This window comes from Lygodium microphyllum, chromosome 29 (assembly GCF_053477565.2).
Source record: "Lygodium microphyllum isolate KBCC chromosome 29, Lygodium_microphyllum_v1.1.10, whole genome shotgun sequence".
Taxonomy (NCBI): domain Eukaryota; kingdom Viridiplantae; phylum Streptophyta; class Polypodiopsida; order Schizaeales; family Lygodiaceae; genus Lygodium; species Lygodium microphyllum.
Genome location: NC_141163.1, coordinates 102,718,342 through 102,790,430, shown reverse-complemented (window position 1 = coordinate 102,790,430; position 72,089 = coordinate 102,718,342). Strand labels below are relative to the sequence as shown.

Below are 72,089 nucleotides of genomic sequence, written 5' to 3'. Positions count from 1 at the left end.
TATAATAGCACGACAGCCCTTTGAAAAATGGGGCATTGACTTCATTGGACTTATCAGTCCTGCGGCACAGTACTCCCAAGCACGCTACATCATTGTGGCAATTGATTCCTTGATGAAGTGGGTAGAGGCAAGAGCCACTAGAAAGAACGACCCTAGAACCACTGCAAAGTTCTTATGGAAGCAGGTCCTTTCACGTTTTGGTTGTCCAATTGAACTAGTAAGTGATCAAGGCACACACTTTATTAATGAAGTGATATCCCACCTGCTCTCGACCTTCCTAATCATTCATAGAAGGTCCTCACCCTACTACCCTCAAGCAAATGGCCAAGCAGAATCCACGAATAAAATCCTAGTCAACGTGCTTACGAAGGTGGTATCCACATCATGAAGTGACTGGGATAACAAAATAATGGCGGCCTTGTGGGCCTATCGTACAGCTTATAAGACGGCTGTAGGACAGATTCCCTTTAGGTTGAATTATGGAACAAAGGCCATTCTATCCTTAGAGTTCTTTGTCCCTAACTTAAGGATAGCAGCCCAAGAGCGTTGGGAGGGAAGAGAGGCTTGGACCAACCGCTTAGTGGAGTTAGAGCATCTCACGGAGACTCGACTCTTAGTCACCCACGCTCTAATTTGTGAGAAGGCACGAAGAAAGATGTGGTTTGACAAGCATGTCAAACATCACGACTTTGACCAGGGGGACCTCGTTCTATTATACTTTGTGAAGGGTCACAAACAGAAGATGAAATTTCGAGGACTAGGACCTTTCCGAGTACATACAATTAGTAGAACAGGCAATGTTGAATTGGAGACGCTCGAAGGTGAAGGAATAGGATTTTTCAATGTCAGTCGCATGAAGATGTACTATCCTCCTTCCCATCCATTACACGAGCCACCTATGCTTGAAGCGCTTGTCAACGTCTACATGGCCACTATTACTGAACTGACAGATCAAGATGAAGAAGCAATGGTACCCGCCTACCTACAAATCACGGTCACTGCAGAATGGGCGTATTCTTTTGATGCCTTGATTGATAAAGGTGCCGACTATAATATCTTGATGCATGACCATTGGGCACGCATTGGTCGACCTAAATTACAGCCCACAAATGCTAAACTCAGCCCATTTGGAGGCAACAATTACTCACTCTTAGAAAAATGCAAAGTGGCTGTCTCTATTGAGTTTGAAAGTATACCACTCTTCTTTTATGTGTTGCCAAACACTAAAGGGGCTGGTAATAAGTCACTACTAGGTCGCACTTTTAAAAAGCAGACAAACTGCAATGTGGACTATAGTCTAGATCGCATCCATCTTGCTATAGGCAATGTGCGCATAGTGACTACTTTCAGCAAGGGTTATCTTGATCCTTCTACAAGTGCAAAGCCACTCATAGAGACCCCTACAACCACGCCTACGACTAAGCCTAGGGAGAAGGGCTGTGATATCTCACCCCACGCTCAAACTACTGGAACCAAGCCCACCAAGGCCATTCACAAGGCCAAGGAGTCCACACTCATATGGGTGCCAAAACGACAAGAGCCACCTCCTTGTAAACCGTAGAAATGTGCTTCTAAGCGCAAAAACTATCAGTTACAGCCTAAGAGGCAACTTAGACACTATCGACGTAGGCGTATGACCATGCAGTGATGGATCCCCAAAGATCTCTTGCGAGCACACGGATACTATGAGGGCAACCCCTGGATATGGGTGCCTAAGAGTGGACATTCAAGAGGCTCAACTCTAAGCAACCTCACTCCAGCTAGAGAGGCTTGCACATACGGAGGCCAGACTGCAAAGCAAGTTGGACCAGCACCAGTTGTGATTAATGAATCCCAACTCATTTATCGTCCAAAGCTAGATGCCCCAGAATTATCCAAGTCAGAGGAGTTGAGTACCCCCATGCCAGCTCAGCTAGAATGCAGCACACCTCCTATGCCACTGGAGCCCCCTACAGCATCTCAAAGTGCTTCTGAGTGCAAAGTCCCATCTGTGATGCCATCAATGGAGTCACCACTATCCAACCCAATTGCACCATTACCACCAACAGGTCTTAGGCCTTCATATGAAAGAAGATATTTCCTTTCAGTGGCCAAGGATCTTGCTGAGACCTCAAGAGATGACATAGTGACATGCATCAAGGAGTTAGATAAGACCTTCACCACATTCGCTAGGAGCTATGAGAGGCTTGACCTAGGACTTCTCGATGAACCCCTTGCTTCTGATGTTCTTGCGTTGCCATGCACTTGGGAAGACTACAAATTTATGACCGTCAAATTTTCCAAAATTGCCACCAAATTAATCACTAATGGAGAAATCTCAAAGGAGCAAGCCGTTCTCAGAAGACTAATTACCTCGTACCGCAAGCCTGCTCACTCTACACCTGAACAAGAACCGGAGGAGCTCATGCAGCTTGCCAGCTCTGATTCTTCGTTGTTACAACTATGGTATGCCTTGCGACTACAATGGGAGAAAAAAGGTTGTCGCATCATGACCAATGCCGAGCAAAGAAGGGCAATCAAAACAATTGAACACAACCCTACTTATGTGGCATCTCTTTTATTTAGGGTTTTGGCCATTACACGCAACATACACTTAGATGACCATGTGTTAGCCCACCCTTACATTGACCAGTTCCTTACGAAAGAGGAACTGTAGGTTGCTAGCCACCTCAACTCCGAGGACATCTTTCATGATGTCTTGACCTATATCACCTAAGCTTCCGTACGACCATGTGAACTTGATCGTCATGCCTAGCTTGAATATAACTCTAACCTCTATACTTGGCTGTTGGCCAAGTAACTCACCCCCACAAAGTCCATGTGAGTCCTCCTTCTTCCCTTGCTAATCCTAGGAAGGATTCCTTTAAAACTTAAGGAAGGGGGGGGGGGGGAGCAAAATGAGAGCCAAGTGATGTAGCAAGGTGTAGTGATGGATGAAAATGATCAACTGAATTTGAATAGGGAAGAATGCAAGGAGGAAATAGATGTTGCTTTTGAATTATTTCCAAGTTTTATACCTCTGAAGCAGCAAGACAAATTATCACACGCATTCTTTCTTGGGTTTTTGTTAGTGATGAGTCAATTCATAACGCTAATATTGACATGGTGTAATGACAGGCACCTACCATGGCAGGACAAGAAAAGGGGGGTAAACTTCCATTCACTGAAGAGGAGCTGACAAAGTATGGGATCAGTGTTGAGACACATGGATTTAGCCAGTTCACGTTCAAACATACCCTGAATTTGGACGAGGCAATCCTGGAAGAGCTGGCAGTGAAGGAGTTGGTGGATAAATGCAACCTTCGAAAGTATCTAGAAAAGGTTGGACAGGCTGTAGATTACAGCATGTGCGCTAACTTTTTAAGGAGCTTTGATGAAGGTAGGAGCTGTGGCACGGTCACAGTAAGGACTGGTGACTAGGAAAGAAGGGTGCAAGTGGCCCTTAATGCAGCTATTGTTGAGAAAGCCCTGGGGCTTGTGTCCAAGAAGGAGAGGCACCCAAGAAGATATGTATATACCATGATGGGAGTCAAAAAAAGATGACGTGCATACAGTGGATGGAATCAGTTTGGGTGATATTCCACACCCTGCAACAAAGATGCAAGCTAAAATGGTCCATGCCCTTTTCTCAGGACAGAGATACAACGCTTTAATGAACAGAATCGGGGTGCCATTACTAGAGAGCATCGCTGCAGGAGTTCCAGAGGAGGTGGATTGGAACGGTTTTGTGCAGAAAACTATCAAGAGTTCAGCCACGCTCCTGGCTCTAGCCACAACACCAGCTGGTGGGGAGTCTCCTACTTCTACTGCACAATCCACAAGGAAAAAGCCTGCCTCGAAAGCCTCCACAATCAGATATGGCGGTGTCCTGACGGCAATCATCCATGAGTCTATCAAGGATGCTGGTGTAGATGAAGAGCAAGCTGTGCATCAAAGCTCACCTCACCACGAGGAAGAAGGCTCAAGTGAAAGGACAATAAGCGACAAAGGAAAGTCGGAGGTACCACTTACTCAAGCGGCTAAACCATGGGAGCAAAAGAAGAGTGACAAGAGCCAGAAGGAGAAGAAAGAAAAACTAAGCAAAGAAGAGTGAGCAGAGATGAAGAGGGCTCAAAGAGAGTCAAGAAGGGTGGAGGAGGAATGAAGGAAAAAAGAAGAGGAATAACTCGAAAAAATTAGAGAAGAATCAAAGAGGGCAGAAGAAGAGAGGCAAAGAAGGGCAGAGGAGGAAGCCGAAGAACTAAGAATGAAAGAACTTGCTGAGTTGGCAGAGGCCACTCGTACATCTGTCGAAGAAACCCATGGGGGAGGAGAGATCGATCCTTTGAGTCCCCGCCATGAAGCTAAAGCAAGTGGCAGTGTGGAAATGGCCCCAGTAGTTGTAGGCAAGGGCAAGTCCCTGCTACACCCCCTGCCTTCCTCCTTTGTGCCAGTATCAACCAACACCACAACCACAACCACCCCGCAACCCACGCCCTCTCTAGACACGGCCCAATTGATGAACATGATGTAGCTACTTGTCAGTAAAGTGGCTGAAATTGTACCAAAAGCCGGAGCAAAAAGGCCCGCTACCCCACAAATGCCGAGTCTAGGTAAGATCCAAAACGACTGAAGCTAGAGGCATGAACCACTACAGCCCCTACTCCCATGCCATCTGGTCCCGCCCATGACGCTTATGTGGCTGAGCTTCTAGCACAATTGGACAAGGCAAAAGAAGAAAAGAAGATATCCCTGGTGGAATTAGAGAAAGAAAAGGAAAATTCGGCAGCCTTAAGGCTAGAAGTTTCAAAGCAAGGAGCCGATCGAAGAAGGGAAGTGAGAACTCTACAAGATCAACTGGAAGCAAAGACCAAGGAAGCCCAGGACAATGAGAGCCGCCTAAGACAAAGGCTGGAAGATGAAGAGCAAAACCTGGTGGCAGAACAACGAAGCTTGAAGTTACTAGTGTAGCAATATGCTGACTTGGAACAGAGAACTGCCAAACTAGAAAGGTACAGATAGAGAGAAGCTCAGGAGGGCAAGCCAAGTGAGAAACAAGAAGATGCCATAGCTTTCTGGCTAGAGTATGAACTTGATGAACAAGACAGATTGGAGAGGGAAATAGAGTTCCTAGAACAGGAAAAGCCAGGTGTTCCCACAACAGAAGCACAAAGGCTGCAGAATGAGGCACAACGACTACAAGATGCGTTGGAGATTACCAAGGGAGACATAGAGGCCCTCATGGCCATGGCCTTCACCCAAAGAAGATTGCACTTCGCAGAGATCCAAAGTCACGAGCAGCTTGTGCAAGAAAAGTCAGAGCTATTTGCTGAGGCAGGAAAAAGATTCAATATTGCAAATCTGGCAAAAGAAATTGCTGAAGAACAATTGGCTCGAAAATCTAGGGAAAGGAACCAACTCTGGTTCTTAATGAATGAGCAGCAGCAGGTTGTGACAACCTTGGCAAGTGAGCTGGAGGAGGGAAGAAAGAAGATGGACGAGAGAGCCAGTGAGTGGGAAAGAAACAATTTCGAAAGAGTTAGGGATTTAACAGAACGCTTGGTGGTGGTTGAGTGCGAGAGAGTGCTTGCGGAGTCCAGGGCAGAAGCTGCTAATGTATGTGCCAGCACACAAAGGCAAGCCTTCCTCAGCACAGTACTACATGTCACCTAGGCGGAGGGCAATGATTCAGTGGACAAGGTAAGAAGGAAGCTAGAACTGACCACTCGAGCACTAAAGTATGGCCTTCAAGAATGGGAGCTTCCAACAGGCACAGGAATCACAAAAGAGCAGCAATTTCACTACCTACGCCATGCCGGCCTCTCCACTGTTGAGCTTAAGGAACTTGGGTTTGAAGAGCATGAGTAGCCACCGCCACCACCATAAGCAATTCCATCAATTGTCAAGCAGAATGTCGAAGAGGGTCTGGACTTTGAGCAGGATGCTGAAGAAGAGCAACAAAGAATGCCCAGTCCACCTCTACCAGACCTCCCGCTTGAAGAGCCTGAAGATGCCTATATGCCCGAGTGCATTGTGGCAGCCAGAAGAAGAATACAAGAACTAGCAGAGAAAGCCCAACGCAGAGCACGATCACTGCCAAGACAATTCCTTGAAGAGCCTGTGCCACTATGGGGGGATCCCCATCCTATTGATTGGCCTTAGGAATTGGTCATATGGCATCAACGGGAGTTCCAAACGAGGCCGTTTGAACTATCATTTGCTTATCCATGCTCTTTGGACTGTGCTTTGCCTCTAGGTATTCTAGCCAAGATCAAGGATCTGGCTAATGATCTTACAAACAGGTGGATAGAGGAAAGAAGCCTCATAATAACCAGATGGAGGCAAGAGCCTGAAGACTACTGGCAAGATAAGGTAAATAGGGTTCCCAAAACCGTCCAAGGCTACGAGGCACAACCGAAGTGGCAGAGGAGGATTTGGGATACCAATTTTGATGCCTGGACCACCTTCTGCAGCTTGCTCCCTGAAGAATGCAACAACCCCATCTACATGCCCTATCCCCGTAGGCATGGAGTTGACTATGATCGAAATATTCATGGGGATTTTGAATTTCCTAAGATATATAATGTTAATGCTCGAAGCCCCGAGGAATGCCTAGTCTTTAGATTAGAAGATCTCCTCCCATCTATCAACCGCTTCCTCGCAAATGTTTCTTCTTGCCCAGATCCAACCTTCTTAACTACCTATAATTATCTTAGGCTTATCAAGTTCCTACTAATGCAAAGACCCACAACCAAGAAAGCCCACCTCCCTCCACTCTTTTTTGACATCAACCTAGGGGTAAATAGTAGAGCCATGACTAGACTAATGATGAGGGCAACCTTGCTTCCCTCCTTTTGCCTAGAAGAATATCTACAAAGTCATGCATTCCTATCCCAATGCTTGCGACCGCCTCGTAATCCAGTTGAAGGTGATAGGAATTAACCAGGACATCTACCTTGTATACAATTCTTCAAAAAAAAAAAAAAGAGAGAAAAGAAAAAAGCACGAGGGCTCACTTCACTCACTACACCTAGGGTTTACACCTAGCCCCTCCCCCACTTCACACTTAGGACACATCAAGGGCAGGACTTCCAGACCTGTCACCCTAAGTTTTGCACTGCACCTCCAACAACATACAAACTAGGTCCTCAAGTGTGGGACATTACCAAGGGCTTTAGACCCATCTCCCAGTTCCACTACACATGCACTTACACCACACCGTGAGACAGACACGCCCCTTAGGGAGTGCACAACTTTCTCTTGCAGGCTATGATCGTGATTCAGTGAATGGCTACCCAGCTAAAGAAGATCATCCACGACATTCGCTAATGACCAGGAATTTTTCCCTGAGTCGGACAGGACACCACTACATCAACTTCAGAAGCTTTTGTATACTCCGATGGTTGGATGTGAACCAACATGCTTGATGTAGCCGACAATTTTCCTGTTGATGGCTACCATGATTGAACCAAATCAAGCAAAAGGAAAACTTAGTGATGGACCCACCATTGGCATAGATTTTGGAACCTCATATTCTCCAAATGATTAGAGGTGCCCATGCAAAACCTTTATCAGCCATTGCACAATGGGAGCTACAATTGTCTGAGAAATGCCGAGCATCTTCATGAAGTCTAATGCACGCCGAAATCTCTCCCGATCATCGTTAATCAAACTCCATCACCTCTCATTCACAACAGCACCTTTTGATTGTGGTCATCTACCCACCAATTCCACTTATTAGCAACAACCCCAACTACCCCACTACTCCCCACCACAACACCATGTGACTGGCACTCAGCTAGGAGGGGGGTAATGTTTACCGTAGCACAAAGGAGTAGGAAAATGGAACAAAGGAGATAACCGAAAGGGCAAAGAAAAGGCGCCTCGAATGGAAGTCAGACCCAAAAAATTTTGAACGACGACCTCTCCAGAAGGCCTCAATGTCACCTCGAGAAAAGAAAAGAGAAAAAGCGCACCATTAATTGTGAAAGCACTCCTGGATCCTTGTAAAAGAGTGCCTAGGCTAAGTTAGAACGGTGGGAAATAGGAAAAGAGGGCCTAGGCTAATGGCCAGCCATGTAAAAAGTGGGAATGACCGCTCAAAAAATAGGGTTTTGTATATAAAGTTGAAAAGTGAATGAGAAGCTCATTCTTGTGTGTGTGGCCAAAGCTTCTTCTTCTTCTTCTCTTGTTTCTTGCCTTCTTGCTTGTGCTTGAGTGAGGGATTGAGGGAGTGAGGGAGTGAGTGTGTGAGAGTGAGGGATCATGGAGAAGAAGCTCCCCGTATTCTCTCTTCATCTTCTCTTCTCTTTTCTCGCGCGGCTATGGAGGATGAAGCTTGACGAAGAGGGCTTGAGGTTGCTTGAGCTTGCCGCAAGGATCGTGGAGCTACCGGAGTACAAGAGAGAGGAGGGAACTCAATCGAGCATCAAGGTAAGCTCACTACACCCGTAAGGTAGGCATTGTGCATCGGCTATGTGAGAGGTAGCCATGGCCGCTTGGCTTGAAACGCTTGATCAATAAGCGGTCCGTAGGTCTCAGGGTAGAGCTCCATAGCTCCCCTTCAGCATGTTGTGAGGGGGAATTTTTTTTTTGATATTTTCACTTCCCACACAAGAGGGGGGCCATAAACCTCCTCTTTATATTATAGAGATGGAGTGGCCTACATATCACACCATTTGTATGCTTTTTACCACAATGTGTTTGTGTGTGTGTGTGTGTGTGTGTGAGAGAGAGAGAGAGAGAGAGAGAGAGAGAGAGAGAGAGAGAGAGAGAGAGAGAGAGAGAGAGAGAGAGAGAGAGATTGCTGATCTCCATCATTTAAGAAAATTTATTGTGATCATACATGAACAATGCCAAACAATATAGACATAGAGCATTAGCATTTCTTTCATATATTAATGTGATGAATGCATACATGTAATCCAAAAGGGACATATATACAAAGAGAGGACTTAACTTTCGGAAACATGAAGCCTAGAAAGCATGTGTTCAAACACACTTAAAAAAGAGATAGAATCCCCCTATGCATTGCAAGGTGAAGAAGCTAAAACCTTCATCGTAACAACAAACATGCCTTCCAAAAAGCCAACCATTAGCAAGGAACCTCAATTTTTACTTATGCACGTTCATATATGTTGTGCTTTATGATGAAAATCACCATCACAATACATGATGAATATGTTGTGCTTTGATGATATAAATAACCATCAAAATCATTATCATGTAGACCATTTGCAATTCACTCTATGGCTAATCATACCTTGCAGTATTTTAGCTTTGAGCCTCGAGCAAATCACATCGATTGATTAATGACTTTATATGAAAAGATGGTCTTTTTGTAGGAAGTCATCATGGCCAATAAGGACCTCATCCTTTTTGTAGCCACCATGGCTTCCTTCTTAATCTGCTCTTCCCCTTCCTCCTCCTCCTCCTTCTTCATGCTCTCTTGGAGCTCCTTCCCAACCAATCTCCATGGTGTCACATCCACATCCCTCTTTTTCGTATCAACACCTTGCACATGTCCATAAGCATTATCCATGCCCCTCACCATAGCTACTTCAACATCCTTGAACAATGGGTGTTCCTCCACCCCTAGACAATTCTTGGCCATCACCTTGAATGGCTCAAAGGAGTAGTAGCTCATGTGGATGTGCATGTCCATCTACCCCAACTGTAGTAGCATCGAGTCTAGCTTCTCCATATGGTTCATGTGGTGACAATGAAATATTCTCTAGCTTCCATATCCCATCAGTGAAATTGAGCAACCCTGATAGGGTGGTTGCTCTCTTCCTTGGCTGCCTCTTTCTTGGCCTAATCTAGTTGGTTGGACGCTTATGGCTTTTGATTCCATCTCCTTGAAGTCCAGTGAGCAGTCGATCACGATGATGGATTTGTTGCTAGTTTTGATGAGGAGGTTGCACAATCTGGTATTGGATTGGGCCTCAACCTTAAGGTTGTAGACATCATACTACAGGAAGTTGGCCATGGTAGCTATCATACTAGTTTTGCATGTGCTTGAAGGGCTATAGTCCTAAGCTTGTAGAGGAGATAGCCATAATTTCCATAAAGTAGCTGGTGTCATCGAAACGAGGAACACAATAAGGAAGATGAATGTGACGGGTAGCTATGGGCCCACAATATTTTCATGTTACAACTCTTGAATTGCGTGAATGATTACCTTCTTGAAGTGCAGCCTCTCAAAACAAAGAGGAAGCAGTTATTTCCTTGATAGATTTTTCATCCACTCATTTGATTTATTTTTATTTTTATTGGATGACATTTTCTTTTATATTTTTTGGTCTCCCTTCCTCCTATTGTGCCACATAGGCTTGGGAGTAATATCCTTGCGTAGGGACTTGGTTTGGGTTACCAAACCTAACATTTTGTTAATATACAAAAAATATATAGATTATTTGAATTACCAAATCATATGTGGCCCCATGTGTCTAAGATTTAACTCTTCTTTAGTAGGGCACTGGCAATTTTGACTTCTCAAAATCAAGTCTACAACTTTATGCAAAAGTTATAGTTCAAGCTTTGAGGCAATATATCCCATTATAAACTTAGCATGTCAACCACATATATGTGTTGACATGTATCTTGGGAAGTCATAACTCATTCATTTATGTACATCAGAACATTGATCAATGCATTATCAGTTTCCATTATGCGCATGTTGCAGTGGTCAATCGATCAACATTCATGAGTGCTAAGTGTTAGTTAGATATTGAAAATCCTAGTTCATTATATTAAAATGGTTTTCATTCTTAGAAAATGATAATCCTTTCCTAAAAAGTTTGATTTGGCTAGAACTAGACTCTTGTTAGTTATAGGAGTCAAATGTGAAATTTAGTACATGATGCATGTCTTGAATGTGAAATAAGGGTTGTTTACTTCCTTAAGGACAATCAATGGTTGTGTAGTGAATTTGTTTAATCATAGACAAAGGAAGGTTATTTAAACACCTTTCAAAGAAGTGTTGAATGCACCAATATTCATATTTTATTTACGATACAATTGACATTATAAAGTGTTTTGTTGAGTCAAAACTCACATAAATGATATAGCTTATTGAAGAAAACTATTGTTAGGTGTAATCAATAACAAGATATTAGTCCCTATTTAGTGTGCTTAAGCTCCTATATGAAGTGCATATTTGAGTTTGTTTTATTATCCCCAATTAACAAACTACCCTTTTATTTGAGGGATCCCTTTATATAAATATTTACCTTCTTGATTTTGATCACTTCCCATACAGGAGATACTCTATAAATACATATTCTATGTATTTGTAGGCCACATAAATTAAAATCACCTCATGGGATAATCTATCTATTCTATAGTATCAAGAGCTTTGCCTTGGGAATCTTGAACCAACCAGAAGGCTCCCAAGCATTTTTGGAACAAGGAGGAGTTTGGTATTCAAGAAGTAAAGATGGTTGTTTCTTAAAGGGTGAGTGGGGGTTATATTGATTTTTGATCACCTCACCCACCCAATTGAGCACACGTACACATACTTTCTCTCCCTCCGTCCGTCCGTCCCTCCCCTCTCTCTCTCTCTCTCTCTCTCTCTCTCTCTCTCTCTCTCTCTCTCTCTAATTGAATACTAGGCACTCCATATAACCTAGATTCTCCTAGCACTCCGCACCTAGATTCTCCTGGCGCTTTGCATCGGTGTTGTCTTAGTGCTTTGCACTACAGTTCAAAGTGCCAATGTCAATAAAACTATTAGGATGGTTTGTGTTCCAATGCACATTTCATGTACTTATACACCATCATCTCCACACATAGAGAGAGAGAGAGAGAGAGAGAGAGAGAGAGAGAGAGAGAGAGAGAGAGAGAGAGAGAGAGAGAGAGAGAGAGAGAGAGAGAGAGAGAGAGAGAGAGAGAGAGAGAGAGAGAGTGTGTGTGTGTGTGTGTGTGTGTGCGCCACATGGCCCTCCTATGGAAGCTTTTCAAGGGTGCCAAAATTGTGACATATGGCTTCTTGAAAAGCTTTTGTTAATATTAATATTAATATATAATTATGTTATTATAGAATTATCATATTTCATGTGCATGAGTGTGTATAAAATATAACATAATATACTAATGCACAACATATTATATATATGTTAGTGTTAACACATGATATATTAATATATTATATACATATTAGATTAAATTTAATACATATATATACATTAATATATATTACATACATCAATATGTGATATATATATATCTCAATCCCTCACTTTCTCACATTCCTCTCACCTCCCCTCTTTCTCTCTAGATACTCTCCCTTATTTCTCCTCTCTCTCTCTCTCTCTCTCCACACACACACACAAATATAATATTTATATTTTTTCCTCTAAAATTCTCTCTCTAATCTTTTCTCTTCTCTCTCTCTCTCTCTCTCTTCTTTCTCTTGTGTCTAATTTTCTCTCTCTGTCATAACTAGATTGTTAATATGTACTCTAAATAATATAAAATCTATATATGTTCTTTATTATTACATCGATACATCATATCAATAACATATTGTTATTGATATGTTATATTATAAGCTATACTAAGAACATATACATTTATTACATTCACAATATATTATACATTGTATGTTAATAATACATTATTAATTTTATGATCAATATAATATATTAATTACTATATTATTAAGACAACATGATGTATATTAATAACAACACATATCATATGTTAATACATTATCATATAATGGCATCAATATGTTATTATACAAAAGTAATAATAATAATGCTATTGATAAAGTTATAAATACATTATTAAATTTACTAATGTGTTATGGTAGTTTAACTTATTCTGAACATCTTTTAGTATTACTACTAATAATATGGGTATATAATAAGGAGTAGTTAATACCCTAAACCCACTCCATATATGGAAGTGAATCTCCCTCTACACACATTGCACAATATAATTGCAGTGGCTATCCCCACTTAGATGTGGATTTGAATCCCCCTCCACACATTGCACATTCACAATTGAGGTGGCATTCAAGCTCTTATATGAATCGAATGCACATTATAATTGGAGTTTACTTTGGGAAGTTAGAGTGTAGGATCTAATCTAGAGTTAATTCCAAAGTCTATTGCATACTACGAAGCCTACATGTTAGATATGGAATTGAATCTCCCTCTATACACATTGCACATTATAGTTGAGGTGGCACTCAAGCTCTTATCTAGACCAATTGCACATTGTAATTAGAGTCTACTTTGGAAAGTGTAGGATCTAATCTAGAGTTAATTTCAAAGTATATATGTCAGTGGAATGCATATGGAAACAATGCTCTTGCTTGTTCTTGTATGCTCTTGCGATGCTAGAGTGTGGCTTAGATGTGTAACACCTAATCCATATTACCAGTACGTAACAAGTTCAATTGCAGTGCTGCATGGCATGGCAATGTGATATTAGTCTAGGAGCCATACACTCTCAATGGGAAGAGAGGCTCTTCGTGTACTAGTACGTAACAAGTTCAATTGGAGTGCTGCATGGCATGGCAATCTGATATTAGTCTAGGAGCCATACACTCTCGGTGGGAAGAGAGGCTCTTCATGTAATGTGTAGTAAACCAACTAGACGCCCCAAACGTGTAGAGCCACTCATGGAGAGGAGTGTTGTGGAGTCTAGGCAAAAGCTACAAAGGGCAAGGCGAGGCCCTTGTGTGAAGGTGCCTAGAGATTGCGGGGAGAAGAAAGAAAGAGAGAGAGAGTGTGTGTGAGAGCGCGACCGAGCATTGCGCCACCTCGTTCCCCATTCATATATACAAAACTACGAAGGTGGAAGCGGGAGGGGGAGAGAGAGAGAGGCGGAGAAGAAAGAAGAGCCTTGCCAGCAAACTAACAAGCCAGCGTCCGCGACGTGCTCCAGATCATACGAAAAGCTCCCGTCGCCATACCCTGCATCCCCCTGCAGGTGCCGCCGCCATCAAAGGTCCTTCCGATCCTCTCTCCCTTGCTTCACATCCCGCGGGCCGCCTCATACCTTCCCCCCCGGCAGTTTTCTTCACAGGTTCGCTTCCCTCTCTAACCCTAAATTCCGTTTTTTGTGTTTCATTGCGTTCTCATTCCTGTCCCTGTAGCAATTCATCGTCTTGCGTTCCCTCCCTTAATTGATTGCTTTAATGGGTCATGCTGTTGGTTTCGCATCCCTTTATGTCCAAATTTGTGAGGTTTCCTGTTTTAACTTTGCCCGTCTGCCGGAACATCGAAGCTGAATCGTATTCCGAGGCGTCTCTTTTGGACGGCCATTTTGTATCGAAACACTGATTAGATTGCCATCGTGTCCGTCATGCGTTTCCAGATGCAGTTGTGTTAGCCTAATCTTGTTTGTCTGCATTGCGCGATGTTGTATGAACTTTGCTGATCCTTTGTATCTGGATGCTCAATATACAGCCGATGCTCACATATCCCAGGAGTGACTTGCTGTCTCCTTTATGCAAAGCTTATACCAGGTCATAGGAAACAATGCGTCTCCGCGAAAGGAAGCACATTACTTACAATCTCAGTGGCACTGATGACAGTGGTAATGAGAGTGCAATGCCTCTGACAAGGAGTTTACAGGAATCGGATAATGAGTCAGTGCATTCGGGTTCTTTTGAACTCCAAGTAGAAGGGGAATTGAATGAGGTAGAAGATGATTTGGATCTTGATGAAGAGCAGAAGGTTGAAGAACGATATCTTCACCATAGAAAACGAGGAAGACTGAACTTGGCTCAAAAGATTTATAATCATGAGAACAGAGGCAAGAAGTCACGGGTTGTTGAACAAGCTTCTATCTTGCAGCCATCATCTCTGTATCCACGTTCTACACGCGGTGTACGTGTAAATTACAATGAGGACACTTCCTCAGAAAGCAGTACTGCAAAAGAACTTGAAAAGCCTAATGACAATGATTCATCTGATACATCCTCATCAGAACAGGAATTATCAAAGCTGGAAGGACGAGCTAACAGTGGTTTCAATGAAGTGTCTTTTGAGTTGCCTATTGATGAAGATCCAGCTTCAGATGAACTCTCGAGCGAAGAGAAGGCACGATCAAAACCTTGCAGAAGGTTGATGAAACTTGCAGACCGCCGCAGGTTGTCAGAGATCCCTCCCTGTGAGATGCCCAATGGTTCAAATCCTGAGGAAGTGCTCAAGGATGCAGAGGGCATCCAAAAACCACACAAAAAATTTGATCATTTTGAGCTTTCCTGTTCATCAGTCGGACTGCAGAATGCGGAAAAATCTGCATCAGAAAAATCAGCTGAGGCGCATACTGTCACAAGAACCAATAAATCTGGATGGCATTTGTTACAGGATTCGTCTGAAATGCCTCATGAGAAGATTGAAGATGAGCTCAGGTGTCAAAGTACAACAGTTTCAAAGTCCACTGTTCCAAAGAACAGCTACAGTGGCATTGAGTTCCTTGCTTATACATATGCAAGAAGGCCAAAGAGCCCAAAGGTACAACAATCAGGTGTAATTGAAGGGCCTGTCAGGGTCAATGCACCTGCTTTGATGTTTCCTATCAGGAACAAACAACTCAAGGTAGACCTCTTTGGACCATACTGGGATGAAAATGAGATTAGACCAGTTGTTAAAAGAGCAGGGCAAGTTGAAAAGGTACTTTCTGTTAGAAACAGGCAGAGTGATTCACCTATTTATTGCGTTAAGCTAAGTGGGAAGAGCTACAGGAGCTGTGTTTATGTAAATGATAAATTTCTTGCAAGAAATTATCCACATCTCGCGAGAAATTTTTTGAAACGCATGGATGATCTACACAGAGCCAATGGAAATCCAGGAGAGCAAGAGGATGGACCTGCTTTTAATCCATTGTATATCCAAATCGATAGGATTATTGCAGCAGAACAGAGAGTTCGGAAGAATTGTTATCTTGTGAAGTGGTGTGGACTGCCCTACTCTGACTCAACATGGGAATTTGAAGATGCTCTTGCTGATGAGATAGAGGCAATCAAACGATTCTCACAATTAGAACGATTTGGTGCACCCACCAGTACCACATATACCTTCAAGGATGGGCGAGTGCTACGTGACTATCAGAAAAAAGGGGTGGCTTGGATGGATCATAATTATCAAAAAGGTGTCAATTGCATTCTTGCAGATGAGATGGGCCTTGGGAAGACTATACAGGTCAGTGCTTTTTTTTTTCTTAGGATTTTCTGCCTGCCAGTCTTAAGTTGATTAATGAGATTTCTATGTACTAGTGAAGTACTCATATCTAGATGTCTCATGTTTTGATGATTCGACTGCAGTTTGGCCAAATAAATTGAGTTAGGCCCTTGAAGTTTCAGGTCAGAAAGTTAGTCAAAAAATGTGTGTGCTATAAATGTCTGGCATTTGGCCAGATGGCCTGACTGAACTTTCTACTTTGTGTGCACAATGTGAGGTTCTCTCTCTAGCACATTAGAGGGCCTTTCATTCAGTTGGAAATTGTTTTCCTTATGGGGACCTTTAAAAGTGAGAATCTAATTGATATGGAGACCTTCAATAGTGGGACACTGAACTGGAATTTTAGTAATTTTAGTACACATTTGGATTTTGGTTTTTCAATCAAAGTTAAGGGCTTTGTGAACTTAGTGTTGAGAAACCACTTCTTCAGTTCACACATTGTTCGGTGTATCTGTTAAGAAATACCCTAACATAGAAACATAAATAGAAACCGTATGACAAAGCACAGACTGATAAAGAACACAGTTAGGGTTAGGGTAACTCAGAGACAATGAACACAGTGAATAAATAAAGTGATATAACTACTGAATAATAAGATGCTCATGCAGCAAACACACTATGCAGTGAATGAATACTGAACCTCAAACTCCTGTATCTCAAGGATTAGGGTAGGGGTAATGAGTTGGAGAGTGTGTCGTACTTCGAACGGATCCCGAATTGCAGCAAGGCAGCCTCCGGATGTCGAACACCTGCAAACGCAGTAGTGAGAAGTTGGATTTGATGGAGACATCAGTGAGGAGAGAGAAAGACTAAAAACGTAGGCAGTAGGTGAGAGACTAAAACGCAGGCAAGACAGCTTGTAGGAGAGAGAAAGACTAAAAACGTAGGCATCAGGTGAGAGAAAGACTAAAAATGCAGGCAGGACTATGATGACGTGGCAGGCTGTACGGCAGCAGGTTTGCATAGGAACAACGGTCACTTGATTGAAATCAGCTCCAAACTGCGTGAAGAGGGTTGGAAATCAGGCGCCAACTAATGGAGACAGCAATGGACAGCTTCAGCTGAGATGTCCTCTGCGAATGGGGTGTGGGTAGTAAGCTGAAACACTTGGAATCTGCAAAAACGAGATTGAAGGAAGAGTGGAGGGCTGGCTGCTAATTTATAGAAAATTAGGGTTCTAGGTTCTCTCCCACTTAACTCTCTCGATTCGCTCCCTATTTTAGAGTTTTGGCTAAAATAAGCCTAAAATAAGCATGTTTTGGGGTTGTTTAAGTGACTAAGTGCATTTTTTAGCACAACATCTCCTCTCAAGCCCAAAATAGGGCCAGAAAAGTAGGCCAGCCTAAATTTTGATTTACCCCAAGGGGTCCCACTCCAAAGTAGCTAGGTCATCGGACAAATGGTGCGCATCGGCTGCCTAGTGGCCTACCAAGACTACAGAGGTGATGGTTATCTTACCAAGGGAGCCCAAGTGATCACCCTAGAGAGGCTAGGGCATCGGACCAAGGGTGCACGTCGGCTGCCCAAGGGCCTACCAAGTCCTACAAAGGCGGATGGATACAACAATGGATTGTGTTTGTTGTGTTTTGGTTTTTTTTTTTTTTTGGTTGGAAAAGAGTTTTGAAAATACATAAGGAATATAGGGGAAGCGGCTGATTAAGTGACAGATAGGAAAGGATAAAGAGAGTTTTAAACCCAAGTCATTCACAAAACTAGCAAGCCAATCCCTCACATTGACTAGGATAAATGCCTAGGGATGATAAAAGTGCGTGTGTGCCAATCACGTGGTGAATATATGTAGAGGCAAAAAAGATGACGGTGGGCTTAGCAAGACAAGCAAAGCAAGCAAGGGTAGGAAAATTGCCTTTTAGGAGAATTGCCATGTGTTATGCCATGAATATGGTGGATCTTAGAGTTGACCACTCCAAAAGATTGAAGAGGGATAAATGCGCACCAATGCATGTTTACATGAATAGAATGCCAATGCATGGGGTAATGCAAAGGGAGATGCAAGATGACATGCTCATGCAATATGCTATGCAAGGATGCCACTTGGACAGTGTCCTCGCAGGGGAATTGTTCACTTGTCCAAGTGCCCTTTTACAATCATGTCATCTTGACAGTGCGGATAAAGTTACAAATGTCCATAATATAATACAATAGAATAATGTTAAAAAAATGTAAGCATTATCATTGTCACTATTAAGAGTAGAAGCCGCCTCCTCTCAAATTGGAAGGGAAAGCAAGAGGGAAGCACCCTCTCCCCGTCAAGTTGAAGAAGTAGGGGAGGGTATACCCAAGCCGATCCTGGGTAACATGTATTGAAGAACCGGCCGGTTGACCGCTTTGGTCAAAATGTCTGCAAAATTATTTGATGAAGACATAAACTCTAGACGAATAGTGCCTAGCTCAACCTGCTCTTTGGAAAAGTGAAAGTGACTCCCACATGCCGTGTCTATGGTGTGATGATCGGATTGTCCGCAAGGGCAATGGCACACTGGTTGTCACAGTAGACAACTGTGGGAGAGTCACATGGTAAATGAAGTGCCGACAGCAGATTCTTAGATAGATGGCCTCGGTGGTGCCATCAAAGAGAGCCTGATACTCAGCCTCGGCCGTGGAAGCCGCCACCGTCTCCTGCTTACGATTGGACCAAGAAATGGGAGCCATGCCCAAGGTAAAGAGGTAGTCGCCATGGGAACGTTGGGTGTTAGGATCTCCTACCCAATCAGAATCAGTGTACACCTACAAACATAAACTAGAATCATATGTTAGGCCATAAGAAAAAGTACACCACAAATAACGCAACACATGAAGACATGCAATCCAATGTGACATCCTAGGTGCTGTGAAATACTGACCGAGTAAGCTAAATATGGCCTAGTGTGAATTAACCAAAGAAGTTTTTCTACAACAGAGCGATAGGTATGGTCATTGAAGGGCTGTCCTAGGGTATCCTTTGACAAGTGGGCAATAGGATCAAGAAACGTGGCCACTGGCCGTGTCTGATCCGTAGTGTACTGGTCTACGAGTTGAAGTGCGTACTTTTGCTCTGACACAAAAATACAGCCCCCAAAACAAACTACCTCCATCCCCAAAAAATAGGACAACAAACCAAGGTTTATCATTTCAAATGTAGCTTGAAGCTTAGCCTTAATTTCTGCTATGGCAGCAGAATCTAAACCTGTGGTGAGTAAGTCATCAACGTATAGCAGGATATAGCTAACCCCCTCTGCAGTAGATTAAACATATAAGTTTGGGTCATAAGGGGTAGAATGGTATCCATGAGTCTGTAAGAACTCATCCATCCTATGGAACCAAGACCGTGGTGCTTGCGTAATCCCATAAAGAGCTTTATGCAAGTGGAATACCTTATTCCTCGGGTTGCCAGAAGGAAAGCCTGGTGACTGCTCCACATAGACCTCCTCCTCGAGAAAACCATTTAGGAAGGCATTCTTGACATCCATCTGATGTATCGGCTAACCGTGGTGAGCGGCTAGCATGAGTAGCAACCGAAAGGAAGTCAACCGTGCAGTAGGGGCAAAAGGTCTCTTCATAATCAATGCCATGCTTTTGTCGAAACCCTTGCACTACAATGCGAGCCTTGTACTTGTTGAAAGTCCCATCAGCTTTTAGCTTAGTCCTGAAAATCCACTTTGTCCCGATGACTTTCTTGTGGCTTGGATGATCTTCCAATGTCCAAGTCGCATATGGGTCGATACTCTCGAGCTTCTTCTCCATGGCCGCTTGCCATTGAGGGTGCTGAAGAGCCTCCTGCCATGTATTCGACGGCTCATAATGCGCTATGTAATCAATTTTAAACAACGACGCAAATGATGTCTGAGGAGCAAGCCGGGCAGATCTTCTAGGTCCCTCCGTAGTGGAATCTAGTGGTAGGATCTCCAAATCTCGCAAGGTTTGTTGGTACCAGCGAGGTAATGGGTCTCGTGAAGGGAGCCTAGGAACTAAAGAATTTGCGGGAAGGTTAGGAGTGAGAAGTAGACCAGGCTCAGTAGGCACGATCTTCGATGATGTGAAAGAAGGAATTGGATCGGAATCCGGTGCAGAAGATTGCACAATATCCCTCTCGTCAAAGACGACATCCCGCCTAACAATCACCTTGTTTGTTCGAGGATCAAACAAACGATAGGCTTTCACCTTAGAGGAATATCCCACAAAAATAAGATCAGCTTGGAGAGTGAGCTTTTCTATCTTGTCGTCAAGCGTGTGTGTATAGCACGACACTTGAAGACTTTGAAGTGGGAAATAATAGGCCAAGAGCCAAAGAATGCTTCATATGGGGTCTTCTAAGGAAGAGCTGTAGTCAGGCACCGGTTAAGGATGTATACCGAAGTGTTAACAGCCTCGATCCAAAGGTGCTTAGGAAGCTCTGCTGAGAACATCATAGAGCGTGCCATTTCCATGACTGTCCGGTTCCTACGCCCTACAACTTCCTTATGAGAATGAGAGTTGGTAGAGGTGAGTTGGTGAGAAATGCCATGTTGCTATAGAAACTCAGAGAACTCGTGGGAGATAAACTCACCACCTCTATCACTCATGCAATCGACACCACGACTAGTCTGGTTATGAACCAGTAGTATCCAAGCAGGAAAGTATGTGAAAGCATCGGATTTATGCTTGAGGAAGTATATCCACAAGTATCTAGAATGATCATCCGCTATAAAAAAGAAGTATAGTGCGCCATTCAAGGCAGCAGTGGATGTCGGCCCACAAAGATCAACATGAATCAATCTAAGAGGTGCCTTAGCTCTATGAGAGGACTGCTGAGGAAATGGGATACGGTGCTACTTCTTGACCTGACAAGCTTTACAGACATCTCGAGCGAGCTTCAGGCGTGGAAGGCCCTCAACCAGCTTACGGCTTGACAACTCATAAAGTGAGTCATAACCAAGATGCCCTAAGCGAAAATGCCAAAGATGCTCATTGTTCGGAGGCTTCAGAGAGATGGCTAAGGCTTGGAAGCTATGGAATACAGAGCCCTCGGTTGTCGGCTCGGTCAGAAAGTGTCATGTGGTATAGGCCATTAGGCTGTGTCTCACCGCAAGCAATCACTAAACCAGTCAGAGAGTCAAGCATCTTGACTGTGGTCGCTGTAAAGAAAACTGCTCGCCCCAATCAACAAAGCTGTTGAACAGATAACAAGTTCACCCCAAGCTGAGGGACATGATATACATTGTCTAGCGTAGCCAGATCCGGACCCTTATCAGTGGCAAAATTGATGCAACCTTGTGCCTGAATCTTGATTGAGGAGTTGTTTCCTACGCGGACGTGCTCGGTTTTGCAGAGGCTTGCGTACGGAAGATGTCCTCTATAGGAGTCATGTGATGTGTAGCTCCATTGTCCAAAATCCAAACAGGAGCTGAAGTGCTTACAAATATGGACGAGACTCGCATCTGATGTCTCTATGGAGATGATGTGGGTCTTTGCACACTAGTCAGACAAGCCCTCTGGAGTTGAGAATGTTGTCAACTGAGATGGCTGTGCGGTGGCAGTGTGAGTCTGACCTTTAAACTGTTAGCAGAGTATTTGTCAGCTCATGTGTGAGTCTGAGCTTGATCTGGGCTGGGCATTTTTATTAGGTATTTTAGGTTTTTTTCTGGTGTGGCATTTTATGCCAGTGGAGTATTTTTATGCACCAGTCGGCCAGCATTAATGCTGTCCGACCAGCATTATTGCTCCCCACTTTTTCAGCCTATTTATACTCAGTGGCTCCTCCTCAATCATCATCTTCACCATTTGCAGACTCTGTGGAGAGAGGAGCCAGTGCCAGTGCCAGTGCCCACGCAGCTAGTGACTCACTGTTGTATGCGACTGTCTCGTGTTCAGATATATGGATTCCATTTCCCGTGCATACATCTGAGTTCTCATCTGTATCGTGTTCTTTTCTCTTTTTGTCTTGTGTTTCAGCAGTTTATTTCAGCACATGTTTATGCTTCCACCGCTGCCCCACTTCTGACATGGTATCAGTTTTTCAAGATGTGTGTTTCTGCTGTGTTTTATTGCCGATTTCAGGACTGTTTTGTACCCCTGCTGATCAGGCGACTGCTGTAGCAGCCAGGTGACCTGTTTTGGGGCTGTTTTGAGCCTGCGTTTCTTGCAGTCTTGCCATCGTCTGTTGCCTACGCACCCTCTGCTGCCTGCGTTTTCCATCAGCAGCTGCTGGCGACAGTTTTCTACCTGTTTTTCTCCAGTTTACAGTCTGCGTTTTGCTTCTTCAGCGTCTCTCGTGGCTCGGTGACTGTTAATTCAGGCCGTTTTTGCTGTTTTTGGCAGTTTTTGACTAATTTTTTGACTTTCTGCAGCAGATTTTGTCTTCTCTTGATCAGATTTTGGGTTATATTGCATGTGAACTCTCATTTTCTGCAGTCTGTGCTTGTGTTTTGGCTGTGTTTTCTCTCTAAATTCCATCTCTTCTCTACTTCTCTTCTTATCCTCTCCAGATGGCTCCTCTGTGCACTTCCATTGATGATAAGTTACATGGACGTGATTATCTCACATGGAGTGCTGTCATGAAAGCTTGGTTTGTGCAAAAGCGGTTATGGTACATCGTCTGTGGAGCTATTGCTCGACCTCTCCGTCCTTTTCCTCTTCCTGAAGCCTTTGATGAGGACAACCATGAGGAAGCGGTGCTCACATGGGACCTGGACGATGCCCGTGCTTACTCGGCGTTGCTTCGGTGTATTTTTAAAGCGGTCTTACCAGCGGTTACCTCTTGTAGGATATCTCCTGAAGTATGGCAGAAGTTGCAGCAGATGTATGAGGCACCTTCCACCATGCGGGCAGTCACACTTTATGGCCAGCTCCAGCAGATGAAGTTTGAGCCAAAAGATACTATTCAGTCTTTTCTTCTTCGTGTTACGCAGGTACAGGACCAGCTTCGGCACGTGCAATCTGCTCTTCCTGAGGCGCATCTCGTCGGGACGGTCCTCTACAAGCTCCCCTCGGAGTTTGATGGAGTGGCCAATGCTTTGCTGGCGCAGACATCATCGACTCCTGTCAGTTTTACACATATGACCTCGATGCTTCTTGAGCATGAGACATCCTTGAGATTACAGGGGCAGCTTTCGGCACATTATGAAGGCGAGGCTTATGTAGCTTCAGAGAGGGGTAACGGGAAGAAGAAGTCGAAGGCTCAGTGTTACCACTGTGGCAAGAAGGGACATTTGCGGAAGGACTGCAAGACGTTAGCGCTTCTAGGAAGAAGGAGCAGAAGACGAAGCGGGATGTCGACTCTACCGATGAGTTCTCTCCTTCATCCGATTCCGACTCAGATCCTTCGACCAAGGTGAAGTCCAAGGTGCGGAAGGGATCCTCTTCTTCGGATCGCGGGAAGGGCTTGGTGGCCCCTTCCTCGGCTGCTTTCTAGTGGTGGTGATGAGGTCATCCCTCACGACTCTCTTGAGCCAGAGAGGGAGTGTGAGCGGGTGTTCAGATGGGGCAGCCGTGCCTCATCTATACTTTTATACAGGTGCACAGGTTCCAAAGAGGGACGTCCCTGACGCATCGACTTCAGTCTGGCGGAATCAAATCCTGGAGCTGGGATTGACATCTAGGTTCATGATGAGCTGGTTATCTAACCTAGAGTGGGAGGCTTTCGTCTAGAGCTCACATGAGGGGACACTTTGGCGATCTGGCCAAAGGCGGGGAATCCATGGTCACATATGTTCAGCGGCATTTTTGACAGGATGGTCTCGTATGCTACTGCGAGACATTGATGATGGACACAGAGACATGCTATGATCTTCTCTATTTTCAGGTGTTTGGTACGATCGACATCGACATTAGGTTCTCTCCGAGGCCCCTTGGTGGTGGCTTGATCACCCACTGCTTGGGTATCCATGGTTCTACTTGGTGGTTCTATGTTGTATAGTTTCTGATCTCTTTTCATTATCCTATTGTATGGTATCAGATCACCCATGATCTGAGAGAGGGTGTTAGCAGAGTATTTGTCAGCTCATGTGTGAGTCTGAGCTTGATCTGGGCTGGGCATTTTTATTAGGTATTTTAGGTTTTTTTCTGGTGTGGCATTTTATGCCAGTGGAGCATTTTTATGCGCCAGTCGGCCAGCATTAATGCTGTTCGACCAGCATTATTGCTTCCCACTTTTTCAGCCTATTTATACTCAGTGGCTCCTCCTCAATCTTCATCATCTTCACCATCTGCAGACTCTGTGGAGAGAGGAGCCAGTGCCAGTGCCAGTGCCCACGCAGCCAGTGACTCACCGTTGTATGCGACTGTCTCGTGTTCAGATATATGGATTCCATTTCCCGTGCATACATCTGAGTTCTCATGTGTATCGTGTTCTTTTCTTTTCTTTTCTCTTTTTGTCTTGTGTTTCAGCAGTTTATTTCAGCACATGTTTATGCTTCCACCGCTGCTCCACTTCTGACATAAACTACCCCTTGCCATCACCCTACCTCCCCTGCAGGGGGTTGCCCGATTGAGGGGAGGGGGGCTGCGACTTAGGTTTTGGTGCTGTGCATCTTGCCTTTGATCGACACTCATCATTAAAATGGCCAGCCTTTTGACAATGTTGACAATACCTATTCTATTTAGGTACATTCTGCCACCTAGGTTTGAGAGATTGGGATGTTCCTTGTGATTCTTGGGATTGCTTTTGCTTTTAATTTTGGTTTTGATTTTGATTTTTAGTTTGAGTGGAGGTTTGGTTTTGTTTTCCCTTCCCTTGTTGCCCCTTTCTGAGAATGAGCAACAAGAGTCCTCTCTGAAGAGGAATTCAAATGAAATTGATTGAACACCCGTGTGTAACGCAATAGTTGGCACTCAAATTCATAGAATGTAGGCATGGTAGGTTTTGAAATTATGCCTTTCACAAAATTGGAGTATTTCCTAGGGAGTTTGTTTAGGAACAATGTGACCTGATCGCCAGAGGACTTAGGAGTCCCCGTAGTGGAGAATTTAGCGAGGAGACGCCGAAACTCAACCAATTTGACTTTCAGTCATCCTTGTCAGTGATTTTGAAAAGCTGAAGCTCATGGTCAAGATTAATACGATAGGTTCTATTCCGAGCCGCATAGCAGTCAGTCAAGTGTGCCCATCTCTTTGACGCTAAGTCAAAATGCTTAAGCTGAGAATGAAACTCAAGCAGTAAGCCTTGCATAAACTCGACAATAGTGGAGGCATTCCTAGCCTTCCATGAGCGGACAACCTCGTATGGAACAAGTGCGGGATCGGGTTGGGGTTCCAACCCCTGCACAAAATCCCATAGGTTCTAGGAGTCAAGGACATGTCTCATCAAGCTCGACCAAGTAGTAAAGTTTGTCTCGTTAAAATGAGTCTGTCATTAAATGCATTCTTGGCAGAAGACGAGCTAGAACCATGAGGTGTCGAGTAGGTAGGGTAAGATGGATGTGGGGGATAAGATTGTGAAGGGTAAGATGGTGGAGGTGGATGTGTCTGATAAGAAGGAGAAGGGGGAAAAGATGGGTAGGCAGAAGTAGATTGTGGAGTGTCCAATGAGTGCTGATTGAGGCGGAGGCACTGGAATATGAATGTTTCCATAAATGCCAGTGTATATGAAGGCATTGGGACACGGAAGCCCTGTCCAAAGTGAGGCTAGGGCACAACAGTATGACCAGAAGGTCCTCTAGGGAAAGCCATGGAGGCAAACTGTGGAGTCAACTGATCCACACTCGAGAGAGATTGGGGGAGATACCCAGGTTGTAATGATTCCGAAAGTGTGTGTGAAATAGGTGGAACACCACCCGGCAGAGGTAAGGATGAGGTTCTAAAGGATGTGCCTATGTTTCCATAAACCCCCGTTGTGATATGCGATGCGACATAAGGTGTCTAAAATGGAAAAGTGAACGGTGTGAATGGAAGTGGAGAAGCAACATATGAATGTGGTGGGATGGGTGGGTTTTGAAAATGAGGTGTATGAGGTGCAGATGCATTTTATTCATATTTATCATTTAATGATTGGAAATGAAAATGTGAAGATGATGATGCACCATGCAATGAAGAAAAAGAAACACCAAATTCATTCTGATTTTGTGAAGTAGACGTAAAAGAAAGAAGGGAAGAAGAAAAGGTACCTGGATTTTTCTTATAATCCCCATGATGTGTGTTAACATACAAGAATTGGTCCTCAAGAGGATCTTTTCCGTAGTCAACAGACTGTACACTTTCTTCCACATGATCTCTACCAGAATAATGCAAAACAGAAGAAGTAAAAGAAGAAGGCACAAAAGATGAATCTAACGTACCTTGCACCGGAGTGGATGGAAGTCGATGAAATAAAGGAACATACTCTTGGTCTTGTTTTCCAACGGGGAGGCCCATCCTTGATGGAGGTCTCGACGGCCCTACAACATAATCAGACTTGTGCGCGAAATCTGAAGAGAGATTCATGCATACCTTCATTTAGGAGATTTTCTTGAAGGGCAATCCTTCGATCGAGATCCTCAATCTTCTTTCGTCTATAAGCTATGATCAATTTATATTCTTCAGAGGTCAGCTTGCCTAGCTGTTCTTCCACGTAATTAGAAGTGTCATCCACCATGTCGAAACTTTGTGGAGCAAGTTGATTAGCCCACTCTTGCTCGGTTCTCAGCATAGTTGGTCTTGGAGACTGAATCGATGTTGTTGTGTTCGAAGTCATTTGAACCTATTGTTGTTCTTGCTTCTTATGTAGAGCTTTTAGATCAAAGGCCTAGGTTTGTCGGAGAATACTAGGCTCTGATACTATGTTAAGAAATACCCTAACACAGAAACATAAACAGAAACCGTACGACAAAGCACAGACTGATAAAAGAACACAATTAGGGTTAGGGTAACTCAGCGACAATGAACACAGTGAATAAATAAAGTGATATAACTACTGGATAATACGATGCTCATGCAGCAAACACAGTATGCAATGAATGAATATTGAACCTCGAACTCCTGTATCTCAAGGATCAAGGCAGGGGCAATGAGCTGAAGAGTGTGTCATACTCCGAATGGATCCTGAATTGCAGCAAGGTAGTCTCCGGATGTTGAACACCAGCAAACGTAGCAGTGAGAAGCTGAATTTGATGTAGACAACAGTGAGGAGAGAGAAATACTAAAAACGCAGGCATCAGGTGAGGGAAAGACTAAAAACGCAGGCAAGACAGCTTGCAGGAGAGACAAAGATAAAAAACGTAGGCAACAGGTGAGAGAAAGACTAAAAATGCAGGCAGGACAACCTGCAGGAGAGAGAAATACTAAAAACGTAGGCAATAGGTGAGAGAAAGGCTAAAAACACAGGTAGGACTGTGATGATGTGGCAGGTTGTTTGATAGTAAGTCTGCATAGGAACAACAGTTGCGCGACTGAAATTAGCTCCAAACTGCGTGAAGAGGGCTGGAAATCAGGTGCCAACTGATGGAGACAGCAATGGACAACTTCGGTTGAGATGTCCTCCGCGAACGGGGTGTGGGCAGCAAGCTGAAACACTTGAAATATGCAAAAACAAGATTGAAGGAAGAGTGGAGGGCTGGTTGCCAATTTATAGAAACTTAGGTTCTAGATCCTCTCCCACTTAATTCTCTCGATCCGTTTCCCATTTTAGGATTTTGGCTAAAATGAGCCTAAAATAAGTATGTTTTGGGGCTGTTTAAGTGACTAAGTGTATTTCTTAGCACAACAGTATCATCACCGCGTTCTTGTGTTTTTGAGTTTCTCTTCTCTCTCAGTGTTTGTTGTACACACTTTGTGTTACTCCTTGCAAACCCTATTGTCTCTCTGCGTGGTTGCTTATTTTGACATGATATCAAAGCACACTTGTTATTTTTGACATGGGGTCAGAGCGCAGGAGCTTAGAGAGCTAAAGACCTTGTTTATCAGAGAAGATGGCCCATTGCCCAGAGGACTGCGTTTCGCTCCCTTCATTGTGCAGAATTCCCAAAGGTCCCGTCGCTTGATTTAGACAGGATAGTGCAATTATTTTTTGAACTTGGGCTCCGCTGTATCAGCTTTACTTCTCATAGCATTATTTAGTGTATCATCACCGTGTTCTTGTGTTTCTGAGTTTCTCTTCTCTCTCAGTGTTTGTCGTACACACTTTGTGTTACTCCCTATAAACTCTATTGTCTCTTTGCATTGTTGCTTATTTTGACATGGTATCCAAGCACACCTGTTATTTTTGACATGGTATTAGAGTGTAGGAGCTTAGAGAGCTAAAGACCTTGTTCATCAGAGAAGGCAAAGACATGTTGCGGGTTCAGCATCATCTATCGATTTTTCCCTTCATTTCCACTGCATCACAAGGAGATAGAGATACCCTTCCTCCCTTACGGGTTGACACTTTAGTGCTATGACTTCTTCACAGACAGATGGATAGATCATTGCCTGCTTCTCTTTCGACATCACCGGAATCCCCACCGATGCTTGTCGACATGGACCTTTGCTCCCGTTGGAGTATATGTATCTAGCCCTTGGCACTTGTGCCACCTGTCCCTTCTAGACCTCAGAGTTTATTTTGCACTGGCTTTTAGATTTTTATGCTCAAGGAAATAAGATGCATCCAATGCGTGTCAAAAGATGACGTACCAGCGAGACAATAGGGTTTGCGGGGAGGAACACAGAGTGAACTCGGTAAACATTGAGAAGAGAAGAGAAGAGAGAATAAACTTTGATGAATGGAATGGTGAAGATTTGAATCATGGAGTGAATGTGATACAAGGGAACAAGTGTGCCGTAGCACAAGGAAGATGAAGCCACAAACCACGAATTGCAATGTCCTCTGGAAGGGGTGTGAGGGCAATGGAGAGGTTGGAGAGAGGAGGTGACGGATTGAATGAATTAGCCGTATTGAATGAGTGATAGAGGCAGCCTATAAATAGGCAAGAGACTATCAAGGGTGGCGCTTGAAGGGAGGGTGCCGGTTGTCTAGGGTGGTGCCCCACTGTGGGCGCCCAACCCCTTATTGGGGCTGTCCGCTATGAAACCCTAAATGCAAAACACAACCCTAAACGCAAAATGCAAAACTACGGGTGAAGGGTTTCTTAATACCCCCTCTCAGGCCCAAAAAAGGGGAACAAGAGAAGAGAGAGGTGGAGATGCAATGCTACATGCTGAAGAATGCTCATGTAGCAGGTGCCACTTGGATAGTGTCCCTCGTGGGAAAATAGTTCCCCCCTAAGTGCATTAGTACAAAGATGATGAAAACATGCAATGCATAGGAGGAATGTCAGACTTTGTGTGGTGCTAAGAACCATAAGAATATGCCCGTACTCGATCTTGGGAGTTGGCTCCATATTGACCAAGGGACGAAGAAGATCCACCTTGTAATCTGAGAATACTACTTGAAAGGAGACCTTTGAAGATAGTTAGGAGACTGGATAAGCTGTAGAACCCGAAACTCAATCTCGGGAGAGAAGCCACTAGCTCCGTGACTCCATGCTGGAAGGAATACTAAGGCCTAGCCACCAAGTTGCTGCTAAGGACCCAAGGGGCCCGATCTAGGTAGATCCTCTAGATCTTGGGTATGAGTAGAGGAAACGATTGCTCAAAGGAGAGCCACTCCTCGAAAGTGAAAGGTGGTGGTGTGTGAAGAACTTCATGGCACATAGTGTCCCTCTTTGAATCGGAAGGAGTAGGAGTAGGAGCCCTCTCTGAAGCCGAAGAAGAACTGGAAGCCCCCTTTGAGGGCGAAGTAAGAAAATCCCCCTGAATCCCAGTTTGAGAAAGAAAGGGAATCTAACCACTCATGGCTCGCGGATTGTAAAGCATTTGATGATGAAGGAAGTGCCACCGGTCATGCCGAAGAAGGTATTTGGGGCTCGGAAGAAAAAGCCGAAAAGCACCCAAAAGTGACCTCTCGAACTTGAGTGGAAGAGGGTGGGAAAGGAGGCTCAGAATGAGCCAAGGGTGGGAAATAGTCACGGTCTCTCAGGAGAGTGGACTGTGGAGGAGATGTGGGCCATGGAAGCCACTGTACTCGGAAGTGGATGGGGGAAACCTCTGCGCAGTGGGGTGGTCTCTAGGAGGGCTTATTGCCTCGTAAGGTCTTAGAGCCTCTGTGTGCTCGAAAGGACTTAGTGCGCGTTGGTTGCAGCTTATTGCCTTGAGCACAATACTCTGATAGCGGATGCAGAATGATCTGTGTGGCCCAGAAAGAAGAGGTGGCACAAGGAGTGCCTGGTGGATGACACATATACTCCGGAGGGGTGGAGGAGCAAAGGTCGATGTCGATAGTCATTGGTGGAATGACCGTTCTTGCCGCAATAGGAACACTAAGTAGATTGTCATCTGTTGGGGAAGAAGCCACGGGTACCAGTGTGCATTGTTGAAGAAGGAAGAGGTGAAAGAGGTAAGCCACGAACCACGAACTGCAATGTCCACCTCAAGGGGTGTGAGGGCAGTGTGAAGCACGAACCGCAATGTCCGCCGCAAGGGGTGGGAGGGCAATGGAAGGGTTGGAAGTGAGCTGCCAGGTGCAAACGAGAGGAGCTGCTGGCTGTCAAACACAGGGTAGATTGATGGTCAGAGAGGGAGAAGGTTGCTGCCAAATATTGCCTGGCTGAAAAGCAGGCTGAAAAGGCAAGGGGAGGTGCTGTCAGTGGTTGCTTGGCTGAAACGCAGCAGGGTGTGCCAGGTGCAGCAAAAGAGCTGTCAACAGTCAGTAAATGGAGCAAAGGGGAGGTGGAAGCGGCATCAGCAGCCTTGAACGCAAGTTGGAAAACAACAAACGCATGAGGGAGCAGCCACTAGTTAGGGTGTTGATGCAGTGGAAGAAGAAGAGAAGCGGATGCTGAACCCGCTACCGGTCTTTGCCTTCACTAGAGTGGAGGATGTTTGCCACTGTTTGAGCAGATCCAGCTCTGATACCATGTCAAAAGACGACGTACCAGCGAGAGAGTAGGTTTTGCGGGGAGGAACATGAAGTGAACTCGATAAACATTGAGAAGAGAAGAGAAGAGAGAAGAAACTCTGATGAATGGAATGACGAAGATGTGAATCATGGAGTGAATGTGATACAAGGGAACAAGGGTGCCGTAGCACAAGGAAGATAAAGCCACGAACCACAAACTGCAATGTCCTCCTGAAGGGGTGTGAGGGCAGTGGAGAGGTTGGAGAGAGGAGGTGGCAGACTGAATGGATCAGCCGTATTGAATGAGTGACAGAGGCAGCCTATAAATAGGCAAGAGACTGTCTAGGGTGGCACCGAGAGGGAGGGTGTCAGCTGTCTAGGGTGGTGTCCCACTATGGGCGTCCAACCCCTTTTTGGGGCTGTCCACTGTGAAACCCTAAATGCAAAACACAACCCTAAACGCAAAACGCAGAACACAAAATGACGGGTGAAGGGTTTCTCAACAATACGCACTAAGCCCTTTCGAGTCACAAGAGGATCAATTGGTAACACAACCTCCTTGTGACTGCTGCAATGTACTAGGGAGGTTGCTTCCACTTCTTCTAGGGTTTCAGGAATGCCACCTTGACAACTCGTGGTTTTGCAGGCCGCTCCTCGGAGAGACAGTGATTGTTGGATACTATCCCCTCGGTAGTCCGCCCCTTCAAGAGAGTGATTGTTCGACCCCTTCTTCTTCTTTGGCTTCTCAATCCGCTCCACTGAGAGACAATGATTATTGCCCACCCTTGGCTTAGCTTGCTCCTCACCTCTCCTCACCCTCGACTACTTAGTTTTGAGAGGCTACCTCTGGGAGTTCGACACCCTAGATACCTTCTTCGACATGATTGGTGGCACTACTTCGTCATCAGATGATTCAGAGTCCGTGATCCATGAGTTTTTAGGTTTCTTATCTCTCGTAGAGGGGAATGTACTCTTTTTGCCCTTCGAGAAGGCTCCTATTTCTTTTGTGGCTTTAGAGAGGTGTTGAGAAACCCTTCACCCTTCACCCTTTACTCGCAGTTTGCGTTTTTTGCGTTTCTGCATTTTGCGTTTAGGGTTTGCAGCCCCAAAAAGGGGCACTATCCTAGACTGATTGTGCCTATTTATAGGCCACTCTCTCATTCATTTCTTATGGCTGATTCATTCAGTCAGTCACCTCTTCTCTTCTGCCTCTCCACTACACTCACACCCCTTCAGGAGGACATTGTGGTTTGTGGTTCGTGGCTGTCTTCATCATCTTCCTTGTGCTATGACAGCCTTGTTTCCTTGTATCACATTCTCTCCATGATTTAGAACTTCATCATTCCATTCATCAGAGTTTCTTCTCTCTTCTCTTCTCTTCTCCATGTTTGCCGAGTTCACTCCGTGCTCCTCCCCGCAAACCCTACTGTCTTGCTGGTACGTCATCTTTTGACATGATATCAGAGTTGGATCTGCTCAAACAACGGCAAAGATCCTCCACTCCAGTGAAGGTAAAGACCGGTGGCGGGCTCGGTATCCACTTCTCTTCTTCTTCTGCTGCATCAAAATCTCGTTTTTGCAAGTTTCAGGTGTTTTCAGCTTGCTGCCCACACCCCTTTCGCGGAGGACATCGCAGTCTCAGCTGTCCCTTGTTGTCATCTACAATCTGGCGCCTGTTTCCAGCCTTCCACCCGCAGTTTGCAGCTGTTTATAGCAAAGCGACTGTTGGTGATCACTCTCCATTCAGAAAACAATCTCGTTTTTGCGGATTTGAGGTGTTTCAGCTTGCTGCCCACACCCCGTTCGCGGAGGATATCTCAGCCGAAGCTGTCCATTGCTGTCTCCATTAGTTGGCACCTGATTTCCAACTCTCTTCACGCAGTTTGGAGCTAATTCCAGCCGGGCGACTGCTGTTCCTGTGCAGACCTGTTGCCGTACAGCTTGCCATGTCATCATAGTCCTGTTGCTTGCGTTTTTAGTCTTTCTCTCTCTTGCAGGCTGTCTTGCCTGTGTTTTTAGCCTTTTTCTCTCCTCACCTGCGTTTTTCTACTGGTTGCAACTTCTTATTGCTGGTCGCATCTTCCTCCCATTGGCAGCTCACTTCCAGCCCTTCCATTGCCTTCCCACTCCTTGAGGCGGACATTGCGGTTCGTGCTTCACATTGCTCTCACACCCCTTGAGGCGGACATTGTGGTTCGTGGTTCATGGTGGTTGACCTCTTCCTTCTTTACCTAAAGAAGGCACACTGATATCCATGGCTTCTTTACCAATAGATGATCGGACTACTGGATACTCCTACTGTGGCATCACCGGATACACCATTGATGCTTGCCGACTTCGACCTTTGCTCCCCACCTCCCCGGAGTATATGCATCTTCCATCAGGCACTCCTTGTGCCACCTCTCCTTTCTGGGCCATAGAGTTCGTTCTACATCGGCTATCAGAGTACTATGCTCAAGGCAATAAGACGCACTAAGTCCTTTCGAGCACATGGAGGATAGATCAGCGCTATGACCTTTTGGAGATCATCGCAATGCCAGGGGCAGTCTTCTCCCGCTTATTTTCAGGATTTGCAGTCCGCTCCATCGAGAGACAGTGATTGTTTGATACCGTCTTCTCGTTAGTCAGCTCCTTCGAGAGACAATGTCTACTCGACTCCTTTCTCTTCTTCGGCTCCCCAGTCTGCTCCACTGAGAGACAACGACTGTTGCCCACCTCTTACTCATTCTGGGTCCCACCCTTCCCCACCCTTGACTACTCAGGTTCGAGAGGCTACCTCTGGGAGCCCTTCGGCACCCCAAATACCTTCTTCAGCACGACCGGCGGCAGTTCCTTTGTCATCAGACATTTCAGAGTTCGTGATCCATGAGTTTTTGGATTCCCTATCTACTTGAGAGGGGGATTCAGAGGGAGATGTTATTCTTTTCAGATGGGTCATCTACTTCTTTGACTTCAGTGGGGGCCCCTCCACCTCCCACCTCAGAGGGGGAACCTACTCCACATGAAGTTCTTCACCCATCCTCTACTTTCTTGGGGTGGTTGTCTTCGACTAGTCATATCTTCTACTGATACCGAGGATCTAGAGGGTTTACGTAGATCGGGACCCTTGGGTCTTCAACAACGACTTGGTGGCTAGGCCTTCGTATTTCTTCCAGCATGGAGTCACGGAGCTAGTGGCTTCTCTCTCGGGGTTGAGTTTTAGGTTCTACAGCTCATCCAGTCTCCTGACTATCTTCAAAGGTCTCTTTTCAGGTGGTATTCTCAAATTACAGGGTGGATCTTCTTTGTCACTTGGCAGCATGAAGCCACCTCCCGAGATCGAGTATGGGCATATGCTTATGGTTCTCGGCACCACACAAAGTTCGACATTCCTTCTATGCATTGCATGTTTTCATCATCTTTGTACTAGGGTGCTTGGGTAAGTGAACAATTTTCCCACAAGGGACACTATCTAAGTGGCACCTGTTGCATGAGCATTCTTCAGCATGTAGCATTGCATCTCCACCTCACTCTTCTCTTGTTTTCTTTTTTGGGCTTGAGAGAGGGTGTTGAGAAACCCTTCACTCTTCACCCGTAGTTTGCGTTTTTGCATTTTGCGTTTAGGGTTTGCAGCCCTAAAAAGGGGCGCCATCTTAGACTGACTGTGCCTATTTATAGTCCACTCTCTCATTCATTCCTTACGGCTGATTCATTCAGTCCGTCATTTCTTCTCTCCAGCCTCTCCACTATCCTCACACCCCTTCAAGAGGACATTGCGGTTCGTGGTTGTCTTCATCATCTTCTTGTGCTATGACACCCTCGTTCCCTTGTATCACATTCACTCCATGATTCAGAATTTCATCATTCCATTCATCAGAGTTTCTTCTCTCTTCTCTTCTCTTCTCCATGTTTGTCGAGTTCACTCCGTGTTCCTCCCTACAAACCCTACTGTCTCGTTGGTACGTCATCTTTTGACAAGGGGGCCCTTGTATCTCCACCCTTAGGGGGAATATGTACTCATTGTGAAGTTTGTCATCTACCATTTACTCTTTTGGGATGGTTGTCTTCGAGCAGTCATTTCTACTCCTGATATCCATGAACTTTAAAGCTCGCCTAGATTTGGGCCTTGGAGGTTCAGTTGCGACTTAGTGACGAGACCTTCGAATTCCTTCCAACATGGAGTTATGGAGCTATTGGCTTCTCTCTCGAGGGAGAGTAAGGTTCTACAGTTCATTCCATTTGCTGTTCCTTACTATAGGTTACCTTTTAGGTGGCAAATCTTGGATCTTCAGGATTCTCTACATTTTCTTCGTCTCTCTCTTTGCTCCTCTTTCTTCATTCCTTTTTGGGCTTGAGAGGGGGTTGTTGAGAAACCACTTCTTCAGTTCACACACTTTGTTAGGGTTTTGCATTGATAACCCCAAAAAGGGTTGGTGTCCACATTTTGGTCACTTTTTCAATGGGTGCCCACATTGTGGCGCACCACCCTAGATAGCTTATGCTTATAAATAGACAGTCACTTCATTTATTCTTTACACTCCTACCACTCACCACCTTCTTCGGTCACCACCACCGGTTCCCTTCTCTCACCAGTCCCTTACACTACCCTCATACCCCTTCAGGAGGACATTGCAGTTCATGGCTCATGGCTGCCTTCACCTTTCCTCTTCTGCTTTAGGTGCCCTATTCTAGCATCAAGCCTTGCATTTGGAGCATCTTCCACCTGGCATCACCATTATCTGCTTGGTGTCAATACCCTTTTTCATCAAGCTCCACCTTCACCTGTGTTTTTGCATTTTGGCTCCTCCATCTCCTGGCATCATTCGTCTATCACAGGGGCTGCTGAGATCTGCGTTTTTGCAGCCTGGCTCCTCCTTTATCGCTTGGCGTCACTCATGTGTCACAAAGGTTGCTGGGATGTGTGTTTTTGTAGCTCGGCTCATCCTCCATCATCTGGCATCATTTGGAAACATGATAAAAAGCCTCACAACGAAAGACACGCAAATGAGCATATGATGGAGCTTTTCTAGTCCTTACCTTCTCTATAACCTAATAGCTAATAGTAGTGTATAGGAATCCATTAGTCAAATGTACACACTAGTAACTGCTTGAGCCTAAAAATGTTATGGTAAGCTTGTTTGGCTAAGCATACAATGGAATCTCTCTTGAATCATCCTATTCATGTGCTCAACCATACAATTTTGAGATAGGATGTACGGGGCAATCTACTCACACTTAATACGCTTCTCACACAAAAATCCTCAAAGGCTTTAAATGTATACTCACCCCCATTGTTAGATCATAGGCATTTTAGTCTATACCCAGACTAGCTCTCAACAAGAGTAAGCTAACGTTGAGACGTAGCCAATATATTCTATTTTTGCTTTGTGGAATATGCCAAGATCTTATATGAGTAATCATCAATGAAAGCATCAAAATACTTTGTGCCATTTAATGGCTGTTAGGGCATAGGTACACAAACATCAGAATAAACAAGAGCCAAAGGCTCACCCATGCACATAATGCTAGACTTTATATGTGAATTGCATGTCTATCATAAAGACGATGATCACAAGAATCAAAACATTTATAGTGAAGGAGCAGGAGATCTTGCAAACAAGTGAGCATTTTTATTTCCTTTAATGTCATATCCCCAAGGTGACAATGCCATATTGATACATATGGTATTGCAACCAGTTCAAAACATGGTCAATAGACCTAGATACAAGGGATAAAGAGTGTTAGTCTTGGCACCTCGTGCAAGGACAAGATTCCCATGGGTAATCTTCCAGAAGGAATCACCAAAAGATAATAGTAACCTGCATAATCCAATTTGACAACGTTCACTTGGCGTTAGCATCTAGGCTGCTCTTGCTGCGTTTGATAGCTCTGACACTTTAAGATTTGCGTTTTGTTGCCCATGTCACTCCTCAGCATGAGAGGATAGTGATTTGCTCCCTTGACAGTTGGTGATTATCTCCCATATCTCTAATAGCATCAGAGAATTGTGGTTTGCTCCCTCGATATCTGTCCTTCATCTTCCAGTTATTCCTTAGATAGCCCATTGCCCATAGGATTGTGTTTTGCTCCCTTCACTGTGCAGTATTTCCACAGCTGCTGTTGCTTGATTCAGACAAGACAATGTAGTTATCTTTTGAGCTTCGGCTCTGTTGTATTAACTTTTCTTCTCATATCATGATTCAGTGCATCATCACTATGTTCTTGTGTTTTTGAGTTTCTCTTCTCTCTCAATGTTTGCCACACATACTCTGTGTTACTTCCGGCAAACCCTACTGTTTCTCTGCATTGTCGCTTATATTGACATGGTATTGGAGCATACTTGTTATTTTTGACATTTAGGTGTCCCTTCATGCTTAGATATTGGAAAGAGTATGACATACTGCCACTAGAAGGTTGATATGTGTATTAGAGTGAGCATTGTTTACAACACAGAGACAATACATTTGCACGTCGTTGTTGCTCTCAAATCATAGCAACTCTTGATCCTACTTTAAACCATAAGGAGGCATAACGACCTTGATGTATACATATGATGAAAGTCTCCATCTTGTTGCCCCAAAAATAGTTAGCTTATGAAAAAAGGGCATTTACTTTATTTCCTAGGACATGCCCAAAGATCTTATATAAAAGGACACGTTGTGGGCATCCATCCTAACTTTGAGATCAAAATAATTCCTTTCACTGCTCTTCTTTGAAGCTTTTTCCTTCTCCATCAGCCTTCTCACTCTCTAGCTGCCCATACTTGCGTTGGAGGAGCTGCTAGCTGGAGGTGGTACTGCTGTTGAGCTAAAACATGCATTATTGCTGATTAGCTTTTTAAACAGCCCCAAAACACACTAAAAAATGCTATTTTAGAGTAAAACCCTAAAACGGGGAGTAGTTCGAGAGAGTTTAGTGGAAACCCTAATTTTTGAGGCGCCCTTCCACATCTATAAATAGACAAGCTGCCCCCATTCAGCCCCATTCCGTCTGTGCAGGTTTCTCACTCCACGTGCAGATTTCAGCCATTAGCCTTCTTCCACGTGTTTGTCCAGCCCTGGAGACTGCTACCACTCCATCCATGTTTTCTCTTGCTGGTGGTGCCTTCATCCATGCTGACGTCAATTGCTGGCGACATCATCATCTGCTGCGATCTGATCATCCAGTCACCGCCAACCACATCGGACACTGTTTCAGCCTGCTGTTTACAACAGACTATGTGCAGTTTCCAGCCTTCGATCGGCGGTACACTGCTGCGTTTACCAGTTTCCAGGCTCTAGACTACTGCGTTTTGGTGACCAGCCTGCTGCCATTCACTATTGAGCACTCCTACACTCCGATTGGTGGTCAGAGACTTGGGATCCGTCTCCGGTGGACGTCACACTCCGACATTGCCCTGCCCTTGAGCACACTATACACTCTTACATTCATTTACAACATTAATTCACTTCAGAGTTGTGCTCTCTCTCTTCCTTCTTTTGTTTGTGTTTGAGTTTCTGTGTTTGAGTTTTTTAGTTTTGCGTTTAGGGTTTTTTTTTTTTTTGAGTTTTGCGTTTAGGGTTTGAGTTTTAAGTTTTGCATTTAGGGTTTGAGTTTTGCCCTTTGCGTCTGTGTCTGTCTCTGTCTCTTTGTGTTTCTGTCGTGGTTGTATACTCTATGTGTCTTGAGTGCAAACCCTAGCAGTTTTCTTCATATGGTATTAGAGCCGGTGCTCTTGTAAAGAGTATCTTGCGGATATTGTGGAGAGCTAGTCTTTGTGCCAGGCACACAATACGACTCGTAACCGAATCACAATGTCCTAGATACCTTCTTCTCTAGTTCCTATGATGTCTTATCAGGCTTCTCCATCATTGGAGGCCTTGAGACAACATTATGGACTCAGTGAGGAGGATGACACTCCACTTCCATTTTCACCAGATTTCACTAACATGACAAAGGAGGACTTTGAGGAGTACTATTGCACCAAGTACGGTGATGTTTACACCCCTCCTACCAGTTTTGCTACCACATTTGGACCAGTTGGTGAGGTTGGCTACCTCTCCGATCATGGAGGATATACGGCATTTGGAACGTCTAGCGATCCATCCACATCATCTCAGCCAGGCCCAATGTTAGGTTTGTACAATTCTTTTGTGTTGCATGAATCAAAACCTTCGCCTATTTCTTCTTTTGAGGTACAGGATTGAGATGGCTTTGCGTATGTGAACTTTAATAGAGGGGCTCACGAAACATACGAAATTCAGGTACATCTACAGCTTCCGTTTCATTTGATACTTCGCACTTCCCTCCCATCCCATCCTCTTCTATATCATACCTTGATAACCTCTCATCATCTTTTCAAAACCTTGAATTACATCCACATCTGCATCACACACCCTAGGGGTTGGATCTCCCATCTCCGCTCCTAGCACCTTTTCCTTCATTATCCCTTTCTCTACCTCGTTGCACCATGGTACTTCGTCAAGGGAAATGCCACTCTTTAACACAGTGCCTCTCACCTTTCAGCAAATGAGCACACCCATAACTCTTGGGTCGACTATGATGGGTATCCCCCTCACTATCCCCAACGTCACATCTCACATGACCACTCATATGCAGGGGTTTCGATCCTTAGCTTATGGTGTGTCGTCACACTCTCCTTGGGTTACACCTACGCAGGGATTCCCATCTTTTGCTTCTTGTGTCCCCATTCCATCTCCTTGGGTTCCTTATGTGGCTACCATGCCCATGCCTAGTCAACCCATCCCTACCTATGGATCTGCCTTGCACACTATCCATATGCCTGGTTGGCACTCTAGGGTCCATTTTCAAGTGTACTCCACTCCCCCATCCTACCCCCACTACACTTTTTCACACCATCCATCTCCGAGCTCTACCACTTCTGTTGCAACGGCCAAGAATGCCTTCACAGATAAGACACGTTTTAACGGGTCAAATTTCACTACTTGGTCTAATTTCATGCAGCAAGTGTTTGAGTCTCAGGGTCTTTGCGACCTCGTCATTGGTCTAGAGCCTATGCCTGACCCTCGACTAGCTCACCCTGATTACATCCGTCAATGGAGAGCTCGCAATGCCACAACCAATGTTGAGTTGATGCAGGGATTGCTTCCTGAGTTTCACTCTCAGTTGCAGCACTTTCCGCTCGCATCAGAGCGTTGAAGTCACCTTCTCGATTGCTATGCGGCGGATCGTGATCGTACTCGGCGCATCAATCTCGACTTTGAGCTTCAAGAGTTCTCTATTAAGGAAGGGGATGATCTGAAAGTCAAGTTGGCTGAATATAGGCGATTACTTGTCGAGTTCGCCACTACTGGCTCTCCAAAGTCAGATGACGATTAGGTTACATTCTTCTTGAATAAGTTGCTCGAAAAATACTTCAATTTCATTTAACACATCATCTCCCAACCTCGATTGCGAACCTTCTATGAGTTTGAGTGCTAGTTCTTGCGTTACACAAGGCTGCATGATCAAGTCCACAAGAAATCCTCATCACTGTCTTATTCAAAGCAGAGGGGGTTGGTTGCCTCTTCTTCGGGAGGGAAAACCACCAGTGGCAAGAACTTGCAAGATACGAAGGCAAGCCAATCAAAGGGTGACTCCTCTTCCTCAAATGGAACCAAAGAATCTAGACCTATCTGGTAGCAACTCCCTAAGAAAAACCGGTTTTGCCCACATTGCCAGAGAGCAAGCCATGTGGACGAGGAGTGTCGCTCCAAGGCCAAAGGTCTTCCACCTAAAAAGCCTCGGCAGACTGTTGCAACTGCACAGTCTAGTAGGGCTACGCCTTCCGCTCTTGCTTCATTTGCTCCTTTAGCCCCTGCCGTTGCTGTTGGACATGTGACTCGAGTACAGTCTTAGTAGCCCATCTCTTTCACTACCCTTGAGGGATTGACTGATTGGTTTACAGGTTCCAATATCGTTGCACTTTATGCATCTATCTCACCTTCCTCCCCACCTCGTCAAGCGTTCCCTTGGCAGAGCCCTGCTAATGGACGTATGCGATGGTGGCCACTTTCTTAGACTAGAATGTCTCTAGGTCCTTTCAGATACCCTAGGTTAGTCTAGCATTCATTTTTCGCACTCTTAGAATCGGGCCCATAGGATTCATTGTCCTTAGCTTTTCCATTCTTTTATCTTCCGCTGCATTTACTCACACATACATATTCATTGCATTTATTTTGAGTTAGATTTTCTTTCTGTTCTGTTTTACTTTGGAGCATCTCACCACTAATCTTTGTGTTTGCAGATTTTCATCTCTTTTGCATGGTTTTGTCTTTCATTGTAGGGCTAACTTGTAGATTGCTTTGGTCTTACTTGGGCTAGAGATGTGGGGATGCGTACCGTTCCTTTCATGGTTTCATCATCCTAGGAGTGCTTGCTCTTCTTCGAGCATGGCGGTTTCCCCTCTCGAGGCAGATTGTGCAACATCTCTCTCGATGCTATCATGCCGGTGACTTCTACCTTGCTCTTCTAGTGGGGTGCTTCATCCACTTCCTCTTCTTTCATTTCTTTTGGTTCTCAGTACCATATGAAGACCGACATCAAGCTCCTCTTCCTTCTTTGGCATCTACATCGAGGTTGAGAGGGGATTCCTACCCTTCTTGGTACTCTACAGGCTTCAACACTTTGTCTTCGACATCGGCTTCTCCCCCTTGTTGTACCTTACCCTTTGCATTGCATGATTTCATCATCTTTGTATTAGGGCGCTTGGGCACGTGAACAATTTTCCCATGAGGGACATTGTCCAAGTGGCACCTGCTGCACGAGCATTCTTTAGCATGTAGCATACTTTGCATCTCATTGTGCAGAGCACCACTTGAGCAGATCCTAAGCTATTTCCATCGGCGGTTGTTGTTACCCCACCACTATCCTCCTTCATCACATGGATACCTCATCACCTATTTTTCCTCGTCATCAACACCTTGAGTGGATGCGTTAGCTTGTACTGTTTTGTGATGTGTTGGGTGTACTCTCCCTACTCCTGTCATTTGGGTAACTATTACTCAATTGGCCGCATCCCATAAAATTTACCTCACTTATTCTACCAAAAAAAAAAAGAAGCAAAGGTTCCATGTGGTTCCATCGCCTTTGTAGGGTTGCTTGGTAGGCCACTGGGCAGTTGACGTACACCCTTTGTCTGATGCCCTGTCCTCTCTGGGGTGACTACTTGGATTTCCTTGGTAAGATAACCATCGCCTCTGTAGTCTTGGTAGGCCATTGGGTAGCCGACGTGCATCCTTTGTTCGATGCCTTGGCTGCTTTGCGGTGGGATGCCTTGGGGTAAATAAACATCACAGTGGTTGGTCTAACCTTTCGGCTTAGTTTTGGGCTTGAGAGGGGGTGTTGAGCTAAAACATGCATTACTTGCTGATTAGCCTCTTAAATAACCCCAAAACACACTAAAAAATTCTCTTTTAGAGTAAAATCCTAAAATGGAGAGTGGTTCGAGAGAGTTTAGTGGAAACCCTAATTTTTGGGATGCCCTTCCACATCTATAAATAGACAAGCTGCCCCCATTTAGCCCCATTCTGTTTGTGCAGGTTTCTCACTCCATGTGCAGATTTCAGCCATCAGCCTCCTCCCACATGGCTGTCCAGTCTTTGAGATTGCTTCCACTCCATCCGTGTTTGCTCGTGCTGCTGGCGCCTTCATCCATGCTGACGTTAGCTGCTGGCGATATCATCATTTGCTGCGATCTGATCATCCAATCATCACCAGCCACATCAGACACTGTTTGAGTCTGCTGTTTACAGCAGGTTGTGTGCAGTTTCTAGCCTTCGATTGGCGGTACATTGTTGCGTTTACCAGTTTCCAGTCTCCAGACTACTGCGTTTTGGTGACCAGCTTGCTACCATTCACTATTCAGCACTCCTACTGTAGTGACGGGTTAGACACGAAGATCGAGACAATCAGTTGATTTACAGTAGAGTACTGTTATGACAAGACCTCGTAGTTAGACAGTATCCCCATGGATAGGGAGATTGAGGAGCTCGCTGTCCACTGACACCAGTATGTCAGTGAGGGGGAGACATGATGTCTTGGACAGCAAAGGAAAAGAGAAAGTTATTGAGGATGCATTTGGTATGATGACACCTAGCAGAATGACTTCGGGCTATGAGTCTAGTGATACTTTAGACAGCGAACTTGGTATTCCGACTGTCTATACGCCTAGTACAAGGCAGAGCAGGTACATTCCGCCTCATGAGAGAGGGGAATCGAGTAGTGCACCATAGCTTAGACGCTCTCGCAGAGGGTCAGATTCTAGCCTTCGATTGGCGGTACATTGTTGCGTTTACCAGTTTCCAGTCTCCAGACTACTGCGTTTTGGTGACCAGCTTGCTACCATTCACTATTCAGCACTCCTACTGTAGTGACGGGTTAGACACGAAGATCGAGACAATCAGTAGTTACGCACATCGAGAGATAGAGAGAGTGAGAGAGCGCAAAGCAGAGAGTGTACACGTATGTAGGTACAATGACAAGTGTATCACTTTAGGTTTTTAGATAGATATATATGTGTAAGTACAAGTGCTAAGGGTGTGTTCACACCCGAGCACATTTAAAGGCATGAGACCTTTATTCCCAATAACCTCGCACCTAAAGGCAATGTGCCTAAAGAGGAAAAGAGAATCAACTAAGTCTAGGTATGTACAAAGCTGAAATACATATATCTATCCAACTCCCATAATCTTCGGCAATGAGCAAACTGCTTTGCTGGAAGACCCTTCGTGAGAAGGTCTAGAGGGTTATCATCTATATGCACTTTGACAAGCTCAATGCTTTTGCTATCAAGTACATCTCTAATAAAGTGGTACTTGACTTGTATGTGCTTTGTCTTTGCATGAAAGACAGGATTCCGTGCTAGCATGATAGCACTCTGACTATCACAGTGGAGAACATGTAACTTTGTGATGCCAAGTTCTCCCACCAGAGGTGAAAGACATAAAACTTCCTTGCATGCCTCAGTGGCAGCTACTACTTTGCCTTTGTAGTAGACAATGCAACACACTTTTGTAGTCTGGAGATCCAAGAGATTGCTCCTCCTATGAAAGTAAATACCTACCCAGAAGTGGACTTCCTACAATTCGCATGACTAGCATAGTCTACATTCGTAAAGCCAACAATAGATGCCTTTTGCTTCCCAAAGCAAATGCACAACTCCTTTGTGCCTTTGAGGTATCTCATAATACCTTTCACTGTATCCCAATGCTTCTTGCTAAGGGTTGCCATGTATCTGCTAACCACTCCCACTGCAAAGGCAATGTCAGGACGTGTAGCAACCATAGCATACATCAAATTGCCAACAGTTGAAGCATATGGTATCTTGGCCATTTCAGGCTTCTTATCATCAGATGTAGGGCTGTCCTTTGCACTGAGTTTCTCATGTGGAGCAATGGAATCCCAATCGTTTTTCACCCCTCCATATTGAAACACTGCAAAACCTTGGAGATATACTCCTACTGAGATAGATAGAGTAAGCCTTTTGATCTATCTCTGAGTATTCGCAGATCTTTCATGTCAAAGCTGCCATGAAAACTTTGCTTCAGTGAATCCAAGGCACGAGTATCTTTGCCAACAATTAGCATGTCATCAACACACAAAACCAAGATAATCAGAGCTGCCATTTGTTTCCTTCTTGGTGTACAAGCAGTGATTCACTTGACTTCTATGAAAGCCTTGAGACTGCATGAATGTATCAAACTTATGATACCATTCTCTTGGTGCTTGTTTCAGCCTATACAAACTCCTTTTGAGTTTACATACCATCTTCTCTTTCCCTTTTTCCACAAACCCTTCAGGCTGCTGCATATATATGTCTTCATGCAGATCACCATGTAAAAATGTAGTCTTTACATCTATCTGTATGAGTTTCATATCCTCAACTGCAATCAAGCCCAAAATGGTTCTCAATGTAGTCATCTTGATTACAGGAGAGAAAATCTCATCAAAGCTAATTCCATACTCCTACTTGTACCCCTTTGCAACCAATCTTGCTTTGTACTTTGGTGAGGAACCAGAAGTGACCATCTTGTAAACCCATTTGCATGGAAGGGTTTTCTGCCCTTTAGGCAACTTCACTAAGTCTCAAGTGTCATTTTTCTCAAGAGATTCCATCTTTGACAACATGGTCTTATACCATTTCTTGCTGTCCTGTCTATCCATTGCTTCCTTGAAGCAAGACGGTTCACCACAGTCTGTCAACATGACATAATCAGCCACATTGTTTGCACTAGGAACAAATTTGTCAGATTGTCTAGTAGCCCTAGACGATCTCCTAACCCAATGATCATTGTTTGCTGGCTGTTCTTGCAAATTTCCATTTTCAGCATGTTGTCTTGGCATTTCAGCTTGCAAATTAGGATTAAGAGCTTGTTGTCCTAGTTGTTTCTTCACATGTAGTGGCTCATTATCATGGGCAATAGTTGGCTGATCATTTCCAGCATTATTTTCTGCATTTACAGGCTCATTTACAGCATGTATTTGCTGTTGTAGAGCGGGCACATGATACAACCCTATGGACCTCCTCAGTCTTTTTTGGGCTGTTTACACATGCGATCTTTCCGGAAGATAACATCATTGTTGTGTACTACTTTCCTTTTCTCGGGATCCCACAATTTATACCCCATTTTACCCTCGTCACCATATCCTAGGAAAATGCATTTACAGGACTTTGGCTCAAGTTCGCTGCGTTTTTCTTTACGAATGTGTACAAAAGCCTTGCAGCCAAACACTTTTAGGTGAGCATATGAAGGTGGCTTGCCCGACCACACTTCTTGGGGAACTCCCCCCCCCTCCCCCAAAGACTTGTTTAGTGACCGATTAATTAAGTGAATGGCTGTCATAACAGCCTTTGTCCAAAAATCATGGGTTAGTGCAGTATGAGACAATCTTGTACATACCTTATTCTGTATGGTCCGATTCACATGCTTTGCAACTCCATTTTGGAGCAGATTATGAGAGGCAGTGAGCTCCCTCTTTATTCCTTTGCTGTCACAAAATGCCTGAAAGGCCTTGGATACATATTCCCCACCATTATCAGAGCGAAGACACTTAAGTGTCTTATCTGTCTGATTTTCAGCCAATGCCAATAAATTTTTAAACGTATCAAGCACTTTATCCTTGCTACGACTAGGGTAAACCCATACCTTCCGTGTAGCATCATTGACAAAGGTGACAAAATATTTCTTTCTCCCTAAAGATAATCCTGGCGTTTGACATACATCCGAATGTACTAACTCTAGAGGAGAAGATTTCAAAGAAAGAGACTTTTTATGAGATGTCTGGGCATGTTTGCCATAAATACGATGATCACAATGCTCAAAATCAGCATAACGAAGACAAGGCAAGTAACCCAAACGAGAAAGCACTTTCATTCCTGTTTGACTCATGTGTCTCAACTGGCCATGCCACAGAGAAACACTTGGCTGCTCGGTCACAACAACAACATGGTCACACATACTAGATACATGAAGTGGATACAAAGTATCACTCTTGCAACCTCTGGCAATTGCCCTAGATCCCTTACAGATCTTCCATTTTCCATCACTAAAGGTGGTATAAAAACCATCATTATCTGGCTACCCTATGCTAATCAAGCTCTTCTTGAGCTGAGGTACATGCCGTACATGTTGAAGTGTAAAGACAGAGCCATGTTGAAACTGTAACTGCACATTGCCAATACTTGCAATCTCACATGCATAGTTGTTCCCAAGATGGACAATACTATGTTGACCCCTTGAATAGGCGGAGAACCACTCACGATGAGGGGTGACATGGAAGGAAGCACTTGAATCGAGAATCTAGGTATACATGTCATCATCTGTATTTGCAAGTAAAGCATGTGCACCAAAGTGTGAAGGGATAAAGAGTACATCACTCCCACTATCACTGTCATGAGTGACTACATTTACGTCTTCAATTTTTACATTGCTCTTCTTAGGCTGACTATCCTTATTCTCTTCCTTGCTATCATCTGTCTTCTTGCCTTTTCCTTTCTCTTTCTTCCATTTGTAGCAGTCATGTTTAAAGTGACCATTCTTACTACAATGATGGCATTTAACATCTTTGCCATGTGATTTACTGCATCCCTTGCTATCATATTTGCCTTTCTGTTATGATCTGCCCCTAGTATGCAAAGCACTGGAAGACATACTGGATGCATTGTTCTGCCAATTCATTTCTTCCATGAGTAGAGCACTCTCTACATCAGCATACAAAAGGATCACATTAGAATTGCTCATAGCAATACTGAATGTATCCCAACTCTCTGGTAGAGTGCAAAGCAAGAAAGTAGCCTTAAATTCCTCGTCAATCATGAATTTCAAGGCAACCAGCTGGTTGAAAATGGCGTTAAACTCACTCAAGTGAGTAGACATTGCTGTACCCTCTTTCATATGCAAATCCATAAGCTTTTTCAGCCAATACACTTTGCTTGCAGCACTCTTCTGTGCATACAATTCTTCTAGTGTAGTCCATATAGCATATGCAGAATCCAAACCTTCAATGTTGAATAGCAAGGCATCAGAAATCGATAGCTCTATGGTTGAGCATGCAAGCTCATTTAACTCATCCCAATCGTCCTGTTCCATGTCCGCGGGCTTTGCCCCTTTGGTTTTGATCGGCTTTGCTTGCTTCTTTTGCAACAGGATATTGTAGCACTGCTTTTGCCAAACTGCAAAGTTATGTGCACCTTCAAGCTTCTTTATGTGCATCAAATTACTGCTGTCATTGCTGCCAGCCATGATTTTCAGCTCAAATGTGACATAAAAACAGCAAATGCAGATCCAAAACTATCACCCAAGTGAACAAGGTATAAACAAGTACCAACCAGCAATAAATAACCACATAGAATCACGGATTTCAGATCTGTAAATAAATTTTCAGAAGCACCAAACCATGTGCTACAACATTCCACAACTGATTACAGCTGTTCCAAGGGCATATACATCACATTACATGGGAAATCCCAAATTTTAGGTGCAATTTCTGTTGTACATGTACCCACGGGCATAAAATTTGACACACACGGTCAAAAGCCCCAAATTTGTTTTTGTGCTCAAAGCATCAACCACACATCTGCATTTTCTCTGTCATGCATAGAACATGCCAATTTTGCCAAAATAGAGCAATTTCAGCAAAACCCCCAAATTTTACCCAGTGTTGATGTCCAAATTGCGTGGAATTCAACTTGCATGTACATAAATTAACCAAATGCTGCACAAATTTTGCCCAAACTGCAAAAGCCCCAAATTGCATGGGGTCCAATGTGCATCAATGTCGAGAAATTGGATAAATTTCAGCCCAATTTGCACATGTACATGAAAAGCCCCAAATGTCGGGGACAAAATATCACAAAATTCCTGCAATTTCTGAGACAGATATCACTATTGCATCTTGCTCGCACCAGATCTGGACAAATCCCCAAATTTTCCAAGTCCTGCATGTACTAATTTAAGTAAAATTGAAAGAATTTCACTAAAATTTGAAAAGCCCTAAAATTTCTGGGCAAATGTGCATCGACTTTGCAATTTTTGAGTCAGATTGTCCAATTCTGTGTTGAGATCCCCATATTCGGAAAAGGCCCCAAATTTTTGGCTCAATTTTGCGTAGATATGAGATTTTGTGCTTGCGCGCGCGAACCTTGGTTAGAGGGGGGGGATTTCAAAAGATTTTGAAGAGATTTTTTTTTTTTGATGACAAGTCTGTTGACCCGTCAGTCGTGCGTCGTGAGCCCCACTGCGGTTCCAATGCGTCGCGTGCCTGCTGTCGTGCGTCATCAGTGCTTGCTAGTTCCGTTCCGTTGGTCGTCAGTTGCTGTCCGTCAGGCATTGGTTGCTGCCCTCGTTACGTGGTGGACCCACGTGTTGGTCACCTCGTCGATTTGTAGAGCTACTGCCGTCGCTCCCGATGGACACGTTACTAGGTCTGGTCACCATCAGCCAACTTGTCGCCACGCAGTCTTGTCGCTTGCTTGCTAGGTCAAAAATGACTTGTCGCTTGCCTTGGGTTTCTGGACTGTTGACTGACGTGCAGAAGCAAGCTTCTTCTCTTGTGCAAACCTGATTTGCACTTCTTGAGAAATGCGAATACCGTTACCAACGTTTTGATATCAGTTTGTAGTGATGGGTTAGGCACGAAGATCGAGATAGTCAGTAGTTATGTGCAACGAGAGATAGAGAGAGTGAGAGAGAGAGTAAAGCAGAGAGTGTGAATGTTTGTAGGTACAATGAAGAGTGTATCACTTTAGGATTTTAGATAGATATATATGTGTGAGTACAAGTGCTAAGGGTGTGTTCACACCCGAGTACATTTAAAGTCACGAGGCCTTTATTTCCAACACCTACACTCTGATTGGTGGTCTCACAGACTTGGGATCCATCTTTGGTGGACGTCACACTCCGACATTGCTCTGCCCTTGAGCACACTGTATATTCTTACATTCATTTACAACATTCATTCACTTCAGAGTTGTGTTCTCTCTCTCTCCCTTCTTCTGTTTGCGTTTGAGTTTCTGTGTTTTGAGTTTTGAGTTTTGAGTTTTGCGCTTAGGGTTTTGAGTTTTTGAGTTTTGCATTTAGGGTTTGAGTTTTGAGTTTTGCCTTTAGGGTTTGAGTTTTGCCCTCTGTGTCTGTGTTTGTCTCTTTGTGTTTCTGTCGTGGTCGTACACTCAGTGCAAACCTTAGCAGTTTTCTTTACAACTGCCTTGCTGCCTCTTGCTACCTGGCTGTCCAGCCTACCACCCTGCGTTGGAGGATATCGCTAGCCTTGGAACATAGTATCTCAAAACGGTGTTTTACACCTGTGTTTCAAAAACGTTTCAGAAACTTTGAAATGTGTTTTGGGATCAATCTTTTTTTTTTGTGGTTTGTGAAAGAAAGTTTTTGTTTAGGAGGGAGAGGCCTTGAACTTTACCTGCTCATGTTTTGGTTTTTGGCCAACGGACAATGTGTTTTAGTTCTCAGCTTTCAATTCTAGCGTGTCTTTGCATGCTTCTCTCTCTTAATTAAAACCATCTATAGTGAGAGGATGGAAGCAATCACACAAAGATTTGGATAATTAAGAAGGTAATACGAACTCTCAACTCTTGCTAGCAACATGTAGCTACTAAATAGCGACACTGAGGCTGGAGACCCTCAAACTTGTACAATTCTTTTGATATAAGAGACGGAGACAAGATGAAGGCAAGTTCATGTGACGTGAAGGCTTGGAGTTTTGTGTTAAATTTGAGTAACTGGTGTTATGTGTGTTAAGATATTAATGCACCTATGTATGTATTTAATGCTAAAATTTGAAAATCCTCCCCCAATTTCCAAAACTTGTTGAAACTCCGAAACTCTGTTTTTTGCCTTTTCCGTTTCCCACAATTTCAAAACTCCCCTGTACTATGCCTTGGAAGATCATTGCTATTGGCTGCTGCCGTGTTGTAACCATCAGATTTGGAGCAATGCAGACTGTATTTTGCTGCTTCTGAGGGCTGCCAGCCGATGTCATCATCATTTCCTTCATCTGCTGACCATGGACCTGCTTTGTAGCCAGTAGATCTTGCGTTTGGCTGCCTAGAGTCTTCATCAACATCCCACTATCTAGAGGACTGCGTTTAGTGTCCACTGCTGCCCACATCATTCCTGTTGCTTGGAGTCTTCTTCAACGTCCTATTACCTGGAGGATTGTGTCCCTCCAAAGTCCTTCCATAGGTGTTACTGCCCTTCATCAACCAGGACAATGTAGTCACCTAAACCACCTAGCATCATTGATTCCTTGGCTCTCCTCAACTCGCTGCTAGAGACGTGGAGGCTTGAGGTCATTGTACCATCATTGTACTTCATTCATCATTCATTCGTTCTCTTTGTTTTCAAGTTCATTCACAACTAGTTTCTATTGTACACATTCTATTGTCTCCACTACAAACCCTACTGTTCTTCACATGATATTAGAACAGAGGTGCTATTAAGCCAAGGATCCTTATTCTCGTGGAGAACATAAGGCCTTGCAAGGAGTTTCAAGACCATGGACAACTTGGATTTCTATGATGCATTCTAGTGCAACACTTGGGAGAGAACTTATGTTCCTATCTTGGCCGCCCATTTTGGGTTTCCAACACTGGTGTTATCATTTTCCTCCCCAGGTTGTAGCATTGACCATTGGGTCCACCTATTGTAGTCAAGCATTGCTCCCTCACAGACTGTGATATATGTACCTCCCTAAAGTCATCCCTTTGTGCCAACTCTTTGTTTGGGTGACACAAATCTTTTTGCATGTGTCTATTTTTTGCCTTTTAAAACAAAAGGAAAAAAGGAGGTTGGAGTATTACTCTCCCCTTAGATCCTTTTTGGGCCTTAGAGGGGGTGTTGAGCCACCAAAATTAAGGCATGCATGAACATAAAATTATCACATTAATGCCATGTTTACTTCAATAAAGTAGCCCCGAAAAGATTTACTTTTATTTTATTTAGTAGCAAGGTAACTATGAACGTTGCAGCCTTGAAATGTTGCATTTCACCATGAAATATCTCACGTCTTGGGAGGTTCAAGTGAACTGCTGGGTGACACAATTGAATAATACACGAGAGAGAGAGAGAGAGAGAGAGAGAGAGAGAGAGAGAGAGAGAGAGAGAGAGAGAGAGTGAGTTAATGCTGCGAAATCCTCCTTTGTAAACTGCAGAATTTGATCTTTAGTCCTTGGGATGGTAGGGCCTGGTAGTACCTTGTGGCAATGCTGTCAAACATTTGGAATACCACTTGGGAGTTGATGTTCGGCCAAAACTTTTGCTGCAATGGATTTTGTAGAAGTTGAAGGGTAAATTTGTTTATTGGAAATCCCATGCTTGGTCCTTCCATATACAACTTAAAGTTGCAGAGGCCATTATGCTACCAATGCTCACTTGCTTTTTGCCACTTCTGCCTTGCAATTCTACTTCCTTGATTGCCTTTACGAAACACATTTGTTTCATGTTGCACAAGGACTCTTTGCATGCAGAAATTTCTTGGATCTCTTGGAGTCATGTTTGTACCCTGAAAACCATGGGTAGTGGGGTTATTTTAGATGCATAGACTCATATGGTGGCTCTTTGCCGGTTGCTCCCTAGAGCTATGTGCATTGACCATCACCCCAGGCCGTTTATTGTTCGCTTCTTGTTGGAAGACTAGGGCCTTATACATGGCAATATGAGCATTGAGCATACAGGCCTCATGGTGGCACATTCTCAACTTCAATGCCCACTTTTTGACCTCCTCCTTCCTTTTGGTGAATCATTTGGTTTGTTCTTGGTGGCTTGTCCTTTAGAAGGTATGCTGAAATTCGGCAGAGGATTGTGTGGTGGCTAATTCTTTTCAGCTAGAGTTGTTGGTAGTGTCATGGCTGCTCCCTTGGGATGGGAAGAAGGAAGATCGGTCCAAATTTAATTGTATTGCACATCTGGGATTGTCTTTTGTGGCTGATGCTATGTTGGTGAGCCATGGGGTGCTGATCTCTTTCTGCGGAACCAAGAGATTTTTTCGGATCCTTCATGGATACCATGACTTATGGGGTCAGCTTGAGAGGGTGCTTCAGCCTATAGAGCCCTTTCCTATACTTGTTTCTGATTGTCCTTTGCAAGATTGGGATCTTGCTCGTTGCCTTAACCTTCAAAAGGCTTCAGCTAACTGGGTGTACCATCTCATGATTAAGACAAATTCTACCCCTAATTTCATATTGGCTCGCTGGCCTCTTGAATCTCCATATAATTCCTCAATTTCAGATGCTGCGACTTGGGGCATGCATAAATCTAAGACTTGGTGGAAAATGATTGTGTGGAAAGATGGCTGAACATGACACTATTTAAATGCAAGGTCTTTCTTTGGAGAGTGATTATTGGTAGTCTGCCCCTTGCATTGACTCTTTCAAAGTGCCAAATATTGAACGACAACTGCTTCTTTTGCATGACCAGTGTGGAATCCTTGCGTCAAAGGTTTTTTTCTTGCCCTTTGGCCAATGGACTCTCCTATTAGATTTTTGGAGAGTTGTGGCTAGCCCATCATTACATCCCTTTGATTGGGTTTTTGATAGGGCAAAATATCCCACCTTGGAGTAGCCACATATAAAGATTATGTTTCACTTTTTTTAAGATTTTAGGGTTGTTGGCATAATTAGGTCACCTAGAATGCTTTTGTCTTTGACTCTAATGCGGGCGTCCAAGGACATATTGCCAGAATCAAGGGTCTTCTACATTGATAGTTAGATCTTATTCAACATACTGATCTCCCTAGGGAAGATTTAGGCCTTGGCATATAGCAATATCTTTTACTTCTTTGCCTTGACTTTGTATCTTTTCTATGATTGGACTTTTGTACTTGTTCTATGATTTAATGTAACTATCATGAGAGAGAGAGAGAGAGAGAGAGAGAGAGAGAGAGAGAGAGAGAGAGAGAGAGAGAGAGAGAGAGAGAGAGAGAGAGAGCGCTAGGTTTAAGTTCATGGCTTGTCTTTGATTGGTCTTAGTGGTTGATGCCACTCGCTTGCCTCGAGGGACATTGATGTATTTTCATACCATTAGATGGGTCTTTTGGATTCCTCGTGGCTATTGTGATTTTTGGAGTAAGGTCTCCATATTTTGTAGGACGGGCTGTCACGGTGACATGAAATTATGAGATGCTCTAATCTTGCTAATAACATTTGACTAATATATTAATTAATTGTGCAAGGTTGTTTAGCACATGTGATATACATGGCAGTTATCTCATGGTAATAGGCCAAGCACTTTGAGGATGCAGTGGGTGTCAAAGGCAAAAGTTGTAATAAGTTATGCTTGATAGATACTAGGTGGTACTTGGTGTCAGATTTGGGCCTAGACCAATTTATAGGCGACTAATGTCAATAGGTGGTGACATTAGAGACTAGGCATATTGCTCAGGGATACTTCAAAGACGAATTGGCCTAGCCAATTTAATTATTGGCTAGTGAAATAATGATTAAATCAATTTTTGAAAATTCATTTAATAAGCTAGATAATGTTGGAAAATGAAATTAGATAGTTGCCACTTGGCAAAACTTGCCCATGCAAGTGGAAAAAACGTTTTTAGGGGTTGATTAAAGTCTATTCTAGCCATTGTGAGAGAGAAGGAGATTGTTAAAGAGCAAGGAGAGGTTGCTGAGGTGATTTGCAGCCACCAGGGATCAGTTCTACAACATGTGACAGTAGTTTGGAGCCCTCCAAAAGCAAATGACAGTAGCCCAAGGTCCTTTTAGTGTAGATGATAGCATACAACAAGGGCAACAATCTTTCTGGTGATCCTAAGCTGTAAGTGACAGCTTCCATAGCTATTTGAGTAGGGCAGTAATAGTTTTATTTCTCGCGAGAAAACTTTGAAATTTTTCTCTCTACTGCATTCTCTCTCATCCCCTAGCCATCTCTCAAGTTATCTTAGAATTTTTCCAATTCAGCTTTTGGAGAGCTTCATTATATAGGTTCACCGGTTCATGGTTTGTTTCTTTGATCATGTGCATCTGGTTCCACTTTTTGAAACCACTCATTATATAGGCTTCCAGTCAATGTGACTATTTGAGTGTAAAAGTCTTAGTCATCTGAGCTTTTTGGTCAATTTGACCGTTCGACTTAAACTTTTAATTTGTCTTGGGCATCTCGTCAATGACGACTCAATTATAATTATAGGGTGTTCTGGCCATTGGCCATCCTTAAATAGTAAGATGAACATTTAATTATATCTTGAAATACCTAAATAATACAAACCGCCTTTCAAAGTAGATGATTATCAAATTAATTTGGAATCATTGAGCTAGTATGTCTTGATAATAATTGATATACAAAAGGTTTGTTACATTTGGATTAATTTTTAATCAAATGTTTAAGTATGTGTTAAACATGTGGAGTGCAACTAAGATTATTTCATATTTACAAGCTAAGGATACGAGGAAATCAATGGATGTCAAAAGCAAAAGTTGTCTTAAGTAATGATACATAGATACTAGGTGGTATTTGGTGTTTGAAATTAGCCTAAGTTATTTTATAGCCATAAGTGTTAGTCGGTGACACTAGGGATTCTGCATTTAATGGTACTTAATGCGAATCCAGGAGACTAAAGAAGACTCAGGAACACATGAATTCGCCTAGCCAATTTAATTGTTGGTTGGTTAGACTAAATTTTTGGGCACTAAAATAATTATTAATTAATTTAATAATGCAGACAATATTGGAAAATGGGATTAGAAGGTTGCTACTTGGCAAAACTTGCCGATGCAAGTGGAAAATATGTTTTTGAGGCTTGGTGGGGGAGAAGAGAGAGAGAGAGGGTCATTCCAACCTTGTGCAAGTTGAGAGAGACAAAGAGAAGGCTGTCATAGTTGCTACAACAATTGACAGGCCATTTCCAGCCAGCAAGAGATCTTGCGGGAGTTCGTGACATGCTCGGAAGAGACTATAGCAGTAGGTGATAACAGCTTGAGGGTTGTTTCAACCAAACAAACATTATATTCGGTGTGTTTTATCAATGGAGACAGCTTTCATGGCTGTTTAGATAGGGCAGCAGCTGGATTTTCCATTTTCTCATGATGGAAGTCTGAATTTTCTCTCTATTTAGCACTCTCTCTCATTCTCTAGCCATTTCCTAGCCCTTCTCTGAAGATCTAAGCATTCTACTCCTTGGAGGCTGAGAAATTGTAAATTTTTATGCTATAAACCCTAATTTATGTATTAAATTAGGGTTTGACAGCAACCTCCAGAAACATGCCAAGAGATTGAAGTCTTCAAGACTTGAATTTTCAGGGCTGAGAATGCCTTCTTAGCAAGTTCAAGTGAGGGATTAGCCGACATTCAAATTTGGGGCAAATTTCATTTCCCAAGGAGTCAGTGAAGGCCAATTGTTCGAGCTAATGGAGAGGCTCATTATTGACGGCCATGAGCTTTTGGATGGGTGAAGGAGGTTGAAGGAATCCCATTGTATTTGAATTCAATTGCAATTAAAGATAAAGAAATACCAAAAGGGGTGCTTGTTATAGGGCCAAGAGGATATCCAGTGTCCAAGATTGATCAATAGATGTTGGTGCTTGTTTAAGCTCCAACTCTTTGGGAGGCCGTCACATATATCCTTGTTAAACATGTAAGCTAGGAAGTTTGCCACCGAATTTGTAGCATGAATTAGGTGCTTGGTACTAATCCATCATGATGCCTTACGAACCCTACTCTTTGTAAAGAAGGTGATGGCCTCTGGACGGGGTTTTGGTGGATTGGGGAGAGGAGGCTAATCTGTTACCGTGTTTGCATATTGCTCCTATATATATATACTGGGGGATGTAATGGGTGTAGTTGGGCAATGTTCTTTGAAAAGTCTCTAGGCCTCTCTAGAATCCTGACTTAAGCACAACTGGTATAAGTCTTTCTCCAACTTGGCTAGAAATACTCTCTTCTTCTGCCACATGAGGTGTCTGATGATTAGCTGTGTCTGCTTGTGGGTAGTGGATCCCAATGCTACCTCTTTTGTAGTTAACTTTGGTCTTGTGGCAGTCATCATCATATCAACTAGTCGGAGGTATTCCCTTGATCGAGGCTCTCTGTATAGGCATGGAGTGTGGAAAGGTTGCCCTTGCTTCTGTGTGCAGAGCCTCACTAAATTGCTAGAGGTGAGTTCTTGCAGTGGAATATTGTTGCATCCTGTAAAAGTCTGATGAGCTCCAACTCACAGATATCCTCTGTTCCTTTGGAGAAGAAGTATCTCGGGTATCAATGGATTGCATGCTAGGTTTGCACATTGGTAAATGGGAGATCCATACTGAAAGATAGATAAGCATGATCTACTGCCACGTCGAGGAGATGTGGTAAGACTAAGAGATCTCGAATATAGGATATAAGCGTCGATGGAGCAAGTATATAATCTACCGTGCTGGCACCATGTTAGTGGGGGTAACATGTAAATGAGCATGATAAGGGGTATCTAATATCTAGCTAGATCATTAAGCATGGCTAGTCCATGTGTTGTGCTCATATCCACAAGATATCTTCCATACTTTGTGACTTCTTCTATGTCTTGGGAGCATAGTTGTCCGAAAGATTTAAAACAGAAACGTTTCAAACCTGAAACGTTTCAATTTGGAAACATGTTTTGGGACAAGCGTTTTAGTAGATAGGGGTTTCCAGCTAGTTTTAGGTAACTTTCTAGGCACTAGAATAATTATTAAATTAATTTTTAGAATTTATATTCTAGAAGTTAATTTAATGAGTTGGATAATGTTGGAAAATGGGATTACAAGACTGCCACTTGGCAAAACTTGCCTATGAAAGTGGGAAAAGCGTTTTTGGGGGCTGGTGGAAGTTGGCAAAGCTTGGAGAAGGCATGAAAGTTGGAGAAGAATTGATAGCCATCATGAAGACGTCTAATAGTTGGAATAAACAAGATACTAGGTGATTGAGCACATTATCTATTTATAAACGAGGAACCAACCAAACTAGGAGAGTTTGCTTATGGGAGACACATAAACTCTTTTAAGCATTAATGTTTGAGTTTTGGGGTGGTTTACATGACTACTTAAGGTCTAATGAGAAATGCTTCTTTTTGAGCTTAACACCCTTTGCTTGGAATTGAAACACCCTTGGTAGGTTTGGAAAATTTAACAATTGATTGATCTTAGCATGAACATCTTCAAATTTGATATATCATTTTCTTATCAAGGATCATGCTTAATAAGGGCAATTTTTTGTGGGGTCTCCACAAGGGGAAAGCGTGGTGAAAATCTATTGTGTTAGTTGGATGGCTTAGTGTAACCCTTGTTAAATGCAACGTCTTTATTTGAAGAATGCTGGAGGCTGGTCTCCCACTTGTTGTGGCCTCTTGAGATACACTATTTTAAATGGCTTATGCTTTTTTGTACCACAATTGAGGAGACCTCTTGTCATATGTTTCTGGCTTGCTTGGTCACTTAGCACATATGGTCTCTTCTGTCTTGAGTTTAGTATTCAATTGCCAAAAGCCATATGCATCCTCAAGGCTTGGTTTTTGGAAACCCCAAATTTATAGGATCTTTGCAACCATAAACACTAGTGGTTTTTAACTTTCTATGGTTTTAGAAATATTGCTATAATTGGACCATCTGTAATGCTTTCATTTTCATTTGGTATCCATAGCCATATAGGTTGTTTGCGAGGTCTCCTTTAGTAGCAGTTGAGCACCATGGAGTATGTGGGTATTGTTACTTAGGCTGATCTAGCTCCCTTGCATGCTACCATCTCTTTAGACATTGTGTGTGACACTTAGTAGTCGTGCATAAACACATGTACAAAGTAGTATGCTCGACAATTAGAATTTTCACTTATTTATGAGATTTAACATTTCAAGTCAATGAAAAGAATGGACACTTAAAGTTAAATTATGACAATTATTTAGAAAAAGTACAACTATGGATGCATAAAAGAAATGGGGATAAGTCAAGGATTGAAGATAAGCAACTCGACCTGATAGTGAGGATAACTATTTCTCTCTCTCATAGGATCGTGCGAAGGATATACACATGCATCACATGCATATACTTACTATGCAATAAAACAATTGATTTCTTTACAAATCGAGAGTAATAAAAGAAAGAAAATCAGCCTTTCTTCATGGCTGATCAATAGTACATGGATATGGTTCTCTTCTTGATCTTGAAATGGGAAAATAGCTTAAAAAAGAGATGATGTAACAAATTTATAGATTTGTTAACTTGTAAAGTAGTGAGAGAATAGAAAAATTGAGAGATTTGATGAAGTGGAGAATAGTGGCCGAGATGGCTGGGACTAACTATGGGACTATCTTCAATTGTTATGTATAAGTTTACAACAAGGAAAATTGATATAGAATGAGAGAAAATGAGCTCTTTTTATAGAGAAAAGCATACTTAATGCAAAGAGAGAAAGTAGAATACAAGATAAGTGTTTAGCAGCATGTTTTGAGGTGAGACCAGTGGTGGGACACTTGGAAGCTTGAGGATAATTGTGGGCTTGTGTAAAGAGAAAAAGTAAAGTAGCACAAGACATATCTAGCCACTTGTCATGAAGTGAGACAAGTGGTGGGACAATTGGAAGCTTGAGGGACAATTGTGGACTTATGTCATAGTTATAGGGAATGGGTGGGATGAACCCTTGGGATGTCAGGACGTCGTCCTTGAGATGGATCCGTGACGGGATGCATCACTTTCAGATGTGAGGTCACGTTTTTGTTTGTCGCAAAGTGATGAGGCGGGACGTGAAATTTGACGCTAGATCATGCTTGTGACCGAAGGTTGGGATGAAATTGTGATGGTCGGGCAGTTGACTCACGAAAGTTTGTTAATAAACTTAAAAGGATTAAGCCTTATCCAGATGAAGCATGACAAACATTTGCGATTGAAGTATGTTGATAGGAAGGCAAGATGACACATTAGATTAAAAAATGAGGCCTTTAGTCGACTCATCCTATGACCCATGGTCCATCGAGTTAGAAACCACCCGACTCCCTTCGCTTTGGTCAGCTTTGAACAAGCGATATTAACTCGTTTGCTACAAACGTTCTTAACACTTCACTTTAGAACAATAACTTCATCCTCCAGCTAGCTGTGAATAGTAAACTCCATGCTTATAGTCCAGAGCTTGCCTCTCTCTCTCTCTCTCTCTCAACCTGCTTTAATCTTCCTCATCATCTCAAATTCTCATGGCATCAACATCTCGAGCACGAGGTAACCACTCTCGTCGAGGTGGTTATCATGGTGGAAGAAGTAGGAGGGCTGACACATGGTCTTGGTGGGATGAAGTGCATGCTGAGTGTCCTGGAAGTGGGGGAGGATCTCGCGCATGGACATGTAAATTATGCCCATATCGGTGCTCGAGTGGAACAAGCAAAGTTCGACCTCACTTTTTACACATTGAAGGATATGAGGTGCAATATTGCCCTAACGTGACCCCCGCAAAGAGAAGAAAGCTCATAGAGAAGGATGCCGGGCTATGAGCCTCCTCTTCTACGAGAAGAGCACCACGTGCACCAGTCGTCAACCCTGCTACATTTGTGACGGCATCGACCTCTTAGGTATCTCGTATATCATCTAGTGCTGATGTTACTTCATCTATTCAAGATACATTTGGGATAGGAACATTAGTTGGGTGATCCTCTTAAGTGACAACACACTCTTGATGTTGTTTGGGAGCCACAGAAAAAAGAGAAACTTGATATTGCTGTTGCATTTTTTCCATGATCACATAACCTTTAATGTTGCGAGGTCTGAATATTTCAAAGCAATGTGCAAAAAGATAGGGGAGTATGGTCCAACTTATACTCCTTCATCAAAAACATTGCGTATGGCATTGCTTGAAAAGGAAAGGCGAGTGGTGGAGCAAGCAGCTGAAAAGACCAAGCGTATATGGCAAAGGGTGTGCCACTCATTGCAGATGGATGGAGTGACTCGCGCAAGAGATATATCCATGGGGTGGTTGCTTATTCTCGAGGTGACATGTACTTCATTTCATCTCATGATGCTTTAGGTACAAGAATGTCAATTGATGCACTTGCTATTGAGTGGACAGATGCAGTAGAGTTTATTGGTAGAGATCTTGTTGTGGCGTTTGTTGTTGATGGTGAGTCCACAAATAGGGCTGCAACTGTTATTTTACAGAGTGTTTATCCTCATATTACAGTTTCTTTTTGCATGGCTCACTGTCTGAATAACTTGTTGAAAGATATTGGAAAGCTGTCATGGATAGAGCCTATCATTGATAATGCAAAATTGATGGTATCATTTGTGCTGAATCATTAGTTCTTGCGCCATGAGTTCAGCAAGAAGTTAGGTAAAATGCTTTTAAAATATTTGGATACTCGGTTTGCATTTAATTTTCTCATGTTAGGTCGATTGAGCTCATGTAGTGGTGCTTTGCGACAACTTTTTATTAATGATGAGTTTACTTCTTCGCCACTAGCTATCACTGCTATAGGGATGGAATGTAAAGAATTGGTAGAAAATCTTGTGTTTTGGGATGATGTGAAGCATATTGATGCTATGGTACAGCCAATAATGCATTTATTGAGGCTTGTAGATGGTATGCAGCCATGCATTGGTAAGGTGTATGAGGTCATGGACATGATGATGGAGAGATTGAAAGATTTGGAGCCTGATGCATATAGGTATGAGACCATCCATGAGTTGTGTGTTAGTAGATGGAATTCCTATTACTCTCCCTTGCATGCAACAACATTTGTCTTGGATCTAGAGTTTTAGGGGGGTGATCGAATGACAGATAAAGAAGTATCGGCTGGTTGGAGGGCAATATTGGATAGGTTGGTGCTTGATACTGACACTAAGAGAAAAATTAGAAATCAGCTGGCTCAATATAGGGAGCAAGAGGGCTCCTTTGGCTGTCCAGATGCACTTGTGGATCGATTCAAGGTTGGGGCAGCACTATGGTGGAAGGATTGTGGTACAGAAGGGCGTGTACTTAGCTTGGTAGTTAGTTCATCATGTTTGATTCATGTGACATAGTTTGGCCATTTGTGTACTTATCTTGGTAGTTAGTTCATCATGTCTGGAGCAATTGTGGAGCTCTTACAGCCATATAGCATCTAAGAAAAGAAATTGCATTGGCATACAAGAGGCAAGTGATTTGGTTTTTGTGAGTGCTAACTTGCGTACGCTTGGTAAAAACATGATTACAAAGGCGGATCCTTTTGTGGAGTGGGAAATGCAGCAGATAGATGTCCCTGTCCCATCCCATCCCGTCCCGTCCCGTCCTGTCCCCATCCCCGTCCCCCGTCACTTGTGACAATGACGCGTGTAAAGAGGGAAAGTAAAGTAGCACAAGACAAATATCTAGCCATATATTATGAAGTGAGATGAGTGGTGGGGCACTTGGAAGCTTAAGGGACAAGTGTGTTGACACTTGTTATTTCTTTATGACTTTCCTTTTTGCCCGAGACTATCAAAAAACTAAAAACAACTAAATTTAGCAACAATTTTTTTTAAAGAAATAGCATTTTTAGGCCAATTCAAGGCTCCTAAAATCTAGGGATTTCCTAAAATTTAGGGATCCCCCAAGATTTAGGGACCTTTATAGTATGGATATTCATGTGAAAGCTCTTTCGGGGTACATTATAAAAACAGTGTTATAACTCAGTAGTTCCCATGTAGAAATTAATTTCTTGACATGGAAGCTGCTTCTGAGTCTTGGCTTTGTTCTCATGAGATAAGGCTTGCAATCTTTTGGCTTTTTCTTACTGAAATTTAGGGGTGATTGAATTATATTTCCTGGAACTGTAGATGAAATAGGATACAATAACTAGTAAGGTTGACATAAGATATCTGTGTTCTTCATTAACTGAGGTTCTCTGAATGCTTTCTGTTAGAGGGCTGAATTCTCTTTTGCCTATTTATCCTCTGTTCTTGTTGTGGTTGACTGCAGTCCATTGCCATGCTTCAAAATCTGCGTGTGAAGTGGAAAATCAAAGGGCCTTTTCTGGTTGTGGCTCCTGTTTCAACACTAGGACACTGGCAAAGAGAGATTGAATCGCTTACCAATATGAACTGTCTGGTCTATAGTGGAAGCGCGGATGACAGAAACATTATGAAAGAATACGAGTTCTGGAGTTCTGGGAAAAAGCCCATACTGAAGTTTAATGTGAGTGATCACCTAGATTAGACATAGTAGTAAATTTAAGTGTGAGTTTTATTTTTTAAAGGAACTCCTTTCTGCAGGTGCTTTTGACAGGTTATGAGGTACTTATGAAGGATCACTTTTACCTAGCAAAGCATGAGTGGCAGTACATTATTGTTGATGAGGCTCACAGGTTTGCAAAATTCAGATGATTATATTTGCAAGTATTTCTGCATTTTAAGCGCCTTGGTTTGTAACAAATAATAGCCATTTGAGCAGCCCTATGATTTTGCAATTGAACTGGTTGCAGGCTGAAAACCAAACAGTCAAAGACATCTCGCACATTGAAGGAAATGTCTGTTAAAAAGGGAGGCTTGCTACTTTTAACAGGCACGCCTGTCCAGAATAACACAAAGGAGATCTTGTACGCTGCTACCTTGCCTCGGCTTATGAAACACCTTGTTGAAACATTGCATTTTGAAACAGCCAATCTGGCTGTAACTGTATCTCTTTACTGATTAGTGATTGCTGTAAGCATCTTTAGCAACTTGACTTCTTTGACAACAGCTGTTCATCATTTTGCATTCTTGTTGTGTGCAGTGGCCTCTTAAATATCTTAGATCCTGATCAATTCAAGTCTGAAGATGAATTTCTGTTGAAATATGGAGATATCAAGAATGTGGAGCAGGTAAAGGTGGTGTGCAGTAATCAGTACATACTTGCATCTGTGGAACTGATATTTGGGATAGTAATCAGTACTTACTTGCATTATCTAAGGTGAAAGACTTGCAAGATAACATACTCAAGCCACGACTTCTGCGACGAATGAAAGAGGATGTGGAGAAGAGTATCCCTTTGAAAGAGGAGGTCATCTGATTTTGTTGCATTTCTAATGAAGCGTTTTTAAGGTCAAAGATCATGATTCCTTCCACAATTGTAAAAAAAATCAGCTTTGTTTGCTAAGCCTTTGTCTTTTGTGACAGACAATTATATGGGTTGAGCTTACCCATGAGCAAAGGTCCTACTACAAAGGAATATATGAAAATCGGATTGCAGATCTTCTAAGAGGGTCTCAAAGCAGTAATTTGCCTAATCTTCGTAATGTGGTGTGTTTATAACCTTAAAAATCTCTCCTTGTCGGAATTCTATGTGCTCCCATTCAGTATGTAAGGTTGAAAATTTTCAGGCAATGGAGTTGCGAAAGCTTTGCAATCATCCGTTCCTTTGTGATGGGTTAGAAGAGCACTTGACATCAAAGTTCACTAATGGATATCAGGTTGATCAGGTAAACTTTGCTTTGGGCTCCTGTTTGTTGAGTTTTTAAACTCATTCTCTTCAGGAGATGGGTGGCAGGTGAAATTTGTTCAATGTTGCTGATGGTGTGCTATGCATGTTGTGCGCAGAAGGAAGCAAGGGTTGAGGTATCTCAGAAAATACTATGTCAAAGTTCTGGGAAAATGCTTCTCTTGGACAAGCTGTTACCCATGTTGAAGGATTCTGGCCATCGTGTTTTAATATTCTCACAGGTAAAATTGTTAGTGTCATTGTGCAATGACCTTGCAGCCACTTCCTTACTGAATTGTTTATATTTTTGTTAATGGCAGTTTACAATGATGCTAGATCTCTTAGAGGAATACCTTCATATGAAGGGCTATTCTTATGAGCGGATAGATGGGAAAATTCGGGGTTCTGAACGACAGGTTTTGGTCAACCTATTCAGCTTACTCACGAAGTAATTTTTGCTTATTTTAAAGGTTCCTGTGTCCAACTTTATTAGTTTGCTGCAGGCTGCCATTGACAGGTACTCTGCTAGAGGAAGTGAAACTTTTGTATTTTTGCTGAGCACTCGTGCTGGAGGTCTAGGAATTACTTTGACAGCAGTAAGAAGAACTCTGCTTCTTATACTCTATGCCCATAATAACCCCGGTGAATGAACACCGCGTCTCTTTTAACTGCAGTTAATAGATTCGTAGTTTTGTGAACTTGGTCTTATAAAATATTAAATTTGTTGAGTAGACTTATTTTCGCACAGCATGAGCTGGAAAGTAGGTATTGTCTTGCTAGTTTGAACATCATTTCTTCATTTCTGGGAATTATCTTAAAGCAAGCTGGAGCAGTTGTAATCACCTTGGGGTTTATTGACAAGAGTGACCTCTATAAGCACATCTGCCACTTGGTGGCATGATCCATTTGAGGTGGCATTGGTTGTAATAACTTTGAGGCTAGTGCACTCTATAAAGGCCATCTTTGACCCTTCCTGTCATCTGATTATTCTGATCAATTTTAGATAGAACATCAACTTGCCTTAATAGCCTTGCCTTTATTGGATAAGATCCAATGATTGGGTATATGGAACAATTAATTATGATCAGAAAGCACACAGTAAAAGAAAGAAGTCATGGATTGAATTGAGTGGAACTTTGTTCAGTATGAACATACAATGAAATGTATCAAGAATACCTTAATCGAAGCAACCTATGGCAGTCCTAGAGCTCAGAAGGTAGCACATTTTATAGAGAGAGCTCTTCATTACTTAACATGCATGGATGCTGATAGTTGCACTTTCTTAAGTTTGCAACAGTATGGCTTTGGATAGAAAATCAATGTCTTACTTCAGCCTTTTAAGCCATTTTCTTGGCTGAATTATGAACATTAAGGTGTGAGAATTTGAAGAACATCAGGACAGTCGTAGAAGGAACACATTTATCACTGATTTTGCAATTTAATCATAACCAATCATGCATTTACTGCACAAACTAAAAATGAACTATACAAGGAAAAGTCCCTTTCATCGTGTATGAACTCTAGACTAGTTGATAACATAACAGCTAGTTATCAAGAACTGACAAACTCTAAGAGTTTGAGGAAACGAGGAATGGATTGCTTTAATATACCGTTGCTTTTCAAGTTGTGCAACGTCACACCTTTCAATAGACTACATTGACAAAGCTTTGTGAGAGACAAAGAAAATAAGAATTCTATCTTCCTTGTAAATGAAGACGGTCTACCAAAGAACAAACTGCAAATTTTTGCAATAGATCAACAGATTAGTTCATGGCCTGTCAATCCATGCAAGTGGAATATCAGCTTCAATGTTTGTAAGCATGTCTAAAAGCCATGTAGATGGGGAACTAAAAAACTACACGTCTTTACAAAAATGAGAATATAGGATCCATAAACCCAAGCCAAAGTCTGACTTGGAGATAAGGGGATATAAGCGCAGTAAGTGTTGAGTTCAGCATATCCTCGTGGAAAATTAATTGGGCCAAGAGCTGTGGGCTAACTCATATAGCAAACTACGTGTTTCTTACTTTGTATTGGAGGCTCTAACATGACACATCTGACTTTCTTAAGGATTGTGAATGAAGCTCTAACTTGTAAAAGCTACTCATCCAATTTTCTCAAGTATTGTTAATGGACCAGGGTAGGGTGGATTTAACTTGGAGATCTGTGTGGACGTTGCCCGTGTAATTATGTGTTTATGCTCATTGCAATGGTTGCAGATTGTGGTATATGGTTGGCTAGGAAGTCACTCTCCTGTATGTCTGTGGAGCTTTTTTGAAGACATCAAGCTTTTGCTTTTGGCATTCCAGACAAGCTCAATAGATTTGGATCCACAAATTTTATGCTTTAATCTTAGGCAGAACTGCACACATATTCTGACTTAAAGTTCGGCTTGTCAAATATCTGGGTTTGATCACATAATTGCCTACATCCAGATGCCTCTTTTCTTAGGTGCAGATGATGCTCATCAATGGCAAGCTCTATTCTGCTACTGTAGATTTTCTTAGATGTGTTATGTACTCCAGGTCAGAGTCTTGAGATAGGACCTCATTGCCAGCCTGACTGGTCACTTGGCATGGCTAGACAAACCTGTCATTTGGAGTCTTGAGTTCCTGTCTGATAAATATGGCATTGAATATAGGCTCCACATCCTTAGGATCCTAGGGTTGTGCACAAGGCACATCAGAGCATGTGGCTGATCATCACCTTTCTATATTGCCATATGGAGGCTTGGCCCTGTCCTTTACGGAGGAGGGCATTCAACAAACACTGCTCTTACCCTCAGTAGTTGTTTCCTCCATCTGCCTTACTTTCTGTGAACTAGTTCACAAGCAGCCAAGAAGTTATCTTTAACGGACATTTGGTTAACTTGTGCTAGGAATCATTTCTTGAAAAAACTGCATGCGTGGAAAGTATCAATTCATATGTTCTGCCATTTACTATCCACTTTTATTGGCTGTTTGGTTTTGATAGTTATACTCATAGCAAATCTTCTGCAATTTAGTATCCGCATCTGGTTTCAATAACTATACTCTTTGCCATTTGTTGACAGGCAGATACTTGCATAATTTACGACTCTGATTGGAATCCACAAAATGACTTGCAAGCAATGGCTCGTTGCCACAGGTATTACGTTTGACTATTACACATGAATTTGCGTTTCCTTTTGTGTGTGATTGACACTAAAAGTTTTGCATCCTGTTTCAAATGATTTCTTGTATCAGGATCGGTCAAACAAAAGATGTTAAGGTTTATAGGTTAATAACAAGAAATACATATGAACAGCACCTTTTTGAGTGCTCATCTCGAAAATATGGGCTTGATGAGGCAATACTGGGAAACATCCTGGGCTCAGGTGCAGACATTGAACATAGCAAAAATATTGAAAGTTTATTAAAACGAGGTGCCTATGATTTATTGAAGGTGGGTAAGTGATATTTCTGTGCCTTATCTTTCAAGCATCAGGTTAATTATAATTTCTCTGGCTGAGAATGAAAGGTTTTTGCAATTTTCTTTTGTAACAAGAATGAATTTTTCATCTTGATGCAAGACAGGAGGAAGAAGAGGCTGATGCTGCAGCATTCCATGCCCAGAACATTGATCAGATCCTTGAGCAACGCACCCAAAAGCGGCTCATTGGGGGGTAACTAAACTGCAAGCTTTAGCCTTCTTTCCCCCTTTTGATGAAGGGGAGGAATTTTTGGTCTTCTGGTGCTTTTGTGCATGTAGTGACCGCTTTAGCTGCTTAGAGGTTTGACTGACTTGGCTGGGTGTACTGTTTCAGTCGTGGCAATAATTCATTCTCAGTGGCCACATTCATTTCTACTCCTGAGACTACTGCAGAGGAGATTGATGATGGTAATAATAACCCAAATTTTTCAATGGAATCTGGTCAGTTCTGGCAAGAGCTTCTTCCTGATGCCTGCCAGGCTGTATTAACTGCTGATAGGCGAGAGGAAGTTCCTTATACGGGCCCCAGAAGAAGGGCTCAAGTTAATTACAAGGAAAAGGGTGAAATGTCTGATGAAGGTTCTGATGATGATAAAAGTAACTCAGAAGTAAGAAAAAGGGCTACAGTTAACAGGCGTAGCAAAGATGCTGATGTGGAAGATGGGGTGAAGCAGTGGTCAGACAAAGAAGTGAAACGGCTTGAAAACCGCTTGTTGATGCTAGGGAAAGGACGTGAAGGTAAAACTTTGGAACTATTTGTACTTGAGGACTGTCTGGTTAAATACTTGTTGTAAACATACTCACTTTTCAGTGCAATGTGGCCAGAGCAAATCCTTGTTGAAGCTGAGTTGGAGCATCGTGGTCTTTCTGAGGTGCAACAACTTGCAGATACGTTAATTCAGTTTTGTCATTACTTTGTGGAAAAAGAAGAAAGTGAGGAAAAAGAGAGAAGCACCAATACAAGGAAGGAAAGTGGCTCACAGGCAATGGAACAAAATGTTGTTATTTCTCCCCTTCAAGCTATGCCAGAAACAAACATTAGCGCTACAGAGGATGCTATATCTGAAGGCAGTAGAAAAGATTCTCATGCTAATCCTGGAAACAAAGGTGAAGATGAACAGAATTCTCAGGAGTCCCCACATTCTAGTGAAAAGGCAAATATTATAGGGATACACCCCCAAATACCTCCTTTTGCTAGGAAGGCATTGACTTCCCAATACTTCTTAATGCGCCTACAGAAGAATGCAGCAAAGTAAGTTGAGCTTGATCATCCATGGTCTTACGTGCTTTACAATGCTGGTTGCCTATTTTTGAAGCAACAAAGTGCTCCAGCCAAGATTTTTAATCTTTTAATTGGTGTCCAGCTTGGCCTATTAATTGGAAAAAGATCAAGAGGAATCGCAAAAGAGAATGTTTTTGCTTGTGCATTTTCAGGTACTTGCAGATCCTACATGAGCGTGATGTGCTTTCTAAGGCATTGGCTACCGAGAAGTTTTCTCCTGTTTCATTGCCAAGGTATCAAAGCTTATGCTGCAAACTTGGCAGGGTTTTTCTGGACACCTTAATAGTAGTGAGAACAATGTTCCTTACATTATTGAGCTGGTTGTCGTGGCACAGGTCTAAAAAGCTTCCAATTTGGTGGGGAGATACTGAAGATCTCAATCTTATGCAAGGTGCTCTTAAGCATGGCCACAAGGAATTTACCAAAATTAGGTAATTTGTGACTTAACAATACAATGAGTGCATAGGAGTGGCATCCTAGATGGTATCAATTTGGAAGCCTTAATGAATGCTTGCTCTTTTTGCAGGGAAGATCCAAGCCTATGCTTTGCTGCCAGATTGGATAATGTGAAGCATGGTCTGACTGATCAGGTAATACTGGTGTAATCGGGAGTAAAATCTTAGACAGATTGGAGGGATGGTTTCAGTGGTGCTGGTGTATTTATGTTGTAATTCCCTGACAGAACATTGGCCAAAAGATGGAGTTCAAGGATGAAGTGCAAGAAGATGAATGGCCTCATGATTCTGTTTTGGCTATGAGATTAAAGAAAATCATCGAATGCCTGCCAAATGGGCTAAGCGACAGAGAAATCAAACGGAGGGCTGCAGTGTCAGAGGCTGCTAAGAAGCGCTGGTGAGGAGCATGGCTTCTTAAGAAATGTTTGTATCTACTTGCAGCTTCTGTTTGTTCTTCTCATTGATCATGAACTATTATTTGACAGGATGATAAGGCAAAGCCAAGAAGCTTTGGGAATGGCTTGTGGGAATAGCCAAATGGGATTTATAGTGTACATAGATGGTGTCAAATATGAGCAGCCTGTTTTAAAGCATGTGCCAAATAAGCTAGAAAATCAAAGTTGTGATTCTAGGTTGAATTCTACAGATCCTTTGGTTGGTTCTTTGAATCAAGATCAAAATGGTGGTGAGCATGACTTGCAATTCAGGCCATCCCATTCTGTATTGCCAACACAAGAAGGATCTCGTCAAATACAATCTACTGCATTGGTGGACACATCTGCTGGGGTGGTAGTACTGGAGGATGATGGTATACATTGTAAAAGTAGTTCTCATTTATCACAGGTGAACAAAGATGAGATGCTCCATGGAGTACCGTCAACTGTAAACCATCATTACTTGAGTGAAGCATCGCCATCAAATAAGGTAGCAGGAACATTGCTTCAACAGATGCTTAGTGGAACTTTGACATTCATGAGAAGCTTACAGGAACTCTGCTTTTCCTGAGTAATTTGAACTGACAATTTTGTGCATCTCAGGTACTGACAGATCCAGTGAATGATGATATGCTGATTGGTGGGAGTCTGGTAAGGCTCAAACTAGAAGTTTTACAATTATGGTTTTGAATATGCAGTTGTTGTTTATTTCAGCTGAATGATGTTACTCTGTGATACAAACAGCACTGCAGTTTGTCAAAGAGGAGATCCGAGTTGCTTTTGCCTGATGTGAGCAAGAGGCAGAAAGAATAGGCACACAAGCTAATATCTATCAATTTTGGCATCTTGTCTTCACCGTGTTCATATATATTGTGTGATAGTGGTATCCAACATGGAATGTAGTTGGGTTCACTTTCCTGAGTCCATTTTTGATTAGTTCTGAGGTAATGTCCTATCCAACTGATAGGACTGGAAGATGTAAAATACAACACAATAGTGCTTCTCTAGGTATAGAAAAAGTGCACACAGGCTGTGAGATTCTTCCCTTCTACAAAGAGAGAATTCTTTTGAATCCATTTCAACATCATCCTCTGATTCCCATGATTGTAAAATATCAAAGCCATTTTTGTATTTGACATTGTAATATCCTCTCTTATGGAGCTTTTCAGATAGTGATGGAGTCGCTAATACCACATGTCTCCCGTATATTACTACATAGCTCTGCAGATGCAACTACACCCTCACTTCTCCATAAAGGTTGTCGAAGTAAAGAAGGTTCAGATGCACAAGAGACCATCTGGCCAACAAACAAAAGGCAGCATTGAAGGAAACAACCAAAACTGCCATTTGGAGCCCACCAGAAATTACAAGGAAGATAGAACTTGATGGGGTCGTTAAGACTAAATAAGTCATGTAGGAATGATGGGGTCGTTAAGACTAAATAAGTCATGTAGGAACGATAGGATGGAATAGTTTCCATCCATTCAGTAGCCATCTCTCAAGGATGACACTTGCAAATGCCATAGAACCTGCACGTACAACGCTCCTAGCTGCTACTCTTAAGGACACTCGCAGATACAATTGAAATCTCAAAGGAACACTTGTAGATGCCATAGGACTCACTTGCTACAACAATAATTCATGTATTCAGCTTATATGGAAGTTCTACATGCATGTCAAAGTTTGATTGATTGCAGCTCTGATGAGATAATCAAGGATGTTTTAGTGCAAACCAACAATTGAGAATACTTTTTTTAAGATCCTTGTGTGACTAATGATCGATCTATACATCCATAGAGATCTACTCTTGAGAGAGGGTCCCATACATCCATAGAGATCCATTCATTCTCGAGAGAATGCCCCATACTTGTCTAGTATGGGACTCCAAATGGGAAGATGAATGTGATCACCTTTGAAAACCCTCCACACAAAGATGCATTTGCGCTAAGGGAGAATTATTTTGCACACTTGAAACGATCGTTCCATCACTTTGCACAATTATCCATGCACGATTAGATCTAATTTACTTTCTTGGTGACCCATCACTTATCTTAAACTATTTTATGATGGATCCTAATAGCAGTGCAATTTAGAAAGTACTTTGGATTAAAAGTTAGCCGAGTCTAAGCCATGTAGTAGGATTCTAATGTCTTGTAGTGGAGTTTACTTTCTAAATATTAGCCCGATCTTAACCATGGAATAGAATTGGTATTTGGGTAGCGAATTTTGTCATACTCGATGTGTCCAAACTAGGAATGTGAAAATGCTGTGAGATGTGTAGGGAAGCCGTAGCAAAAAAGGTATTTGTTTGAAGTGATTGAAACGCTAATCATTGAGTTTTTGTCCTCGGGTTGAAACTAAATATGCCACTAGGATGGTTGAGTTTTAATGTATGTTAGATACACACCTCAATGCTTTGCAAAATTCAAATCTTAATGCTATGCCTCAATAATATCTACCTAGGGATTGTACTTCACACAGTCTACAATAGTTCAAACTTGAGCTATTATTATCAATCTCTACATTCAACATAGGGCAACATTGTTGCTCTTAGAGGTAGTGACACTTTTGAGAGCCAAATTTGTCTTGGATAGTGAGTTCCTTACACAATGCATGCCTAACAAGTTCTACCAAC

At 42.9% G+C, this 72,089-nt stretch overlaps 1 protein-coding gene across 1 annotated transcript; it reads left to right on the top strand.

Annotated features, from left to right (window-relative positions):
* Positions 1-13,696: 13,696 nt before the first annotated feature.
* On the top strand, positions 13,697-71,166 carry LOC148010974 (uncharacterized). The gene is made up of 24 exons (XM_087671519.1): positions 13,697-14,016; positions 14,400-16,139; positions 62,358-62,573; positions 62,651-62,742; positions 62,860-62,973; positions 63,150-63,237; positions 63,327-63,416; positions 63,533-63,655; positions 63,736-63,834; positions 63,953-64,075; positions 64,154-64,249; positions 64,337-64,429; positions 66,886-66,959; positions 67,058-67,256; positions 67,388-67,476; positions 67,618-68,021; positions 68,109-68,535; positions 68,718-68,798; positions 68,901-68,996; positions 69,092-69,155; positions 69,248-69,417; positions 69,506-69,944; positions 70,058-70,105; positions 70,199-71,166. Exons 2-24 carry the CDS (start codon positions 14,472-14,474, stop codon positions 70,265-70,267), a joined length of 4,962 nt encoding a protein of 1,653 aa, XP_087527645.1. The 5' UTR covers positions 13,697-14,016; positions 14,400-14,471; the 3' UTR covers positions 70,268-71,166.
* Positions 71,167-72,089: the final 923 nt, after the last annotated feature.

Bases quoted from the DNA above. Each gene is read 5' to 3' on its own strand.
- LOC148010974 (XM_087671519.1), top strand. From the start codon at position 14,472: ATGCGTCTCCGCGAAAGGAAGCACATTACTTACAATCTCAGTGGCACT. The intron at 64,076-64,153 runs GTAAAATTGTTA...TGTTAATGGCAG, and splicing joins GTGTTTTAATATTCTCACAG to TTTACAATGATGCTAGATCT. The intron at 67,257-67,387 runs GTGGGTAAGTGA...GATGCAAGACAG, and splicing joins GTGCCTATGATTTATTGAAG to GAGGAAGAAGAGGCTGATGC.